This window comes from Benincasa hispida, chromosome 1 (assembly GCF_027475165.1).
Source record: "Benincasa hispida cultivar pf3 chromosome 1, pf3_genome.v1.1, whole genome shotgun sequence".
NCBI lineage: Eukaryota > Viridiplantae > Streptophyta > Magnoliopsida > Cucurbitales > Cucurbitaceae > Benincasa > Benincasa hispida.
In genome coordinates, this window is record NC_143478.1 from 90,391,460 (window position 1) to 90,463,548 (window position 72,089).

Genomic DNA, 72,089 nt, shown 5'->3' on the forward strand with positions numbered 1-72,089 from the left:
ACCTAGCTCTAATACCAATTGAAGGAAATTGAATATGAGGATTTCCTTGAGCAGCGGAAAGATCATTCCAAATTACAATCATATATGAACTTTACAATTATAGTCATAAACAGAAACATACGGTTATGCATTAATTACAAAAATTATAGCATGATAATACATAAGATCAAGGATAAAAGTTACACACTTTTGTAGACTCATCGCCAAGCTCCTTGATCATGAATGCTTGAACACAAGAACCACGAACGTTCGTCTAACCCGACCGCTACACTGCACGAACATCGCACACTCGAACTCAGCGATCGCCTCAGTCACGAACACCCTAACAACATGAATGGCCTCTACAGAACCTCGACAGTGTCGAGTTGAGTATGACACCACCAAGAAGGCTATCTTGGTATTCTCAGTGTGAGAATCAAGAGGGTGCACTCTGTGTGGACTTGGTTTGAGGCAGAAGATGGAGAAAACAAAAATCGTGTAAACGATTAAGCAAGTGGGAGATGGCAAAACCTACTGTATAGGTCGATGCCTAATCGTTTAGGAAAAGCTAAGCGATCGTCTAGCAAAAGCTATACGATCGTTTAGCTCATCACTTAGCTGCGTGTCTGTCACCTACAAACACTCTACGATTTACCTTATCCAAGCTATCGCTTAGTAAATTCTATTTACTTGACAACTTCCATGAGAATATTTTCAAGAGAGGAAATCTCCAATTCACAAAATTCAACCTTACTAAAATTAGGAAAACATTTTTTCTTTTATCTCACAATTACCATGAAACCACCAATAACCCCCCACTCGATTGGTTATTAGAGAAAAAGAGTTATTTATCCAATAATTAATATTATTATAAATATAAATAATAACTAATTTACCATAATATATTTATAACCTATAGTTTTAATATTTTATCTCATTAAACATACAAATTATAGCTTTTTTCTATTTCATGGTAAATCTCATTTATATTAATCCTCCACTAGATGTATCTCATATATCATACCGATCATATCATATATAATCGAATTACCTCTTTTCAATTTGAACATTTCAAATCAACACCAAAAACTGATCCTCAACTGAATCCATTGAGCTACCAAGGGGACCTTATGGACTTGTAGCTCAAAGCTCCAATGGTACGTGAATAACTGACTAAACTCTTTAGTCACGGGATCCACCATCCGTTAACTGCCAGGCACTTCACTAAAGACCGACAGCTGAACTCTCCTTACCACAGATATATTATGTGTCCATTTTAACCAATCAGCAGTGCGACAACCCTTCACAGATCGTTCGTAAGTACAACTTGGCCAGTAACCGTTATGCCCTTGTAGTTACATCTAACTTCTTAAGTAACACTGATCCCTCTAATGAACAAATCATAGTCCTACTATGACTGAGTCCTCTCTTCCAAAGAGAATTTGTGGCCACTATGTTCAAGTCCTAGAATCAGCCCTTAAGGGAGCAATTTCTCTACTTATCCCTACTTTGGGAAAGAAGAGAATTCTATCTTGTGTATTGAGTTCCCAGCTCCCAGATCAGACAAGTCCCCAAAAAGGTCGGCATGTTGAGTTGGCAATCTGGCCACTCTCACCCACACTAATCAAAGGACCGCTTTCAAAGACAGAAGTTCCCAAAACTCTCAGGATTGAGGTCGTGTCACCTATCATCGTTTAGGAGAGATGTAAGTCTCTAGTATCAATGGTGTTATATATACAGAGTCTAGTCATCTCGTGGTCCAGTCTTATACAAACTTTTTATATAGGACACCCCCACTCACACGTCTCCTTATGAATGGTTAGGATCTACCATCTGTAGTAGTTTATAACACTTGCAAACCTCTACAAAGCGGGTCGTATCCATAGTGTGACCAAGATCAGGTATCCCACCTTAATCCTCATACTATAGACCTATTTAGGTTATCACTTATGGCATGATCTACTTGTATATCACATATACATGCTTAAGTTTACATAAGATAACCATGGAGCTTTGTTTATTGGATATAAGTAAATACAAAATGAAATAACAATTATTTTATTCAGAAAACAATGTGTATCATTACAAACAACGAGACTCCGGAGAATTAGGACACCAATCCTTACAAGAACTTGGTCTCAGGCTACCTCCTCAACAAGGTCAGTTTTACCCAAACAATAGGGGAAGATTTATATACTAAGAATAATGTATTCGTAGGGAAGGGTTTTGCAACTAAGGAATTGTTCAAATTAAACCTAAACATAAATAAAATGAAATTTTCTTGTTATATGTTGTGTTCTTTGAATGTTTGTCATGCTAGACTTTGTCATATTAATAAGAGATTAATTAATAACATGATTTGGTTGGAAATGATATCTTAGTTATCCATGAATAAATTTGATAAATGCGAGTATGGTAGTCAAGCTAAAATAACTAAGACTCCGCATAAATTTGTACTTAAGGAATCGAGCCTCTAGATTTATTTCATTCCGACTTATGTGAATTTGATGTCATCTTGACTAGGAACAGTAAAAGATATTTTATTAATTTTGTTGATGATTGCTCTAATTTCACTTTTGTATATTTGCTGAAAAAAAGTGATGTGTTTGATGCTTTCAAATTATTTGTAACTAAAGTAGAAAATCAGTTTAACAGAAAGGTTAAAAGACTTCGTAGTGATAGGGGAATTGAGTACGACTCAAATAGCTTTAATGAGTTCTTTAACTCACATGGAATAATACACAAAAAGACTACACCTTACTCTCCTGAAATGAACAGAAAATTCGAAAGAAAAAATAGAACTTTAGCTGAACTAGTAGTTGCTATTTTATTTAGTTCAGGAGTCGCGTCTTATTGGTGGGGTCAAATCATCTTTACTGTGTATTATGTCCTAAATAGAATACCAAAATCTAAAAACATAAATTCACCTTACGAAGTTCTTAAGAATGAGAAACCAAACTTTTCATACTTTAGAACATGGGGATGTCTAGCCTTTGTAAGAATTCCAGACCCTAAAAGAAGAAAGCTAGTTAGTAGAGCCTATGAGTGTGTCTTTATAGATTATGCTATAAATAATAAATCCTATAGGTTTTATGATGTAGTAAACTAAATGATCATTGAGTCAAATGATGTTGACTTCTTTGAGGATAGATTTCCCTTTAAATCGAGAAATAGTGGGGGCTCGAGATCCAGCAGTCTAACCTTAGTTAGAAATTCTTCCTCTACAGAGCAAGTCAACCCAAAACTTAAAAGAAGCAAAAGAACTAGAATCGTCAAGGATTTTGGAGATGACTTCCAAACCTATAATGTAAAATAAGATCCTAAAGACCTAAAAGTTGCCATATCCTCTATAGATGCCAACTTACGGCAAGAAGCTATAAATGATGAGATGGACTCTTTTAAGTCAAATAGGACTTGGCAATTAGTAGATCTACCTCCAGGCTGCAAAGCAATAGGGTGCAAATGGATCCTAAGGAAGAAGCTTAGACTTGATGGAATAGTTAACAAGTGCCAGTAATAGCAAATGACTTTAGACAAAGAGAAAACATAGACTTCTTTAACATCTTCTCCCCTATCACTAAAATTACCTTAATCCGTGTTTTGTTTTCTTTCACTGCCCTTTATAACCTTGTAGTACGTTAGATGGATATAAAGACCGCCTTCCTAAATAGTGAACTTCAAGAAGAGATTTATATGGAATAACCTGAGGGCTTTATAGTCCATGATCAAGAAAACAAGGTTTGTAAGTTAAATAAGTCTCTTTATGGTCTGAAACAAGCTCCTAAGCAATGGCATGAAAATTTTTACAACCTAATCCTATCTAAAGATTTCAAAGTCAATGAAAGTGACAAATGCATCTACTACAAGTTTGAAAATGATCTTTGCACGATCTTATGCTTCTATGTAGATGATTTGTTGATCTTTGGATCAAACATGCATGTCATAAATGATGTGAAATCCATGTTAAGTGCAAACTTCGATATGAAAGACTTAGGAGAAGCGAGTGTAATCTTATACATAAAATTGACTAAGTATGAAAAGGGAAATTCTTTGGATCAATCTCACTATGTAGAAAAAATTTTAAAGAAATATAATTTACTTTGAATGTAAACCAACATGTACTCCTTATGACCCTAGTCTTAAGTTGCTAAAAAACATTGATGACAGTGTTAATCAAACTGAGTATGCGAGCATCATAGGCAGTCTCAGATACGTTGTTGACTGCACTAGGCCTGATATAGTTTATGTTGTAGGATTACTTTGTAGGTATACAAGCAGACCTAGCATAGAGCATTGGAATTCTATAGAAAGGGTTTAAGGTACTTGAAGAAAACCTAAAACCTAGGATTACATTATCAGAAGTTTCTTGTTGTCCTAGAAGGGTTCAGTGATGTTGACTGGAACTCCCTCTCGGATGATTCAAATGCTACAAGTGGCTATATCTTTAATATAGCAGGCATAACTGTCTCTTGGAAGTCCAAGAAACAAACTATTTTTGTCCAATCTACGATGGAGTCAAAAATTATAACACTAGTAATAGCTAGAGAAGAAGTAGATTGGCTTAGAAGTCTGCTATCAGAGATTCCCTTATGGGAAAAGTTGATCCATTGCGATAGTATTGTAGCAATCGAAAAAGTTCAAAACCATTTCTACAAGGGAAAGAGACGAAAAATATGTCGTAAGAGACGAAAAATACATCGTAGAGTTCCTCACTACTGGTGCAGATAGAGTGGATCATATAGAGATTGATGAAAAGTTGGTAGATCCTTTAATGAAAGGACTGGTCAAAGAAAAGATTTTCAAAATCTAAAAAAGGATGGGACTTATGTCTATAGAGAGATGAATCACCTATGAGGAAAACCCAACCTGTAGACTAGAGATCTCAAGAAATAGGTTCAACGGGTAATAACTAATCACAAGTGATATGAAATGAATAATGCTAAAACGAATACAGAATTCCCTTCCTATGACCCAGAGTCTGAGCATGATATACTGAAGCATAAGAAATGTTGAACATAGTTCTTAATGAGATCTATACTTGATGTCAAGCAGGGTACCTAGCTACAGAAGTATTCCTGATAGACTGTGGAAGTGGGGTTGCTTCCTATGGAGTTCTAGGAAAACTCTCTAGAGCGTTCACTAAACCGGGATACACGTGCTAGGCCTTAAAGTTGGGATTTCAAACTACACCCTAATGATACAATGTGTGAGATGTTGTTAGAGATAGAGTTCAAAACCATGTGTTACTCTAGTATATTATGAGTCATCTACACTACGTAAAGGTTCAAGTCGTAAGATACGTTTGCTTATATGCAATTTTGTATAGATTGATATTACTCGATAAAAAAATGCTTTTCTTATGTTTTTAAATTTTTAAGTGGGGAATTTTTAGTGAAAATTTAAGTTTTGAAAGAAAAAATGTATTTTGAGAATCCCACATTGCTAAGATTGAGGACTAAGACCTCACTTTTATACTCCCACCTTGAGTTATGGGTTTGGACCCCAACAGGTGCTCATATTTTAGAGGGAGTGAGGAGATAAACTAATGTGAGTATGGTTGTGATTATTTTAAAAGGTTTCAGTTGGGTGTTTGTGATTATTTTTGAGGGACCCCAACTGTCGCCACCGTCCGATCAGTTGGGTGTTTGTGATTATTTTAAAAGGTTTCAGTCGTTCTAATCTTCTGCATTGCAATCATGCACACTTGGGCATAGCTATGATGTTTTAACCTAGTTTCGCCAACCTTTCCAGACACTGTCGCTTTGGTTGGCAAAGGTGAGCATTGTTTTGTTAAAAATGATGGAGTTGTGGTCAAGCTTTGATGCATATTAAAGGACTAAAACATTTACATAATCTAAGTTAACTGAGTTTCACATCAAATATTGATCATCATTTCAAATCAATAATTAAAGTCTCTGTTGGGTAATCATATTGTTTTTTTTTTTTTTTGCTTTTGAAAATTAAGCTTATGGATACTACTTCTACCTCCAAATTTCTTCCGTTATTATCTACTTTTCACCAATAAGTAGCTTCCAAAAAGTTATTTTTGTTTTTAGAATTTAACTAAGAATTCAACCATGATATTTAAGAAAGATGCAACTCACGGTATGAAATATGTAGACTAGTTGCAACAATTTACAAACTAGGCAAATTGATCCAAATAAAAGTTGAAGAATAGAGAATTACAAATTTCATAATTCAAAGAGTGGTCTGTGAATATATAGAAAATTTTATTGGGGTTTCTTACTTTGAGTCTGTCTCAAGTGCTTAGAATTTTCAAAGCATCATCAAAGAATATCAACAGAAACCTGATCATTGTCGGTTGAAAGAACATCAACAATAGCCAAAGCACTCCCAATGGAAACTTGAGAATCGTTGTCGTCAATTATTGGCGTAGTGATTACCATAGCATTGTCAATTATATCAACAGAAACTTGATCGTTGTCAACAGGAAGAGTGAGAGCCATAGTACTCGCAATAAAAATGTGATCCCATTCCCATTTTGAAAATCTCACTACATAAGGGCAAATAAGAAAATTAATAAAGTAAGTTTGTCCACCGTTTCGTTCATAAACAAAATAAGCTATAAACACTATTTTCACTCAAGGGTGGAGTCATGTAAGGATGGGGTGTTGAATGTTTAATAGTGGGGCATGAAGGTTCAAGGTCCTACAACTTACCAACATTTTATTTTAGATATTATATGACTTTTTGCCCAGATTTTTTCATTTCTAATAGATTTTTAAAGCTCAACTCCTATAAATCCTAATAAAGAAAAAATAGGTCAAGCAATGTGCCTTTTAAAGTATAACGTGCTATTTTTTTAATAAATAAATGATCAAATAATACTTCTTTGCAGTTTAGGAATTTTTTTTTTTTTTCTTTTCAAAATGCATTTTTCAATCTCATGGAGAGATATTATAATAGAAAAACAACTATGAGACTATAGATGCATCATCTTCAAAGAAGAAAAATGTTTTGAATTCTAATCGATCTTATACATGAATCAATCTAGAAGAACTACCCGATCTTGTACATATAGTGTCCCTATATAAAATTTTTGGCTCCACCACTACTTTCGCTTATAAATTTTTGTGTTTTCTAATCTACACATTGTTACTCATAATTTCAATAACTAGTCCAAAATTTTAAAATTACGACGTACTGGCAATCTAAAGACCTTGTTTTTATGTTTAAAATTTGAAAGTAATTCAATTGTTTTTTTATAACAAAAGTGAAAACTATAATTGAAAATTTGAGGAAAAAATAAACAAAAGTTTCAAAAAGAGAAAACTAAAAATCAAGTCATTACCATACGAGACTTAAAAAACTAATTAAGGTTTCATTGGATTACTATTTTGTTTTTAGTTTTCTATTTTGAAATTAGTAAACGTTTTCTCCTAGTTTTTGTACCATAGTTTTTAGTCCTTTTTTATTTAAAAAAATATTTAAATTCTTAATCAAAATGGTTTAGTTTTTAAAAACGTCAATTATGCTAACAGAAACTATGTAATTAGATTCAAATAAGCTTTAAATTATGAAAACTTTCATTTTTATGTTCTATAGTTTGTGCATAAACTTAGAGATGTATTTTAAATGTAAATTACAACACATTTAAATTAACATGGTATTAAAAGTTTAGGTTTCAGACCTTTAGATTTGTGTATAAACATGCACCTATCACCTTCGTTGTTTATTGCTCTAATTGGGTAAGAGAAACTCCCCATCATCTTCTCAAGACTATCATTGTTCTTCTACTACTATGTCTTTAGTTGAACCTTTATCTTATCATTAAGCCAGTACTAATGCTCCTTGGCAGCAAGCAACGAATGAGAAGCTCTAGGCTTTTAAAAGGACTCATACTTGGATTACGTTGATCTATTCTGACAAAAGAACTATTGGCTGTAAGTGAATTTACTGCACAAACTACTCAAAATATTGTATTGTTTCTCCTTCTATATGTTGATGACATAATTATTACTGGTGATGACCCTTTGGCCATATCTGATTTACAATGTTAGAATGGAAATCACTTTGAAATAAAAGATTTGAGACCATAGAGTTATTCCTTGGTCTTGAGTGCTCTTATAGGTATTATTTATCTCAAGAAAATTTTGCTTTTAATCTTTTGGCTTGATTTGATATTAGTGACTCTACTACATCATCAACACCTCTGGATCTGAACGTTTGCTTGACCGTTTCAAAGGTATTCCTCTCAACAATGTCACCTTATACTGGTAACTTATAAGTAGTGTAATTATTTAACTGTGACTCACTTAGATATTGCCTATGTTGTTCATGTTATCAATTAGCTCATGGTTGCTTGAAAATCACCTAAAAAGTGCTCTTGTTACCTTTTATTTAGAGTTGTTTATACTTAATATTGTTAGATTTGATGTCGTTTGCTAGTGGTTTTCAATATTTGAGCAAAAGCATGAGATTTTGTGTTTAAAGGAGCGAAAATGGTCCATTTTTCATAATCAAGATTGTTGGATTTAGTGCCCTAAATCTCCTATATCTTTTAATTTATATTTTGAAAGAAAAAGTTGTTTATTTAATAAAATAAGAGGTATTTTATTTGACATTCGGACTGCATTAATTCAATCCAATAAACTGAGATCCAAGATTATGTGGTGCCCCTTTAACAATATATGGTAGACATACAAATGGTTCATGTTCAAGTTATAACCTAAAAGGTTTGTAGTAAGTGGATAAGGTTGGGTACCTTATCCTGGTAACACTACGGATATGGCCCACTTTGTAATTGTTACATGAGCTGTAAATGTTACAGACAATATGAGCCATATTGTTCATGTGGAGACATGTGAATGAAGTTATCCTGTATAAAGGGTATATACAAGATCGGACCACAAAATGATTGGTTTCTCTTTATAACACTGTTATTTGAAGAAAGCAATATTTCGCTAAGATGACTATAGGTGACTTGACCTTAATCCTAAGTGAGTTGTGAACTCCTGTTTATGAGGACAATCTTTTAATCTGTATAGGTGAGAGTGGCCATGTTAGTCGACTCAACAAGCCCACCATTTTTTGGATTTGTCCGAATAGGGATTTGGGAATACACCTACAAAAGAAGAAATTCACTCCTTTTTTATTATAGGGAAAGCAGATAAATTGCTCCCTTAACAAATGATTCTGGGTCTTGAACAATGAGGTCTTAATCTCTCACTGGCCCGAGAGGTGTTAGTTTATAGTTGGACTATAAACTATTTGTTAATTAGAGGAATCAATGGTACTTAAGGAGTAAGATGTAACTACGTGGGTAAAACCGTATTTTGACCTAACTATAGTTATAAGCAATTTTTGAAGGACCAACTCACTGTTGATTGATTATATCCATGGACACAAAAATACATCTATAATGCGAGGAATGCAGTTATCGATCTTTAGTGGAGTGATCAGTAGTTAATGAATATTGATTGATTTAAATAAAAGAGTTTAATTAAATTAATTTCATATCATTGAAGCTTATGCAGGTCCATAAGGTCCCTTTGTTAGCTCCCTAAGGATAGTAAAAAGGAATTATTTGAATAAATCAAATTAATTAAAGAAATTTTATATTAATATGATTAATATAAAGTATAGTGAATATAATAGATATGATCTGTAATCCAAACTACATTATAAGAGAAATGTATTTGAATGAGATTCAAATATTAGATTTATATGAATTGGATTCATTAAGAGATACATGCATATAAATATGTGATATTTATATGTTAATTAACTTTATATTAAATTTAATTTAGTATGTAGCTATTTAATTTGTATGCTATAAATAATAGTTAATTAAATAATTAGCTAAAAGGAAGAAAGTGGAAAAGCTTGGAGAAGGGGTTACCCTCTTTCCCTATAAATATACTATTATAATCCTTTTTAGGATACGGTTTGTTTTTGTGAAAAATGACCTAGCCTCACCCTTCCTTTCTAATCTCTCTTCTCCAAAACTAATTTTTCTCTAAAAGTTCCTCCATCAGAAGTTATTGAAGCCCATACTTCCAATAATTTCTTATTCCAGGAGATAACAAGGTAGCCTTAGAGGTGGTATTTTTGTTCGTTGAGACATTCGAGATTGTTCGTGACCTTTGGAGGGAAAAATGTGAAGAAGGAAAAGAATCCACAAGGGTGAATTCATTTCTTCCCTCCTTCTTCATTAAAGCATGCTTAGGTCTTTTTGTATGTTTATCCTTTGAATATTTCCATGAGTTCACTGATTTAAGTTTCTCACAAAAAAAAAACAAAAAAACAAAAAAACAAAAATTGTAAGGAGATCACACGCTTCCGTAAGAAGTATGTTCCCTTTAAAGATAAAATGGGATAAATTCTATGAAGTAAGGAAGAAAGAAGGTGAATTCTACTAAATAAGGGGTGTTATGTGCAGTAAGATTTTTTTTTCCTATTTAATTTAGGGTTTTCAGCTGGCCCCTGATAACTCACAAAAAGAGCTATTTATATGTCTTTAATCTAACTTGATTATTGTATTTTGTATGTTTAAATGTTTATTTTGTAGGAATTCAAGCAAACCATACATTTCAGACTGTTACGGCTTTTTCGAGGTTGATTTGGAGCTATCAAGGTGAAATCAAGCACTCGAAGCTTCAAGGACACGAAATTATGAAATGCCTCTAGGACAGCATAGCGACGCTACCCTTATGCTTTGCTTTACACTTGGAGGCATAGTGCATCAATCGTGAGAGCGTAGCTACGCTCTGAATTTTGACAAACAAGCATGATGCACACGCGCGTGAGAGCATAAAGCTCAGCGTAACTACACTTTGTGTTACGCTACGACAACCAAAAGCCAACATAGCTACGCTCTGCACTAAATATTTTCTTCGATTGTTAGAGTTTTTTTTATGGGAGATTTGATGGAGACCGAAATAAAACTTCAAATTTCTCTTCTCCCCCTATTTTTCCTTTATCTTTAGGTTTGATTTACATTTCTTTTGGAACATTTATTTTGTTTGTAAACAATGGACTGGATCTCTCCTCTTTTCTGTCTATGAATCGATGAGGTAATTTTCAATTTAGTTTTGGAAGCAAGAATTCTTTGTATTTTTCTTGAGAATTTTGTTGTTTGGGTTGAATGCATATTGATTTTATATTTTCTTTGAATTTGTTTCGATTTCTATATGCATGTTTGTGTGTTGATTGTTCACTCGTAAGCATGCTTCCCTTGCTAGTCGATTCGTAGCTATGTCACATTCGCACTCGAAGGTCTAGCTCAATCAACCTATTAACAAATAGTTAGTAGTGTATTTGATGGCTATTCCTAGAATGCATGTATTCCTAAGTTTGAAGATAAAATTTGGTTAATTGATAGGCTATCCAATTGGTTAATCAACACAACAGAATCCTACAACTTAATCTGCATATTTTTATTTCTATATAGATGCTATCGAACCCAGTAGATTTAAGGACATGTAGTTTAATTAGGACTTTGCTTTAAGCTTTAATTACTTTTAGGACGTTTCCTTGGTTCATTTCTAATTAGTTATCTGCCACTGTAGAGGCTAGTTTGGTGGTGTCAAGCAAGTTGTTGTACATGCATAAAGTGATTGAATGTCTAATTCAATGATTGAAATTGCATTAGATCTCTCTTGCACTTGAAACTAGATGAATCCAACCCTAATTTACATTTACCCTTGCACTTTAATTTTTCTTGCACTTCACTTTCATTATTCACACCAAACCCCCTCTCCCTCATTTACTACTCTAATTAGGAAATTAGCTTAATGAAAAACTCATGATTGTGCTTTCCTATAGATCGACCGGGACGTACCACTATTGCTACATCATAGTAGTGGTAGTTGTAGGATTCAGTATTATCAATTTCATTTGATTAGTAGAGGTTTGCTAATGATGGAAAATTTTTACTATCACCCCATATTAAGTTTTGGAGTTTTTGAGTCCTAACAACAGAGTTTTGAGCATAATACAATAGTTCCTTAGTGTTGGAGTTGATTGGAGAGCGTTGGAGGGTCAATTCCACCATGGAGACAAGACCGAAACATCAGATAACTTCTTTGTTTTCCCTTTTGTATCTTTAGTTCTTATTGTATTTTTTTCATTCTAATATTGGTTCTATCTATGAAAATCATGTTAGGCCACGTTTCTCATGCTTTAAGGCTAGATGAATTCTTTTCGGTTTATTGATACACAAGTTTTGTGAATCTTGAATGTCAATTTATACTAATACTTTCTAGCATGACGCCATTCTTAATGCTTTTGAATAATCTCATGGTTTAAAATCTTGCTTTAACAAGAGGATTTTAGATTAGATTATGCATGCTAGACTATCATTTGAATAAACTAGCATAGTTGAAAAATGGTAGAGATTGTTGATGAAAAGTGTTAACGCTTTACTTAATTATCTAGTTTTAAGAGACTAGTAATTAGTAGATAAGTAAAAAAAGGATTATTTTCGAAAGGAGCAATCCAAATAAAGACTTCTTGATCTAGGTGTTGTGTTAATTTGTTCAAGATTTAAAAGCATTTGAGTTTAGTAATTTCATTGATGAAATCTATTCCCTAGAACATCTCTTTATTGAAAATCTTCATACTTGATCACTTGCATTGCATTTTTAGTTTAATTTACTTTATTTTCATCACAAGTCGATCCCCTAAATAAAATTGGAACGGTCTTTAAAATAATTGAAAAATTATCAAATTGATTCTCTGAGGACAATACTCAACCAATGTCATTTTAACTATAATACAATTTGACGTGTGTGCTTGCACATACATCACTGCTCCTTAGACTGTGCACTTTACTATAGTACTCCACATTCTTCACTATATCATGGCCATTCCTGGTCATGGATTTCAATTTTCTTCTCAGTCATCTTTGGTGTTACCTAGCTACTTGGATGCAGACTAGGCTGGTGATTCTACTAATTGATATTCCGTCACAAGATACTATTTCTACTTAGATAATTCCCTCATTTCTTGACGGAGCAAGAAACAAATTTTTGTTTCACGTTCTAGTACAAAATTTGAATATCATCCACAAGGCTTCTTCGTTGGTTTCTTGTTGATATGGATGTTCCTCAACAATTTTCTAATAAGGACAATGCAACTTCCAACTATCTTCACAATGGTATGATATATTGTCCATTTTAACCATAAACCCTCAAAGCTTTACTTTTGAAACCACCCAAAAAACCTCATACAAATGGAGATAATTGTCCACACTTATATACTCGTTCCTTCCCTAATTAATGTGAGACTTTGTTTGCATTCCTAACAATCATCTCCTCGAAAAAAGTACCACTTAAAGCCTCCTCTCGATCAAATCCGTCCATTCTCAACCATGAGAGCTTGCTCTAAATCCCTAGGTACCTCTAGTTGATCATCTCAGGTCACTTACTCTTTATCTAGAGACACATCCTATTCATTTGGGTTAACATCCAAAGAGGATACAAACACAACCACAAATCACATTTGCTTTTTTCAAGGTAGAAGAGACAACACGGCTACCTAGATAGCATGAACGAAGCTCAATAAATTTCTTTGTTTTAAATCTAAATATTTCTCATCTACACATCTAAGTTTAGACCATGGCTCAGAAATCAATTGATAAGAATGACAACGGATGCTTCACCTATCTCCGCAATTGTATGATATTGTCCACTTTGGGAATAACATCTCATAGTTTGCTTTTGGAACCCCCAAAAGACCACATACCAATAAAGATAATTGTTTACACTTATATACTCATGATCACTTCATTCTTTAACCAATATAGGAAATTTTTTTTTTTTTTTTTTTTTTTTTTGCACTCCTGATAGAATGTAGTAAGCTCATTTGAAAATGAACATTACTTTATTTGTCAAGATCTTCTTGACAACACTCTCATCTTACAACAATCGATCTGAACTATAGAGTAGGGGTGAAAATGGTTCGATTCGGTTCGATTTAGTGGTCCAACCAAATCGAACCAAATTTTTTAAAATGTGAAACCGAACCGAATTGAACCGATTTATTGGTTCAAACCGAACCACATATATGCGGTTCGGTTCGGTTTCAAATTTGATTTTTCCATTTTTAAAAAATCCATGTTATATTCTTTTTTAATTAAAAACGGTTCGGTTCGGTTCGGTTCGTTTTAAATTCGGTTTTGTTCTTTAAATTAAAAGTGGTTCGGTTTTAAATTCGGTTTTACTCTTTTTTCAAATATATAAATAAATATATATATATTAGTTAAAAATGGTTCGGTTCGGTTTCAAATTCGGTTTTCGAAAGTGAAACCGAATTAATTCGATTTCAAAATTTCTTCAAACCGGATCGAACCGCATTTTTTGTTTCATTGAGTTTTCGGTTCAGTTTGATTTGGTTTTTAGAAACGGTTCGATTTTTGCGGTTTGAATGACCACCCCTACTATAGAGTAATGAACTAAAATCTTCACCAGAGCCTTGTCATCTAGTCACTTCACTCGGCTACTTCCCAAACTTAATTAAGTTGATTGTCACTCTATCAACTTAAGTTTGAAGGAAAGTGTTAACATAAATGATATTAGATTCAATTACGCTTTAAATTATGCAAATTTTCCTTTTATGTTTTATGGGTTGTGTATAAACTCAAAGATGTATTTCAAATGTAAATTACAACATTTTTTATACAAAAAATACCCAAATTAACAAATACATAGTAGACAACATAATTAAAAAAAAAAAAAAAAATTAAGGTAAAAGTAGAAACACCAAAAACCAAATAATGGTTATTAAGTTTTTGGATGAAGTTTTTGGACACCGGAGTTGGAATAGTGTTATAAGTTAATATTAAAATAACAAATATATACACATATATAGATAAGGGATAGAAGGAAAAACCTTCAGGATTCCTGGTGGAGTGTCGTTGTGCCATAAACGCAAAACCCAAAGCCAGCTCCCAGCGGTGTCCAAAGACGAAACAATAACAATGGTCATTTATGAGAAAATAATGGTTTTTTATAAGACAACTATAAAAGAGGGCATGTGTCAGAACTGTTGGGACCAGATTTTTTAAGGATCTCATCGCTATCGGCTCTGTGTTTTCCGGCGAGTTAGATGATTCGGAGAAATTAAAGGAAGATGTAAAGGCGCGGCGGTGTTTAAGTTTGTGTTTGGACTTTGAATATAAAATTTATTGTGAACCCTTTTTCTTCGTAATTTCTTAGTTTTGATGCTTTGATTAATTCAACTGAGTAAGTAAGACAAAGACGCGACGACTTCACCGACGACTTCACCCTTTTTTTTTCTTTTAATAATGGAAGATTTAAGAAACCTAGACTACATTTATCAAATTGTAATAAAAATTGATGTAATCTTATTTAAATATCATTAATGGATCAATTGTAATGAACTTGAATCCTAAAAGCAATTGGATTCTCTTTTATCGCATTTAATTAAAATTATGAATTTGGTCAAATTTACTGTTACCATTATCTCAACCTCTCGAGCGATAACTGTAGTGGTAACAGTAAAAATGGCAAAATTGATATTTTTTCAACTGTAATAGTAACAATAATGGTTGTCATAATGATAACTATAGCAGTAATAATGGTAATGACAGAACGTAATTCTCAGACATAATTGGATTAAGTATTCTTTATCCATCAATCAATTTGCGTTATTTCATTACAGATTTGGATATAGGGCCTATGTATCAGTACAAAAGTAGAACACAAATAAACAAGTAATCAAATGAGGTTCAGTTTTTTTTTTATTTTCAGTGATCTATTACATTTTCAGTGGGGTAAACGTGGCCTTAGTGTGAATTTATTTTAAGTCACATAAGCAGAAAATAAGAGCTTAACTCAATTGTCATTGTATGTGTGTTTTAGTTCAAGTTCTCTCACTCTATTTGTACTAAAAAAAGGAATTATAGTCAAAGTGGATTTGGCTTAGTAGTATTGGTATGCGCTCCATCTTTGAAGGTTCAATCTCTCACCGTACAATTGTTGTAATAAAAATAACAATTATAAGGTCACCTTTTTTTGGGTAGGACATCACACCGTCTCCATTTTGGAGTGAGACAAATGTAGAATTGGATTAAAACTCCCACTAATCTAATGATCGTAAAATTTTAACCTCAATTACCAAGATAGATAGTATATAGTTTATGTCAATAGAGCTAAATTCATTAGAGTCGCATCACAATTTCTTTATATTTTTCCTTCACCAATTTATTTGGATAGTTCTTAAAATTCAACGTTATTCTCGTTATTTTGCTAGAAGGGTTGGTTTTCTTCTTTTTATTTTAATATGGAGTTTTCCTATCGTTAAATTGATTGGCAATAATTTTATTGTTTTTATATACAACGTTTTTATTAAAAGAAAATTAGTCAACGTTTTTATTAAAAGAAAATTAGTCAACCAAACAAGAGGTGAGTTGTCTATCTTGCTTTCTTCATCTTCTTAAAAGGAATAGGAGTAGTTGCAATAATAGCAAAATAACAATGGTGAATTTAGCAATGATTTTTTGAACTTTATAAATATAGTAATTATATTTAGATATAAGTTTCGTTTTTTATTATTCTAATTTTACTCTTTTTATGTATTAGTATGTATATTAATAATATATCTGATAGGTTGTATACACCAAACATATCAGTCAAATGTTGGTATATCCATAAATTGATATACTTTATATTTAGTATATCAGTAAACTATAATATACTTTATATATATAAGGGTACTCTAATAATTTCTATTTGTTACCATCTTTATAATTTTACACTCCTTGTAATACTTTTATTGTTATCAGTCAAATGTTGTATATTTTAACTACATTAATTTGAATGATATACTTTATATTTGGTATATCAACGATATATATCGTTACTTTTCTTTCTCTCTAGATTGGTTTATCAATCAACCATGATGTACGAAATATGAAATACGTACATTATAGAATTGATACATCAAATCAAATGTAACTTACATTTCATCAAAATTATATCAAATTTCCAAAATAGAACAAATTAATTGATATATACTTTATATTTAGCATATTAATTGACAGAATTAATGTGTTAATAAGATATACCATCAAAATTAAACTTAAAAATTTGCAAACATAAGAAAACTAAACCCTAAAACCTAAATGATCAAACCATCGAAATTGAACTAATCAAATGAAAATAACTTCATATCAAAATGAAACAAAAAACAAAAACACCCTCCACCATGCCACAATTAAAATCATGGTATATCAGTTGCATAAATTGTTTATTTTAAATAAAGTATATTAATTGATTTATATATTAAATATAAAGTATATTGGATATACTTGCTGATATACCAATGGGCTAAAATCAAAATAATAAAATAACTTGAAATCAAATTTTGATTTTTTATTTTATTTTATTTATTTATTTATTTTTTTTTTTGTTTAGCTAAAGTTGTAGTTTTAGAAACTCATTGCTAAATTTGTAGATATCCTTGTATTTTTTTGCTATCCATTTTATTTTCTTTAAATTTAATTAAGATACAATAAATCATAATTTTTAACCTCAAGGGTTTTTTTTTTTTTTTTTTTTTTGTGGTAATCTAAGAAAACCATAAGATGGACGTCTCGATTATCTCGTTTGATTTGTAGGAATCTAGGCATTCAAGATATTTGGACATCTAACTAATTTTGAATACCCTTTTGAATTATAAGTTTCTAAAATTCTCATGTCGTAGGTATCCTATAATAACATTTTTGTCCTTCATTTTCTTTTTCTTTTTTTTTTATCTATCAAATTTTTTTATTTCAATTTTTTTATTTTTATTTAAATATAAATTAATGTATATATGCATTTAAATAAGGAAATTTATTTTAAATGAAAAAACTACTAAACATATTTTTAAATATAGCAAAATGTCACAATCTGTAACATCCCGAGTTGTAGAAAGTTTTAAGTTAATTATCATAAATTATTGAGTTTTAGTTTCCGTAATCTTTGGAATTTGAAACCAAATTGTTATAGTTGAAGAAGTTTTTAATGTGAATTCTATGGGTAGAGTTTTAAATTAATTGAAAGGGATGATTGAATTATTTGGATAAGAAATTTTAAGTTTTCATGAAATTTGAAAAAAAAAAATTGTGGTTTTAAAATTTTTACCCTCTTTAATTAGGAGAAGATAATTGGTTTATTTGGAAGTTATTAAATTAAGTATCTAAAAAAAGATTTGTAAATTTGGATTTAAGTCAATTTGAAAGGTTGGAATTTAATTTTTGGGATTTAGGATTTTTGAAAAGAAGTGATTTAAAGTTGTGTATTTAATTTGAGGTTTATTTAATTAATTGGAGTAAAGGTAAAATATTTGAATTTGATGTGATATATTTATTAAGGAAAGTAAAAAGAAAAAAAAAATATATATATATATATATAAGGGTTTTGGAATTTAAGAAAAGAAAAGAAAGAATATATACACACACACTATATTTTTGTGTGGTGATTTCCCCCCTTTATTCTCCCTCTCACGCAAACCCTTTCCCCATCTCATTTTATTTTGTGCCTCCAACCTCCCCTCTCCCTCGCTGCCACCGTTCAAGCCACGTCACCACTAGTCGATCTTCGGCTGATCACCGTCAAGCTGCGCGTCGTCGACTCAATCGCACGGCAACGTGTCTTTCGCTCAGAGTCAGCTGCACGCCCAAACAATCGATGCTGAGTGACACCTCTACTCCAGATCTGAAGCCACGTGCTCCAGCCACTGCGCCGTCATTTGTGTGCATTTAGGGTTGGCAAAATTCCCTACAGGGTCGGGTCCCCGTTGGGACCCACCCCGACCGGGATGGAAAATCCCCGGTTTGACTGCAGATGGGGTCAAACCAGGGAAAATTTTCGAGGCCCTATCCCCGACCCCGATTTTATATATTTATATTTGTATAAATATATATTTATAATATATAAAATAATTTATTTATATATATGTTTATAATATATAGTGTTGGATTGGAGCCTAATATTAAATATCCAATTTCTAACTCTAAGTCCAAGAAGCCAAGCCCAAACTTAAAAAACTAAAAAAAAACCTTAAATTGAATATGGTAGGGGATTCCCCAAGGAGAACTAGTAGGGGAATCCTCGTGGGAAAACAGGGAATAGAGCCCCACGGGGACCCTATTCCCTGATGAGGAATCCTCGCCCCCGTCTCCGCCTTCAAATGGCGGGGATGGGGTGAATTTCCCCCACGGGGTCGGGAACAGGGGGTGCCCTGCCCCGCCCCGACCCCGTTGCCAACCCTACATGCATCCGTTGGGTTCCTTCGCCGTCGAGCCTAGCCAACATCTATACGCCTTCGACCAGTCGTGTATTGTTGCACCGTTTTGAGTCATTTGTCGTCGGAATTTGGGGATTTTGGGTAAGATTGAGTGTTTAGAGTTTTCTTTGAAGATTTTGGATACCCACTTAGTATTGGATCTAATTTATTGATACACATTTGTTTGAGATTTAAATTCGTGTTTTGGGAGAAGCTTTAAAGTTAAAAGTGTGCTGTCAAGAGGAATTTGAAATGGTCTCAACAAGCTTTTGGGTAAGTTTTTGGGTCTTTGTTGATCACTTTTGGATACTCGCTAAGTATCGGCTTATTTGTTGATTTAATTGTGATATAAAAGGTTGGAAATGATGGCTCACAGTAGCTTTCCATTGAGATTAAAGGTTGAATTTATGGCTAGAGTTGTTGGGTTGTATCGATTTTGTAGCTTGAGGCGATGTTTTGACCAACACACATTGCGTAAGATTATTTGGAATTATTTGGATAATTTGGTTATTGGAACTAAGTCCTTTTATTAATTATAAATTTCAGTTGAGTTTAGACTTGATTCAAGATTCATCTAAGCTAGGAGGAAGATTAATTCCTTGTCGTTGAAACGTAATTTTGAGGTAAGTAAACTTACTACTTGAATCACCTTTGTACCAGGTGATAAATTTACGATTTATTTTGAGGATTTTAAGATTATTTACAAGGATAATTTTGATTTTTCTGAGATTGAATGGACTATTTATAAAAGACATAGGAGTATGTAATAATATGTCTGAAGCATGTTAATGTATGAGTATGATTTAGAATTTTATGAGAAATATTAAAAGTACGGTTGAAAATGGCCTTAAATTATGAGTTAAGCGACACTACTACTGGAATGTCTTAAAGCTAGGCAAAAGTTGGAGCATTTATTGATGTACATATTTATGTGATTTATTATGAAAGTGTGTAGGCTACATGATGTATTATGAAATTTCGAATGTTTGATTGTTTACATGAGTTAGTGCATGAAAGTGATGTACTAGAGTTGATCCATTAAAACTAGATTAAACACGTACGTTAAGGTTAATTAACATGACCTTGATGAAGATATTTTAGAGGACTCGTGATTATGTGAAAGTTATATGTAATATGAAGTTAGATGCAACCTCTTTTCCTTTCCAAATTATTTGACTGCATGAAAGTGATGCATGTCCAAGGGCACTAGTACATGAAAGAGATGTACTAGGGCTGGTGTGTATGAAAATGATACATACCTAAAAGGTACTGGGGTGTACTAAGAGGTGCACGCTTAGTGGGTTATGTGTATACGAAAGAGGTGTATACATAACCATGTGTACAAAAGAGGTATGCATCCCTACATTCATAGAGAGGATTTGGGGTGTACGTAAAAGGTACACACTCAGTGGGTTATGTGTATACGAAAGAGGTGTATAGATAACCATGTATACGAAAGAGGTACACATTCAGTGGGTTATGTGTCTACAAAAGAGGTATATGCATAACCATATATACGCAAGAGGTACACATTCAGTAGGTTACATGTACAGGAAAGAGGTGTATGTATAACCATGTGTACGAAAGAGGTACACGTCCTTACATTCATAGAAATGACTTGGGGTGTACGTAAGAGGTGCACTCTAGGGGAAAGGAAAAAGAGTGAGCCATGTAAGGGAAATCTTCAGGTCCCACTAGTAGAGAGTTCAGTTCATATTGCATTATTGGACATAAATGCTTAGCCTGACCCCGGTAGTAGGGTTACTTACTGAGTATTTCATACTCATCCTTTCTCATATTGATGTTTCAGGTAAGAGTAGGGGCATGCCGGCAAATGACGAGCGGAATCCATGATCGAGCCACTGGGACCAGTTTTAATGCTTTCGCTCATGTTTTAAGAGTTCTTTTATGTCTTTTAACTTTTGGTCTTGTTATTTGGAAACTTACTATTAAGATTTGTTTTCAGACCTATTTATTTTCATTTATAATTTATGATTATCCTATCATTTGATTTTTAATATTTGAATTTAATGGATTTTTTTTTAATTTATCTTATTTATTTAGCATTTATTTCACTATAAAAGGGTGTCGTTTTAAGTTCCATGCATGCATGTGTTTAGTAACGGTCTAGCTTGAGTCCTAGGGAGTCGGGTCATTACACAGTCTTTATCAATGGTACACACTGATATATATCTATCAGTGTCTATTATGTCTATAAGTGATAGATGATAGTAGTCTATCAGCGTCTATCAATGATAGACAGTGACATTTTGCTATATTTATGAATATTTTGACAGCCACCTCTAACTACAAACTCTGGCAAAAATCATCTCTAAATATAAACTCTGGCAAAAATCACCTTTGAGCAAGCAACTTCGACGACCAACTCGGGGCTTCAATAACCACATCCGACAACAAACTCCGATAACGAACTCTAATACCATCTTCATGTGACCAACTTAGGGCTTCGATAACCACGTTCGACTACAAACTTCAAAGAGAATCATCTTCGATGATCAACTTCAACGACCACCTTTGCGCAACCAACTCCGAGCTCCAAAAAATCATCTCCAACGACAAACTCTGACAACTAACTCCAACACCACCTTCATGCAACCAACTTTAGGTTTTGATAACCACCTCCGACTACAAACTCTAGTGAAAATCATCTTTGATAATCAATTTCGACAACCACTTCCAACTATTATAAAATCGATGATAGTTAAAGTATGTTTTAAAGTTATTGATTATATTAAATAATAGTATTTTTGTCTACGTTAAGTGAAATATTTATACGTAAAAATTTGTAAAAGGCATTTTTATTTAATTGAATTCACATATCAAATAACTATTAAAAATATTTAGATGAAAAATATGTATGTAGTTGAAAAGTATGTAACATTTTCTAGAGAAAAGTAGCAAAAAAAATGAAGATTTCTTCTTTGATGATCCTCCAAATTTGGAGGAATTGAAAATTAAATTCTTGAAGAAATGTGGTGATATTCCATTGACTACTAAGATGATGAGGGAGAGTCAAGTTAAAAAATTAAATTTGAAAGAAAAAAATTGCAATCCATATTTTATTCAAACAAATATGGGTATAATTATTGAATAAAAAAATAAAACAAAAGTAGTAATCATAAAAGTAGATTATTTAAAATAAAAATAAAAAAAATCTACATCAGATACCTCAGAAATATGAACTCAACTTTACACTCCAAATAAGACATATGAATACAGATCAAATAATTCTGCACTCCAAACATAGATATTCACATATATATGAACTCCACAGACATATAAACTTCAGACATCCTATCTCAATTTAGCGCCTCAAACAGCCCCTTAGGATTTCATAAGGTATTATTGGTATAACATATAAGTCAAAGAGACTTCCATACATAAATCTTGCAAAGCAAATATAGTTATCTTAAGATTCTCATACATTCTTAGAAATCATTCCTTCAAAACAAGCATAGGAACCTCTCATAGTTAAATTTTATCGAAATTAGTTAAATAATAATAATAATAAAAATATTTTTTTTTTGTACAAAAATACATTATGTAAAGGGTTTTCAAAAATAAAAAAAATAAGGAAAATATTTACACAAATAAAAAAATTTAATTATAATTGTGATAGACATTAGTATCAATGTTTATCAAAGATAGAAGTTGATAGAGATCTATTAGCGTCTATCAATGATAGACACTAATACAAGTCTATCACTAGTAGAAGCTGATAGAAGTCTATCAGCATCTATCAGTGATAGACACGGTTAAAAGTTTATCCCTAATAGATGGTGATAAACTTCTATTAGTGTCTATCAGTGATAGAAACTGATGCATGTCTATCATTGATAGACGGTGATAGACTTCTATCAGTGTCTATCAGTAATAGAAACTGATAGAAGTTTATCATTAATACTATCAGTGATGGAAATGTATACAAGTTTATCGTTAATAAAGGTTGATAGAAATCTATCAGTGTCTATCAGATTATTTTTTATTTTTAATTTTTTTGCTATTTCTATAAAAAGTTTGACATTTTTCTTATATGTGAAAATTTCTCTTATGTAAAGATATTATCACAATTTACAAAGGGATATACTTAAAGATTGATTTTTTTTTTTTTTTTTTTGGGGGGGGGGGGGGGGGGGATACAAATAGAGATACAAATACAAGATACGGAAATAATAAGATATGATGATTCGCTAATTTCCAGAAAACTAAGATACTGATACGTTAAAGATACGAAGTCAATAACATGCAATATAAAAGTGATTCCTATTGATCAAAGAAGAAAAAGAATATTAGAAGGAGAAGTATGAAGATAAACGAAGAACTTCTTTGTTAAATTGATGAAGATATTCAAGTAGGTTATATTTTGGTGGACATTGTAAGACTCAAATGTGAAAATGAAGATTAAATGGTTCTAGGGTTTGGTCATTTTTTCTTTTTTCCTTTTAGTTTTGGACTCGAGTAATGAGATTTTTAAATACGCTACCTAGGAAAGATTAGATGAGTTGTTTATCTTTTTTCTTTAAAAAAATGTAAGCATAAGAATAGATACGTTAAATCGCGTGTTAGATACGTATCTAGGAAGTATATGGAAGTATCAGTATCTGATACGTGTCTGATACAGATTCTTTGCCTCACATCAAGTATTTGTACTTCATAGTATACTTAACGCTCCCATATTTTCAAATATAATTAATTTTCGCCTGTTGACATGTATTTTGGACTGTATGTTGGTTAAGTAATTGTGGTTGAAATGGATTAAATGAATTTGTTAATTAGAGTTAATTATTGGACATTTTGAATTATTCAAAATGCTGGTTGACATCTAAATCGGATAAATTATATTTAAAATGGATTAAGTTGAGATAATTAATATTTTTTGACAAAATACACTTTTGGTTATTGAGGTTTGAGGTTTGAGCTTAGTGTATATTTAGTCCCTGAGGTTTTAAAATGAACATTTTTAGTCCCTCAAGTTTGTGAAAATGTTTTAAAATAAGTTTGAAAGACCCAAATTGCGGACCTGCTAACGATAATATTGTTTTTGTTATATCTTTATCGATACAAGTTCGTTTTAGCTAAATGATCACTCATTTTCATATGCCTTTTTGTATTCTTTCTAGTCATGCTTATAAAATGTACAAAATGTTAAAGCCTCTTCACTTTTAAATTACTTCAATAAATTTAAACTTAGAAATTTTTTTTGTATGTGATGTTTTGGTACCCAAAAATGGAGAGAGAGGTGATTCATTTAAAACTAATGGTAAAGTGGATATTTCACACCTTCAAAAGGTCAAAAAAAAAAATATATATATTTTAAAAAAAAACATGTCAATTATGTAGAATTTTTGGGTTTTGGGTTAGTTTGGACAATTTTTTTAATTGTATCTATTATATTTTAGTTGGACTTTCGGTAAAAAAAAAAAAGAACAAAAAAGAAAAAGGAAATGAGGTTAAAGAGAGGAAAAGGAAAAGAAAAAGAAGGAAGCCCTCCATCTTCTTCCCTTTTCCATCAAACAGCCGCGGAATAAACAAACCTCAGAAAACATAAAATTCCTCTCAAATTATTAAACTTCAACCAGAAGATATTTATCCAAGTACATAGGAATTAACTAAGGTTAAATAAACTAACTCCACCCTAGTTAGAATTATAACAAACTATAACAAAATAACAACCAGTAACATATACATCATTATTCCCCCTCAAACAAATGACTTAATAAAGAGTCATGAGTTTCCTATACGTAAATGATGCAACCGATCAACGGACAATGTTTTCGTAAACATATCAGTTGGCTGTTGAAGAGTGGAAATAAACTGCAGCTGAAGATTTTCAGAAGCAACTTTATCTCGTACATAATGAAAGACGATCTCCACATGTTTTGTATGCCCACGAAAAACAGGATTCTTGGCCAATTGAAGAGCTGATTGATTATCACAAAACAAAATAGGACCATCAGCTAAGAAAACACACACATCTTTAAAAACTTGCCACAACCAAGAGATTTTTCAATGTCTATAGCAACAAGTGTTATCATAAATTCTTAATATCTATATTGAATAGATAAACCCTAGGATCATTCATGCCAAATTATCAAGAATAACATATGAGATTCCATTACAAAATTGATGATAGCTTCAAGATGATGATGGATGACTATAGTCTTCTTCAACCAAAACTCCGAATGCCCTTAGTGGGATCTCTCTAGATGGGATTCAAGAAAGACTGACTGCTTATTGTTTTGGTATATTAGGGACCATAGTCTTAAGGTCTATTTATAGTTCAATTAGGGTCCCATTAAACCCTAATTAACTAGGAATAGGCTTCTACTCATTAAGTTCATACTCAATTAGGAAACTAGGACCTTAATTAATTAGATCACATAATAGGGCCCAATCTAATAAAAATAACCCAATGTGATAAATTATTAATCCACATACATAGCACATACTTTAATTAAACATATTATTATTTAAATATGTCTAACAATCTCTCACTTGGGCTATGTTTGTGTACCTGATATAATTAAATCACATAAACCTTAAAGCAGGTTATTTCAATAATAGAATTCCCCTTTAGTTCAATCTGGTCCATCTCTTATATTAGCATGGAATCAAAGCGGCTTTCGTCACTACCCTTGTACTAAACCTTCCTTGATCATCAATTCCAATACATTCAATGACATAGATCAAGTATGGATGAATAGCATGGAAACTACATGCATGTTTCCAACTGGTTCAAATTTCTTAATGAGATCATTCTAAAAAATTTTATGCTAAACTGCATGCATGATAAACGAGTTTAGATAATAAAACATAAACCATCAACTTTATTCTATATAGAAAATAAACAAAATAAGGTCAAAGAACATCCTCAATAACAAACTCCCACTAAACCATGGAATCAGAAAAGTGACTAACACCCATATGAGCAACATGCTCATGAAAAACTTTAGTCGGTAAATGATGCGTTATTTTATGAGGTGAAAATAGGGAATGAAATGCGGTGATGGAATTGCGTTGAGCAACAAGTTTTCTCAGCAGAATCCAAGTATAAACCCCACTGAGTTTCCTGGTAAGTCTAAGGTCGAACTCAGGGACTTGGGAAAATGGTATACGGTGGTAATTTTTAGGGAGACTTCGCGGTAACCGGTAACTCAAATAGTTGTTTGGTGTTGTTGGTTGCGGTAATAAAATAAATAAATGTGGCGGATTTGAGAAAAGTTTGATTATGCGATAGATGCACTGAGTATGCGGAGGAACGGGTTGAGAAGGTCTTTAACTAGCATTACCTTGGAATGCGTCAGACTATGCGATCATGCTACACTCATGCAACAGCAAATCATTTTCCAATGCAAATAGGTACTCCTAAGTCTAGGATGCATGTGTTGAATGCAAAAATGTCCATAGAGCTTATTCTTAAGTCTCTACTCTTTTCCTATGTGATGATGCAAGAAGCACACAATGACAAGGTGACCACACACAATCATATCCTATCTCTAGGATGCATGCGATGCGTTAATAGCAAATAGTGCTTATTCCTAAGATCCTATCTCTTGATTATGCGTTCTAATCTGACTCTCCCGAGCCTAGATTCTAACCTGACTTTTCCAAGCCTAGATCTTGTCCTTAGACTACCCTCCCGAGTATCTCTAATGAACGAATGAAGCATACATAATACAAGATAATCACATAGAATGAAGATCCCCAGTTATGCTAGCTAAGTGCTTCTCAACCCATTCGACAGATTTAGCTACTCATGCGTAATAACCAGAGAGTGAATAGATATAGAGAAGTAAATTCCATTTCTATAAATGAGATTGAGTACAAAATAACAATGAAAGATAAGGATAGAGAACCTGGTAGCAATCCCTTGCTTCCCAAGGCTTTTACACTGTCAACTCTATTCGGTTCAAAAGATATTCTTGATTCAGCAGGAGCTGGCCCTCTCTCTGATCTTGAAGCTTCTGGCACTCTCCCAAGTTCACCGAAACGATCTATCGACACAATCTCGCCTCTCTCGCTTCTGCCTTAAAATAAAAAAAAATCTAAAAGCAAAGCTAATATAACTATGGAGAAAATTATCTAAGTATCCGAACTTGCTGAACTAGCTGAACCCCTTTTCTAAAGGTTTCCTTTAGTATTTATAGAGCTTCGGGGTGAAAGGCGACTTCTCTCTTATGATTGTACAGATGGGATGACTTTAATTCTCTGACTGATGTGCTGAATATTTGTCACCGAAAAGCTTAGTGTACTTGTTATCGTTAGCAACTTGTCAACTTAATTTGGATTTGATCGTTGTCAGCTTTCTGTCCCATCGTGATTAATTATGCTTTTCACCCAGATGCGCCCACCAAGTTTACGAGCAGATGTTTACGAGCACAAATCACCACAAAGCCTTACGGTAATGTTGTGCTCGATCATTGATTTCTTGTGATCGTGCTTTCTGCCTTGCGTCAACAGATATTCTGCATAAAAATACAAAAATTAACTATTTCTATGCGATGAACACATGCCACCGCAATGTTATGAACTTAGTGCTTTTTGGACGAAATCTAACATATTTTATCAACGTAAATCTTCATTGTTTAATAACTTAGTACTGTAATAACTTGCATTTTTGTCCGTTATCACACCCCCAAATTTAAACAATGCTGGTCCTCAAACATAAGCTAAAGATTTCCTTTAGAAAATCGACTGCAATCTCTTTTTCCTAGATTTCTCAAGGATACTCCATTCAAATCCTATACACCAAAATTTCCTTAAGTCTTATTTAAGTCTCTTCTTAAAATATTTCTAAGACCTAGGGACTGCAAGTTTAACCTTCAAAAGAACTTTACTAGATTCTAGGACATCACATGATTTATTTTTAAAAAAAAAACGTTTTCACTAGGGTGTCAAATATTTTTTTATCCTTGCATATTTTTTATATTATTTTTTTTTCTGACCTTGCGCTGATCCAAGTGCCTCGCCTTCATTTTGGCTTGTCCCCACGTGTTTCATGCGAACATCTAACTACGAGCAAGGCGCTCTTTCTCAGACTAAACTCATACCTGCTTGGCAGCAGAGTTGCGGTCATTTATTTATGCGTTGATCCTGGCGACTTACTTTCATTTTGGCTTGCCCCCACGTGTGTCATGCAGACATCCAACTATGGGTAAGTGCCCTTCACAACTTAACTCTTATCAACATGGGTTTCTCCATTGCGTAGACAATGGAGTTGTTATTCTCAAGTTTTTTTTTTTTATAGAGCTAAAAATAGCAAGGTCAAAAATAAATACCCCACCTCCAAATTTAAAATGCTACAATGTCCTCATTGCCAAAAGATTGAAAGAAGTCATGCGATGTTCTTAGGAAGTTTGGTAAAGGGTTGATTTGAAAGAAAGATAGCAGACCACTAACTTCTAGAAATATTGAGGTGACTGTCCTAAAATTAAGTTAACTCTAGTATATATGAAAAAAATAGAAGCATGTGTTTCATCATTGAAATCATAATTGGCAAAGAGAAAGCATGCGGTGACTTACTAAATTTATCAATGTTAAATGATTGTGGTAATCAAAGAGGATGCGATGATAAAACTTTCAAAAATTAAAATGCGATGCGATAATGTAGAATTTGGAATAAAGTGAAGGAAAAATACAACCCCCAAATTTACGCTGTCGCCCACATCGTTTGTTGACGCATCCCGCTTTGCGGCGATCGACCTCCTTTGGATTGCGGTGACGACATAAGGTAGTTGCGTCTTCGTGTATCGCCTCTGCAATCGTGTACCTTGATCGTTTGCAAAGAAAATATCGAAAGGGTCAAATGATAAAAAAAAAAAAAAAAAGTTACACAATTTTTCTTGCCCTTTTTTTAAGAGTAAAATGCAAATAGATAAATGATAATTGAAGTCGTAGTAATGAGAGTTCATGAATCGTAAGTGAGCAAAAGGATACTCCAGAAGACTTGCGCCCCAGATGATGTTGCATGCCAGCATAGGGGCCACTCCATTTTCCTCTATTCTGGGTTGCTCAGGTCTACAGAGGTATTTTTCTCGCTGAAAATCATCCCCGCAATATGCCTTGACTCGTTGCCCATTAGCCTTAAATGTACGGGTCCCGTCCTCAGTAATTCGCTCAACCGCACCATGCTAGAATATTTCTTTAATGATAAAGGGTCCAGACTAGCGCGACTTTAACTTGCCAGGAAAAAGCCGTAGCCGTGAATTGAAGAGCAAGACCTTTTGTCCAACATGGAGATTTTTACCGCATAGCCTACTGTCATGCCACCGGTTTGTTCATTCTTTGTATATTTTGGCATTTTCATAAGCTTGCATTCTCCACTCATCAAGCTCGACTAGTTGTAGCTTTCTTGCTTCCCCTGCTGCTTTTAAATCAAAGTTAAGCTTCTTTACCGCCCACAGCGCTTTATGATCCAGCTCCAATGGCAAATGACATGTTTTACCAAATACCAACGCATACGGAGACAAGCCTATCGGTGTTTTATAGGCAGTCCAGTATGCCCAGAATGCATCGTCCAACTTTATTGCCCAATCTTTTCACGAAGGTTTTACCACCTTCTCCAATTAATTTCTCGATTGGACACTTCGACCTGACCATTTGTCTGCGGATGGTATGCGTTGGCCACTTTGTGGAGGATATTATATTTCAGCAGCAGATTTTTGAAAGAGTAATTGACAAAGTGGGATCCTTCGTCACTTATTATGGCACGTGGAGTGCCAAAATGCGTGAAAATATTTTTCTTCAAGAATTTGGAGACTATTGCCGCATCACTTGCGACGCATGCTATTGCTTCTACCCACTTGGACACATAATCGATGGCTAGTAAAATATACTTGTGACCATTCGAAGGTGGGAATGGTCCCATGAAATCAATGCCCCAAACATTGAACAACTCTAGTTCTAGAATGATGTTCATGGGCATCGCATGTTTCCATGAATTGTTACCTGTGCGTTAGCATCGGTCATACTTCATTGCATAGTCTCTGGCATCCTTAAATAATGTTGGCCAATAGAAGCCACTTTGTAAGACTTGTGCTGTGGCACGCTGTCCTCCAAACTGCCCACCATAAGGTGAATCATGACAGTGCGATAATATGCGTTATTGAGCAGCATTCGGTACACATAATCGCAGAATCTGGTCTGCCTTCTTCTTGAATAGATTTGGCTCATCCCAAAAATATGATCTGCATTCGTGCTTGAGCCTTCTCCTTTGATGATCAGTGTACTCTTCAGGGAATTTCTTGCAAACCAAATAGTTGACTATGTCGGCGTACAATGGCAATTCTTCAATATGAAACAGCTGCTCATCTGGGAACACCGCACTCACCTCTAACTCATTGCGGTCAACCTCAGGATTTTCCAATATGGATAAGTGATCCGCAACTTCGTTCTCCGTCCCCTTGCGATCAATTATTTCTATGTTAAATTCCTGGAGGAGAAGAACCCATCCAATCAACCTTCGCTTTGCATCCTTCTTTGTCATTAAATACTTTATCGTCGAGTGATCAGTGTGGATGAATACTTTTGTTCCCAGCAAATAAGCTCTAAATTTTTCCAACACAAAAATCACTGCAAGTAGCTTTTTCCAGGTGGTGGTGTAGTTAGTCTGAGCAAGATTCAAAGTCTTACTCGCATATACGATGGGATGTAATATTGTTTTTCTCTTTTGTGCCAGAGCTGCTCCCATCGCATATCCGCTTACATCGCACATTACTTCAAAGGAAAGTGTCCAATCTAGTGCGATCAAAACGGGCGTGGTCGTCAATGCATACTTCAAAATTCTGAATGCGTTGAGGCAATTATCGTCACAGTCAAATTTTTTGTTAGCCTCCATCAACGCACTCAGCGGTCGTGCTATTTTCGAAAAGTCCTTGACAAAACGTCTGTAAAATCCGACATGCCCCAAGAAACTTCTTACAGCCTTGACGCTTGTTGGAGGTGGAAGTTTTTCAATTGTGTCTATTTTTGCTTTATCCACCTCCAACTCGTCCCGAGATACCTTATGCCCCAGCACAATGCCCTCCTTCACCATAAAATGGTATTTTTTCCAGTTAAGTACGAGATTCGTTTCCTTGTATCTTTCAATATCTTCTCCAGGTTGGTAAGATAGACTTCGTATGTGTGCCCATAGACAGAGAAGTCATCCATGAATATTTCAACAGAGTCCTCAAGATATTCTAAAACGATGGTCATCATGTACCTTTGGAACGTGCTTGGTGCATTGCAGAGGCCGAACAGCATGCGACAAAAAGCAAAAGTTCCATATGGACAGGTGAATGTGGTCTTATCCTAATCTTCTAGAGCAATCATAATCTGGTTATACCCGACATACCCATCCAAAAAGCAGTAGAAGTCATTTCCGGTCAGACGATCCAGCATTTGGTCAAAGAAAGGTAAAGGGAAATGATCTTTCTTCGTTGTCGCATTCAGCTTGTGGTAGTCCATGCAAATACGCCACCCGGTGACTGTCCTTTGTGGTATTAACTCATTATTTTCGTTGGGGACTATCGTCATGCTGCCTTTTTTCGGCACGCACTGCACGGGGCTGACCCACGTGCTGTCTGCTATCGGATAAATAATGCTCGCATCTAGACACTTGATGGTCTCCTTCTTAACGACCTCTTTCATCGCAGGGTTGAGTCTGCGCTGATGTTCGATCGATGCCTTGTGGTTTTCTTTGAGACGAATTCAGTGCATACAGTATGCGGGGCTAATTCCTTGAATGACTACAAGTGTCTAGCCAATCGTTCATACATGTTTTCTCAGAATGTGCATCAATGCATTCTCCTGGTCTTCATTAAGTACCGAGGAAATAATTACTGGCAGCTTTTCGTTCTGCCCCAAAAATGCATATTTTAGGTGATTCGGCAGGGTCTTCAGCTCTATTATTAGTGGTTCTTTCAAGGACGGTTGTGTTGTTTTTCTTTCTTCATTTTCTGTTGGCTCTTCTTCTTAGGTTGCATCTCAACTTCCTTGTTTGTTTTTCTATGATCGCATTACATGCAACAATGGATGCACTTGCACCCTCTTCTTCATTTTCATCGTCAGGCTTTTCTTCTTCAGTCATATTCTGGTCGTCATCAGATTCGTGCAGGTCTTCTTCGTCAGGAAACATCATGGCACGAATGGTGTTGAACTTAAGCTCTTGTCCATTCATGCTCAAGGTGATCTGTCCTTTGTGCACATCAATCTGGGCACGACCTGTTGATAAAAATGGCCGCCCTAGTATGGTGGGCACATCTTTATCGACTTCGTAATCTAAGACGCTGAAATCGGTTGGTAATATAAATTTGTCAATGGAGAAAGGCTATCCCATGCAATACCTCCGATTCCAAATCTTCTTTTTAGCACGTCCTTCACCTTCCCCTCTGGATGCACCAGAGATCTATCTATTAGTTGGAGAGTTACGGTCGTGGGCACAAGTTTCCTCACATTCAGCTGCTTAAAGATCGACAGAGGCATCAAGTTGATGCTGGCTCCCAGGTCACACAATGCTTGCCCGATGTACAATTCTCCAATGAAGCAAGGTATAGTAAAACTCCCAGGATCACTCATCTTTAGTGGATTATTGATTTCGAGCTCTACGTCAAAGCCACCGTGACAAACTTACCAGTGTCTCTCTTCTTGGTTACCATATCCTTCAGAAACTTCGCATAAGCAGGCATCTTCTCAATCGCTTCACTGAACGGAATATTAATATGCAATTGTTTTAACATAGTCATAAAGCGTTGGTACTGTACCTTGTCATTCTTCTTCTTTCTGAGTCTCTGTAGGAAAGGTGGCAACTGTACTCTCATGGTCCCCTTTTCTGTCGGCTTTGAGGTGGACGCAATTTCTGGCTCTATCACTTCTTTTTCTCCTTCTTCTTCTTGAGTCACTGCAATTTCAGGTTCTAGTGCAATTGGAACCGTCCGGCTAGGCTCCTTCCTCTCTCCCTCCACTTGTCCACTCCGCAATGTCACAACTTGAAATTGCTCTTTACCTGATCCCTCTAGGTTGCATGGGAGTTCTGTTGTACTCCGCAGGGCCCCTTGCGGTTTGTTCTTTAGCTCATCACAATCTGGCCCATCTATAACTCCAAGTTGCGGATGGACGTTGCCTGGTTTTGAAACAGTTTCGTTCTTCTCGATATACTGCTTCAATAGACTTTCCAAGGAGGAAGATTGCGGTGGTTGCGAACTACTAGCTTGATTGCTCGTCTGACCGTTATTTCGCGGGAAGAATTCGGGTGGCCCTTCTTTTTGCTAAACAGATTGGAAATTTTGTTGATGATTCTTCCACACAAAGTTGAGATGATTTCTCCACCCGGGGTTATAGGTGTTAGAGAATGGATTATTTTTCACAAAATAAACAGACTGTGGATTTTGGGGCATTCTTCCATTGCATGTCCTTCACTACAAGTCGCAGACCTTGCGACGGTTTGATTAATTGCATTTACTTGCCCATTATGCGACGCTGGGCTATTGATTGTGATTCTTTGAATTAGGTTCATCATTGTGGTTATCTGACTCTGAAGTGAAGCAATAACACCATTGCTTGCGTCGTTATCCTTTATTCTCAGCCTCTGATCACTCTCCCTCCAATCCTCATGATTTTTAGAAATGCGATTCAGGATGTTTTTAGCCTCATCATATGTTTTGTCTAGCAGACCACCAGTGGCTGCCGCATTGGCAGCGGTCTGCGAAGTGGGATTTAAACCGTGATAAAAGATTTCCATTTGTAGGCAATATGGTAATCCATTGTGTGGATAGTCCCTGACCAGCCTCTTAAACCTTGCCCAGACATCGCTGAGCGATTCGTCCATGTTTTATTCACAATTGGTTATTAGTTTCCTTCTTTTAGCATTCTCAGTAGGTGGGAAATATTTCTTCATAAACTTCTCTACGACCTGTTCCCATGAAATGATCTCTCCCGGCTCGAGGGAATACGCCCATTTTCTTGCCTGATCACACAGAGAAAATGGAAACAGAGTTAGTCGAACTTCTTCGACGGAGATATTCGGGAACACAAAAATGTTGCAGATTTTTAAAAAGCTTCGGAGGTGGGCGTGCGAGTCCTCGCCTCGCCGTCCTCCAAATTGACTTGCAATCTGGATCATCTGCAACATCACCGGTTTCATCTCGAATCAGGAGGGTAGGCCTCATGATTCTTGGAGAGAAATCATAGAGGTTTGGTGAAGCATAGTCCCGAATGGGCCTATTACGATCGTTTGCCAGTAGGATTGGATTTGTCATGATGTTGTTTTCGTTTGGTGCTCTATTTCCAGGCTGCTCTGCCATATCGTCTTTATCTGGCTGTTGTTGTTGGCGGCTATTTCTTAATCTCCTTCTAAAAGTCCTCTCAATCTTCAGGTCATAATTCGCTAGAGATTAAAGGCTGCAAAGAAATCAAAAAAATTACCGTTAACACACTGATTTACCGAAGTCCCCGACAATAGCGCAAAAATCTTGATGCGTTATTTTATGAGGTGAAAATATGGAATGAAATGCGGTGATGGAATTGTGTTGAGCAACAAGTTTTCTCAGCGGAATCAAGTATAAACCCCATTGAGTTTCCTGGTAAGTCAAGGGTCGAACTCAGGGACTTAGGAAAACGATATGCGGTGGTAATTTTCAGGGAGACTTTGCGATAACTGGTAACTCAAATAGTTGTTTGGTGTTGTTGGTTGCGTTAATAAAATAAATAAATGCGACGGAATTGAAAAAAGTTTGATTATGCGATAGATGCACTGAGTATGCGGAGGAATGGGTTGAGAAGGTCTTTAACTAGCGTTACCTGGGAATGTGTCAGACTATGCGATCATGCTACACTCATGCAACAGCAAATCATTTTCCAATGCAAATGCGGTGCTCCTAAGTCTAGGACGCATGTGCTGAATGCAAAGTTTCCATAGAGCTTATTCCTAAGTCTCTACTCTTTTCCTATGTGATGATGCAAGATGCACACAACGACAAAGTGACCGCACACAATCATATCCTATCTCTAAGATGCATGTGATGCATTAATAGCAAACAATGCTTATTCCTAAGCTTCTATCTCTTGATTATGCGTTCTAATCTGACTCTCCCGAGCCTAGATTCTAACCTGACTTTTCCAAGTCTAGATCCTATCCTTAGACTACCCTCCCGAGTATCTCTATGGACAAATGAAGCATACATAATACAAGATAATCGCATAGAATGAAGATCCCCAGTTATGCTAGCTAAGTGCTTCTCAACCCATTCGACAGATTTAGCTACTCATGCGTAATAACCAGAGAGTGAACAGATATAGAGAAATAAATTCCATTTCTATAGATGAGTTTGAGTACAAAATAACAATGGAGGATAAGGATAGAGAGCCTAGTAGCAATCCCTTGCTTCCCAAGGCTTTTACACTGTCAACTCTATTCGGTTCAAAAGATATTCCTGCTTCCGTAGGAGCTGGCTCTCTCTCTAATGTTGAAGCTTCCGGCACTCTCTCAAGTTCACCAGAACGATCTATCAGCATAATCTTGTCTCTCTTGCTTCCGCCTTAAAATAAAAGAAAATCTAAGAGCAAATCTAATCTAACTATGGAGGAAATTATCTAAGTATCCGAACTTGCTGAACTAGCTGAACCCCTTTTCTGAAGGTTGCCTTCAGTATTTATAGAGCTTCAGAGTGAAAGGCGGCTTCTCTCTTATGATTGTACATATGGGATGGCTTTAATTCTCTAATTGATGCGCCAAATATTTTTCACCGAAAAGCTGAATGTACTTGTTATCGTTAGCGGCTTGTCAACTTAATTTGGATTTGACCGTCATCAGCTTTCTGTCCCATCGTGATTAATTATGCTTTTCACCCAAATGCGCCCATCAAGTTACGTCGGCTCTATTCAGCAATCCTTCTTGAGCAGATGTTTACGAGCACAAATCACCGCAAAGCCTTGCGGTAATGCTGCCCTCGACCATTGATTTCTTATGGTCGCGCTTTCCGCCTTGCGTCAATGCATATTCCGCATAAAAATACAAAAATTATTTGTTTCTATGCGATGAACGCATGCGACCGCAATGTTATGAACTTAATGCTTTTTGGACGCAATCTAACATATTTTATCAACGCAAACCTTCATTATTTAATAACTTAGCACTATAATAACGTGCATTTCTGCCCGTTATCAGTAATCCTTTAGTCAATGGATCTGCCACCATAGAGTTCGTTCATATATGTTCTATCAAAATTTGACCATTCTGAACTCTTTCTTTAACAACCAGAAACTTCACGTCTACATGCTTTGACTTCGTATTGCTTCTGTTGTTTTTGGAATACATCACTGCCGACTTATTGTCACAAAATAATTTTAGTTGTCTTTCTATGCCAACCATTATCCACAGCCCAGTGACAAAATTTTGCAACCATATTCCATGATTAGATGCCTCATAACATGCTATAAACTCTGAAACCATGATAGAAGAAGCCATAAGTGTTTGTTTAACACTTCTCCAAGATACAACTCCTCCAGCCAACATGAAGATATAGCCTGAAGTGGATCGCAAAGTGTCTTGACATCCAGCATAATCAGAATAAGAATACCCAATGATCTCTAAAACTTCTGATCTCCGATAAGTGAGCATATAATCTTTTGTTCTCTGCAAATACTTCATAACCCGTTTGGCTGCTTTTCAATGATCCATCATCGGGTTACTCAAATATCTGCCTAATACTCCAACTATGAACGCAATATCCAGACGCGTACATACTTGAGCATACATTAGACTTCTAATGGACGATGTATAGGGAACCTTCTGCATCTCCTTAGTCTCGAGTGTGGTCTTGGGGCATTGACCTAAATGAAATTTATCACCTTTAGCGATCGGGGTATCTCCCGGTGTACAATCTTTCATGCCAAATCTACTCAAGATCTTTTCAATGTAGTTCTTTTGTGATAATCTCAAAATATCTTGAGAATGATCTCACAGTATTTCAATTCCTAATACAAAAGAAGCATCACCAAGATCCTTCATCTCAAAATTCCTTTTGAGAAATCTCTTAGTATCATGTAATAAACCTACATCATACTAGCTATAAGTATGTCATCGACATATAACACCAGAAAGATTGATTTACTCCCACTGAACTTGTGATATATACAATCTTCCATTATGTTCACCTCAAAACCAAAGGAGGTTATCACTTCATAAAATTTGTGATACCATTGACGAGAGGCTTGCTTGAGACCGTAGATGGGTTTCTTCAATTTGTATATCATAGACTTTGAATTACCAAACACAAAGTTTTTTGGTTACACCATATAAATCGTCTCATCAATGTTCCCATTGAGAAACACAGTTTTTACATCCATCTGGTGTAGCTCTAAATCAAAGTGATCTACCAGTGCCATGATTACCCTAAAAGAGTCTTTCGATGAAACTGAAGAGAAAGTCTCTTTGTAATCAATGTCTTCCTTTTGTGTAAAACCCTTTGCAACAAAACGAGCCTTATATCTTTTGGTATTTCCATGTGAATCCCTTTTGGTTTTAAATATCCATTTACAACCTATGGGTTTCACTCCTGATAGCAGTCCAACAAGTTCCTAAACGTCATTGTCTTTCATGGATTTTATTTCCTCTTCCATAGCACTTATCCACTTTTGAGAGTTAGAACTTTGTAAAGTATGTTGGAAGTTGATTGGTCATCTTCCATTATGCCCACATCATCCTGATGTTCTTGAAAAAATACAATATAATCATTTGGAATTTCACTTCTTCTCTCTCTAGTAGATCTTCTTAGTGACACTTCTTGAAGTTATTGAGTTTGAACTTCAGGTTCAACAACGGGGACTTCAATGTTATCTTGTTCTATAATTGGTTCAATAATGAAGTCAGGAATTAGAGCCTGGACATCATTTATAACCCCATAAGGAAAAGAAACTAAGTCTTCTACAAAGACAACTTTCCTTATGTTATCTTCTCCCAAACTCAACATCCTTAAGGAATCTAGCATTTCCTGTCTCAAACAATGATCTAGAAGTGGGATCATAAAACTTGAAATCCCGAGAGCGCTCAAAATACCCAACAAAATAGCAGCTAATAGTTCTTGAGTCCAATTTTCTTTCATTAGGCCTATAAGCCCTAGCCTCAGCTGGACAACCCCATATGTGAAGATGCCTAATACTAGGCTTCTTTCCTGTCCACAACTCATAAGGGGTTTTGGCTACTACTTTATTAGGTACCCTATTAAGGATATATGCTGCAGTCTTTAGTGCCACACCTCAGAGGAATTCTGGTAGAGAATAATGACTAATCATACTTCTTACCATATCTTTAAGTGTTCTATTTCACCTTTCCACTACACGATTCATGCTGGGTTTACCCGGCATAGTGTATTGCGGGACAATTCCACATTCCTCTAGGTATTTGACAAAGGGCCCTGGACGTTGTTCACCGGATCCATCATATCTACCGTAATATTCACGACCACGATCAGATTTGACAGCATTAATTTTCTTTCCAAGTTGAAGTTCAATTTCAGCTTTGAAAGACTTGAAAACGTCCAAGGATTGAGACTTCTCGTGAATTAAATATAAGTACCCATATCTTGAATAATCGTCTATGAACATAATAAAATATTGTTGTCCATTCCAAGAGGCCGTAGGAAATGAACCACAAATGTCCGTATGTATTAGTTCTAAGATGTCTGAGCATCTGTTGGCACCTAATTTTCTTATGTTTGTCCGTTTTCCCTTAATACATTTCACACAAACGTTGAAGCTACTTAAATCAAGGGAATCAAGAATTCCATCAAACACAAGTCTCTGAATTCTCAATTTAGAGATGTGACTTAAACGTTTTGTCATAACATAGCATAATTCTTATTTAATTTACGCTTTGTACCACATGAATTAGATAATAAGATCTTATTAAATGAAGCAAAAGAATTAAGCATATATAGACTATCAATTAAAGAACCGGTACCAATAAGCTTAAAATCTTGAAAAAGACTAACTTTATTATTTCCAAAAGAACAAGAAAAACCAAATTTGTCCAAACTGGAAATAGAAACTAAATTCCGTCTAAATGACGGTACAACAAAAGTCTCATTCAGATCCAAATAACATCCAATTTTTAAAAGTAATCTAAAATTTCCAATAGCTTCAACTAGAACTATTTTACTATAACGCGAATTTTTAGTATGATGCAAGTCCATACCATAAACTTGATGACATAGATTTTATGCGATGATATGTGATATTACTTCTAGATATGCGTTATTAATGAATGTTCTTGTAGTATGTTGTGCATTGTCAAAAGTTTCCTCGCGTTGAAACCAAGTATAATTTCACCACAAGTTTCTCGATGTGATCCGAGGTCGAATACAGGGACGGTTTAAGGTTATTGCATTATGTTTGTGATATATGCGACCAGAGGTTTTCCAATTTATAAAAGAGTTTTATGTACAAGTAATTAAACATGCGATAAAGTAAAGTAAAGCGGTAAAAATCCGATAATAACATAAATTACGTTAAAGTAAATTGCGATAAAGTAAATCTAAGCTAAGATGATACAAGATACAGGTTTCATGATACAAGATACTGAGGTCAAGGCTGGGTGTGAAGATTATACAAAGATCGTGCAATGTGGTGACAAGTCGTATGTGTGAAGTAGAAACAGAGAAGATAATTAATACAAACATCGCAAGTTCCTTAATTGCGTTAAAGATATAAGTACGGTTCCGCTTTTCCCTTGGCGTATACCTCTTGGTGATCAGCCGCATTCCCACATCTCTGTGGTGAAACAGGGGCGAACGTAATGAACGCAAGGTTGCTTCTATCTCTGGAAGTACTACTCGTATTAGTCAACGCATTCTTCTAACCTTCTCTCGATAGATCAGAATGACATCTTCACTTCTGTTCTCACAAGTGAAGATGTCGTCTAGCATGCCTTAGCTAAACGCATTTATCTCTTTAGCACAGATTAAGTTACTCATTTAATCCATATTAATTATTAATGTATTAAGGAAACTTCATGGAAGATTAATGGAGGAACGGAAATAGACAGAAAAGTGGAAATGAAAGTGATCGAGACATTTAATAAAACTATTTAGCATCTGATCATGATTTGTGAATGAAGAGATTAAGAGAATGAAATACAATTGATGAAATAGAGTTAGAAACAAATACAAATAAATGCCAACGTCTTGGCGCGGATCTAGATGGAGATTTGCTTGCCGGCGTGGATGGATCGTGCAGAAGGATGAGCTTCCCTCTCAGGCTTGCTCAATCGATAGCAGGGATCTAAGCACAGAGCTTCACGGCAGGGATCTGGCAGAATCGTACTGAGACTCACCTCTCGGCCTTACCTCTTCTCTTCCCAGATTTCTTCAATCAATGCTCAGCTCAACCTCTCTCTCAATAATCTAGCATCAATTAGCCCTCCTATCAAATATATCTTCTCTGAATTCTATGGGTGTATTTATAGGTGAAAAGCTTTGACTCTTGGCTTGTGTACCCCACTTCTTGTTATGGAAATTCTGAAGTTGGAGGAATAAATATTCCTTCTGTTATGCAATCAGACCATCAATTCTGCACAACGGTTAGTTATACATGTGTCGCAATCCTCCGCATTTGCGTTGCTCAGCTACATCTTTCGATCGGTTGCTCGTATGCGGTGTTGTTTTTATTACCACATGCGATTGAAATTCAGCTCAAGATCGACTATCGCATTGCTTCGTCATTGCGTTAATCGTCTCTTCATTGTTGATTGATGGGCGCAATGTGACAGAGATGCATTGTTCAATTTCTCGTTGAGCCTTGATCACAAGCGGTGACTTGGTTTCCTGCAAAACAGAGTAGAAATATCCTCTTCTACCATCTTAATGATGTTAGTGGGTGTAATTGTTTTAATTTATATTTATTGTATTTCTGAGCTAATTTTCATACAATCGACGTATATTCCTTCTCTTTTGGCCGCAATATCTAAATAAGGTAGCATAAATAACTTGTATTTCTACAAGTTATCACACCCCCACATTTAGATATATGCTTGTTGTCAAGCACATCTTCTACTAAGGCAATAATGCTCTTTTCCTATCCTATATTGTTGCATCGATTGGTTGCTCCGAATGTTACACATAGGCACATTTCTTAACAACGTAATTTCCTTCTATCCTTGTTAATTCTTAACAAAGCCTTACTTTATTCTTCTATATAACAAAACTGCTCAAAGATGCTTTTCTATTTTTTTTTTTAAAAAAATAGAATGTTTATCTCTTCTTTGTCAAAACAACTTGATATGTCTATATGCGGTGGTCAAACTTTGCGTCATTTATTAGAGACTGTTGGTCATGGTTACACCCTTCGTTTTGGTTTTTTCCCATGGGTGTCATGCGAACATCTAACTATGATTGTGTGCCAATTTCAACTTTAACTCATGATACTCAGAGGAGTTGTCTCTTGCATTCTTTTATTTTTCTTTTGCATTTTTCTCTTTTCATAATACGTTGTTCTTGGAAACCCACCTTTGTTTTGGCTTGCTCCTATGGTATCATACGAACGTCCAACTACGAGCAGGCTTCTTTCACAACTAAAATCTTATCAGGTTGGGATTATTTTTTAGGTTTTCCCTTGCACTGACATTGGATTTTTGTATAAATTTTTTTTCTTTGGAAATATGAACACATTTTCTTGAAGATTGCATATTCTTGATCTTATCTGCTCAGACCTTCTCCACCCCTAAATTTAAAGATGAGCAAAGTCCTCATTGCGTTGTTTGGATGGATTAGAAAAACACTTAGAATAAAAATTTCAAAAAGAAGGTTTGAGTAAAACTTTGAAAGACAAAAGGTAAAGTATTGCTAAACTAAGAATTAACTAAGTGTTAGTCAGAATTTACAAGATATGGGAAATGTTTCTAAGTATAAACATATTATACATCATGGCAACGCAACGAATAACACAAAAAATAAAAGGTCAGAACATCGTAAATATTGTCAAAGAATGATAAAAAGAAAGGCACAGACAAAAAGGAGTGACTATGTACTCATTTGTATTGAATATTAACAAAGTATACAAATAATTAAAAATTAACGCAATATAAAATTGTTGCCTGTACAAAGAATCAAAGAATTTAATGAAATAATGAATTGAATAAAAAAAATATTGCAGAATGGCCGCATAAAAAAATAGAATGTAAGGATTATTGCTGAGGAGTCGAAGGGTCTGGATGAGGGTTCTGCGGTGATGCAAAAGAAGTCTCTTCAAAAAGCAAGTATTGCCTGAGATGCGGGGGCACCAATGGACCATGAAGGTATGCTGTGAGAAAATTAAAGTACTCATGGTTGCGCTCTGCAAGTTGTCCTTGGTGATGGTTGATCTTATTAGTGTTGCGATGTATGTTGATCAGCGCTTCCCTTGATGTGGCAACACTGCGCTGAATACTATCAACTTGCTCCATGACTGCATCAAACTACTGGTCGAAGTAGGCTTGTTGTTGATTGAAGAGTTGCTGCTGTTAGTAGAGAAGTTATTGTTGTTGGGTCAGAAGTGACCGCATTTCTGCTAACTCAGCAACCAATGAGGTTATGGAGGGTTTTTCCTACGATGTCTCGTCAGCATCGTTCTGGGGTTGGGCAGAGGTGCCTTCACCCAAATCGTGTAGGTCATCAACTTGCGGCAGTAGAATGGAAGGTTGCAGTGATGAGACTGACAGTGAAGTTAGGGTTGCTGGGTGAATAGTTGGAGAATTGGGAACGAAGAGAAGATTGGTAAAATGTTCATGGAGTGGAGAAGAAGGTTGTGAGGTGGGCTTGGAGGGCTTGGAGGGCGAATTACCAAGGGCAAAGTTTCCAAAGGTTCTGAATCATGCGTTTGTGACTCTTGGAACTTTTCTTTTCCCTTGTCTTCTCTGCGTGGTCTCTTAGGCTTTGGTCCCTACGGCGCATTGAGGTCGATTGTGGGCCTATTTAAAGGTAGCTCAGGGCAATATGGGGAGTCTTTGAGGAGTAACCTCAAGATCTTTATGTTGATGAGGCTGTGGACTTCAGGCATAGGCTCTTCATCAATGCCTACGCCCATTGATGCAAAAGAAGTCTCTTCAAAAAGCAAGTATTGCCTGAGATGCGGGGGCACCAATGGACCATGAAGGTATGCTGTGAGAAAATTAAAGTATTCATGGTTGCGCTCCGCAAGTTGTCCTTGGTGATGGTTGATCTTATTAGTGTTGCGATGTATGTTGATCAGCGCTTCCCTTGATGTGGCAACACTGCGCTGAATACTATCAACTTGCTCCATGACTGCATCAAACTACTGGTCGAAGTAGGCTTGTTGTTGATTGAAGAGTTGCTGCTGTTAGTAGAGAAGTTATTGTTGTTGGGTCAGAAGTGACCGCATTTCTGCTAACTCAGCAACCAATGAGGTTATGGAGGGTTTTTCCTGCGATGTCTCGTCAGCATCGTTCTGGGGTTGGGCAGAGGTGCCTTCACCCAAATCGTGTAGGTCATCAACTTGTGGCAGTAGAATGGAAGGTTGCAGTGATGAGACTGACAGTGAAGTTAGGGTTGCTGGGTGAATAGTTGGAGAATTGGGAACGAAGAGAAGATTGGTAAAATGTTCATGGAATGGAGAAGAAGGTTGTGAGGTGGGCTTGGAGGGCTTGGAGGGCGAATTACCAAGGGCAAAGTTTCCAAAGGTTCTGAATCATGCGTTTGTGACTCTTGGAACTTTTCTTTTCCCTTGTCTTCTCTGCGTGGTCTCTTAGGCTTTGGTCCCTACGGCGCATTGAGGTCGATTGTGGGCCTATTTAAAGGTAGCTCAGGGCAATATGGGGAGTCTTTGAGGAGTAACCTCAAGATCTTTATGTTGATGAGGCTGTGGACTTCAGGTATAGGCTCTTCATCAATGCCTACGCCCATTGACAGGCACAGACTTGAAACAATCCACAGAAAGAAGTACTATCCTCGAATATGCCCCACCAGTGCTCTAAGCTGTCTTGCGATCAATCGCCCTACATCAATCGATATGCCGCGCGCAATGCAATATGCGGCCATGACTCGATCCTTTGATACAATCTTGTCATGTGTTGTTGGGATCAACCGCTTCTTGACCAAGTAGACCCAAAGCCTTCCCTCCGGAAGCAAAGATTTGGATGCCAGGTTGCGGATGTCCTTGAGTGAAACCGATCACTTCATGCCCGGTTGCATTAATACTTGCAGCGCGTCTTCCATCTGCTACTCAGTGGGATCATCAATAATTTTGTTCCCCGGTGCATCTGGGTTATCCTTCATTTGGTATATCTCATTGATGTCCCTTGCGCTGAAGGACACCGTTTCTCCTTTGGGTTATCTCATTGATGTCATCTAGGTAATTAAACATACGATAAAGTAAAGTAAAGCGGTAAAAATGCGAGAATAACATAAATTGCGATAAAGTAAATCTAAGCTAAGATGATACAAGATACAGGTTTCATGATACAAGATACTGAGGTCAAGGCTGGCTGTGAAGATTATACAAAGATCGTGCAATGCGGTGACAAGTCTTATGTGTGAAGCAGAAACAAAGAAGATAATTAATACAAACATCGCAAGTTCCTTAATTGCATTAAAGATATAAGTACGATTTTTCTTTTCCCTTGGCGTACACCTCTCGGTGATCGGCCGCATTCCCACATCTCTATGGTGAAACACGGACGAACGTAATGAACGCAAGGTTGCTTCCATCTCTGGAAGTACTACTCGCTTTAGTCAACGCATTCTTCTAACCTTCTCTCAATAGATCAGAATGACATCTTTACTTCTGCTCTCACAGGTGAAGTTGTCGTCTAGCATGCCTTAGCTAAACGCATTTATCTCTTTAGCACAGATTAAGTTACTCGTTTAATCCATATTAGTTATCAAGCTATTAAGGAACTTCATGGAGAAAATGATTAATGGATGAACGAAAATAGACAGAAAAGTAGATATGAAAGTGATCGAGACATTCAATAAAACTATTTAGCATCTAATACATGATTTGTGAATGAAGAGATTAAGAGAATGAAATACAATTGATGAAATAGAGTTAGAAAAGAATACAAATAAATGCCAATGTCTTGGCGCCGATCTAGATGGAGATTTGCTTGTCGGCGTGGATGGATCATGCAGAAGGATGAGCTTCCTTCTCAGGCTTTCTCAATTGGTAGTAGGGATCTAAGCAAAAAGCTTCACGGCAAGGATCTGGCAGAATTGTACTGAGACTCACCTCTCGGCCTTGTCTCTTCTCTTCCCGAATTTCTTCCGATCAATGCTCAGCTCAACCTCTCTCTCAATAATCTAGCATCAATTAGCCCTCATATCAAATATATCTTCTCTGAATTTCTATGGGGGTATTTATAGGTGAAAAGATTTGACTCTTAGCTTGTGGACCCCACTTCTTGTTATGGAAATTCTGAAGTTGGAGGAATAAATATTCTTTCTGTTATGCAATTAGACCGTCAATTCTGCACAACGGTTAGTTGTACACGTGTCGCAATCCTCCGCATTTGCGTTGCTCAGCTGCATCTTTCGATCGGTTGCTCGCATATGGTGTTGTTTTTATTACCGCATGCGGTTGAAATTCAACTCGGGATCGACTGTCGCATTGTGTCGTCATTGCTTTAATTGTCTCTTCATTGTTGATTGACGGGCACAATGTCACAGAGATGCGTTGTTCAATTTCTCATTGAGCCTTGATCGCAAGCGGTGACTTGGTTTCCTGCAAAACAGAGTAGAAATATCCTCTTCTACCATCTTAATGATGTTAGTGGGTGTAATTGCTCTAATTTATATTTATTGTATTTCTGAGCTAATTTTCATACAATCGACGTATATTCCTTCTCTTTTGGCCGCAATATCTGAATAAAGTAGCATAAATAACTTGTATTTCTACAAGTTATCATTTACCATCGCCCACATAGATGAATCTTTCAGCATCACTTGGCAGCCAGCTCCACAGGCAACCCTACATTGATATACTTATGTGAGTAGTAGTACCAGAATCTACCCACCAAGTATCTGTAGGTACAGAAGTTAAATTAGCTTCAGAACAAACCAAAGTAAGAAGTTTACCCTTCTTTACACGCCACTTCGCGTACTTGGGACAATCTTTCTTGAAGTGACCTTTCCTTTTGTAGAAAAAACAAGGATTTTCAAGAGCTTGTTTCTTGTTTTTATTATGCTGAGATGTCTCTTCTGCAGCATCCACAAATTATCTTTTCTTCTTATCACGAGAGCATGTTGCCAAATGAGCACTTTCTGTCTTTTCTCTCTTAATCCTATCTTCTTCTTTCACACATTATGAGATAAGCTCATTAATACTCAATTCATCTTTCTGAGTATTATAGCTTATCTTAAACTGAGTGAATTGTGCAGGAAGAGAGATAAGTACCAGATACACGAGTAAATTTTCATTTATCTTAATATCAAGTGTCTTTAATTTACCTACGAGATTGGACATTTCCTTAATGTACTTCTTTATGTTTCCATTGCCCTTATACCTCATAGAAATTAAAGAAGTCAAAAGACTACTTGTTTCCCCTTTCTCATTTTTATCAAAATATTTCTCAATTTGAGCAAGGAACTTATTGGCATTTTCACTTTCGGTGATAGAGCCTCGAAAAGACTCTGGAATGGAGTGCCTAATTAGATCATCAGACACATACAATTTGATCGTTCCCACTTCTCTATATTAGCCCTATTTGGTTGTTCCTCAGTAGAAGTAGGTTTATCGGTCCTTAATGCAAGGTCCAAATCCATACATCTAAGAAATATCTCTAGGCTTTCCTTCTAAATCTTGAAGTTCGGTCCATTCAATTTAGGGATTGAACTCAGATTTCCAGATATTTGAGTAAGACCAATTGAAACAATAAACAACAAAATATATGCTCACAATTAAAATATAACAAAATAATTTCACATATGTGGTGGGCCCCTTTAACAAGATACCTAGCACAACGTTAATGTCTAGCCTTTGACAAAAAACACCCACTATAAATGGTACTCTCAACATAGTAATCAAAGTACTAACAATTAACTCTGTCAAAAAATAGCCTTTCTTTGGACCGACTATTTTTTACGTGAACAATCCTTATAATTGCCACTTACTCATTACCACATGCATACCGATAATTTGGCAAAATAATTATCTTCCTTTGGGTCGATAATTATCCGCAAAAATTCATGAATATGCATATTTTATATTTTAGAATTAAATTAATCTAGGTAACAGAAGCTACTTTGGTAACATATTATTTTGACCAACTCAATCCAAAATATAAGACACAATAATATAATAATATTATTATACAAAAATAAAAGAGGAAGAACACCAAATAGTCTTTACCAATATTCACTTAATAATTGCATACACATAATACAATTAAAGCAACAAAAACATGTGAATATCGCTAAATATCATCAATCAAATTTAAATTTAAATTCACCAAAATATCAATCAAATTTAAATTTAAATTTATCATATTATCAATCATATTTAAATTTAAACCACAACATGAATAATTAATCTTGAATCCACAACATGATTATTCAAATCTTGACTTACATCATTAGTAAAACTTTATATTCAAATTCATAAAACTTATTAATTTAAAAGCTAGATTTAAATTCACTCAATTATCAATAATCAAGATCAAGAACCATCGGCAAGATCAAACAAGATCATATAAGAATCGCCGGAAAATCCAAACGGATTGATTAATAAACTAAGAACATCAATGAAAATTCCTTCCAGAATAACCTTTTCTAATATAAACATGAGTTTTTTTTTCATGTCCACAACTTCATTCAAATTTATTAAATTAATACTGCTATTCCCTTAAAAAAAAAAAAAACAAACAAACAAAACTTAAATCCATTAAATCTATCAAATTGAAATCCACCGAATTCACCAAATTCCTCAAACTAAAACCAAATTAAAAGCATCAACAAAATTGGGAAATTCAAATTTATAAAACAATTTGGATTCCATTGAATTGGACATTATCAAATAATTTTTTTTTTTTTTTTTAAAAAATGAAACTTGAATTCAAAACCACCTACTTGAATGTTTTCATTAAACATGCGGTTAATGACAAGTCGCTCGCCAGGGGAGGTGGAAAATCAGTGCAGTGCAGTGCATTTTTTTTTTTTTTTTTAATTCTTTAAACTTCTTTACCAAAAAAATAATGAAGATCCATGACAAACAAATATGAATCGAAAATTCAACATGAAATTTATGCTCTGATTCCACTTGTTAGCATAAATTCTTAATATCTATATTGAATAGATAAAACCTAGGATCATTCATGTCAAATTGTCAAGAATAACATACCGGATTCCATTGCAAAATTGATGATAGCTTCAAGATGATGGATGATTATGGTCTTCCTCAACCAAAACTCTGAATGCCTTTAGTAGGATCTCTCTAGATGGGATTCGTTTTGGTATATTGTGGACCATAGGGCCTAGGGTCTCCTTATATACTAATTCAATTAGAGTTCTCATTAAACTCTAATTAACTAGGAATAGCTTCTATCCATTAAATTCATACTCGAATCTAGGGCCTTAATTAATTAGATCACATAATCCACATAGCTCATACTTTGATTAAACATATTATTATTTAAATATGAAAAGCAGGATTCTTGACTAATTGAAGAGCTGATTGATTATCACAAAACAAAATAGGAGCATCAGCTAAGAAAACACACACGTCTTTAAAAACTTGCCACAACCAAGAGATTTTCGATCGCTATAGTAGCAAGAGCTCTATATTCTACCACGGTAGAACTAGGAGAAATAGTGGTTTGTTTTTTAGATATCCACTAAATCAGATTATGTCCAAGGTAAACAACAAAACTAGTAGTAGATTGACGATCCAATCGATCCCCTACCCAATCAAAATCAGAATATCCAAATAGAGATAAAGAGTTCGACTTAAACATGAAACCAACAGACAAGGTTCCTTTAATATACCGAAAAATATCTTTTACTGTTGTAAGTTGTATGTGTAGAAAAGTGCATAAATTTAGATAGGCGACTCAATGCAAACAATATATCAAGCCTAGTAAAGGTGAGATAATGCAGGGCACCAACCATACTTCGAAACCACTTATCATCATCAGTAGTATACAAAGGAGAGTCATCAGTTATAAACGTTTTAGAGCAGGGAGATGCACAAGATTTAACATCAGTCAAACCAAAATGTAGTAGAATATCAATAGCATATCTGGATTGATTAACAAAAATCCGATCAAATTTGTATTGCACTTCTAAACCAAGAAAATAACTCAAAGAGCCCAAATCAGTCATATCAATAAGCAGTCTTCAAACAACTAACAAGTTCATCAACATAGATCATTACCGGTTAGAATAATATCATCAACATATAACAACAAATATGTAAGACACTCTTGACATTTCAAAGAAATAAAGAAGGATCGGCACTTGAAGCAACAAAACCATGAATTAATAAATGTGTGGTAAAGAAATCAAACCACACTCTGGTGCTTGCTTCAGTGCATATAGGGATTTATGCAATTTGCAAACATAAGAAGGATATTCCTTACTAACAAAACCTTGTGGCTGTTGCATATAAACCTTGATCTTTTTGCAAATCATCAGGTAAGAATGAATTTTTAACATCCATTTGTCTAAGAAACCAATGAAAACTAGCAGCTAAATCAAGAACAATATGAATAGTGGGTTTCCTATCTACAAAACAAAAGGTTTCAAAATAATCAACACCTTCTTCATGAAAACCCTTTGCTACAAGTCTAGTTTTATACCGAGAAATACTACCATCGGGATTTCTTTTAACTTTATAAACCCACTTATACCCAATGGCATATTTCTTAGATAGTAAAGGAATCAAGGACCATGTACCCTATTTCTAAGAGATGGACGCTCTTCTTGCATTGCAAATTGCCACTATGGAAGCTTGAGTAAAAAAGGTAGGCTCATCAAGAGAACTATCACCCTTGGAAGATGAAACTTTAGCAACAAATACCTTGTTGGGACTTGTGCCCTAAACCCTCGTAGTTAATTAATTATTTAATATAGTATTTATTTAATTATTAAATATGTAATAATGAATTATTCATTTCAATAAAAGTCTAAGGTTATTATATGAAACTTGAACATTGTGTAGTTGACATACAGGTGGATCATGTTAAAGTAATAACCTAAAGGATTTATAGTATATAGATAAGATTGGGTGTCTTATCCTTGTGATATTATGGATACGACTCACTTTGTAATTGTTACAAACGATGTGATCTAAATTCGTTTATAAGGAGATATGTGAGTGGAGGTATCCTATACAAAGAGTTCGTATATGCGACTAGATCGCAAAATAATTAATCTCCCTTTGTAATACTATTGACTAAAGAGATTAATATTTCACCGGATTACCGTATGTACCTCGATCTCAATCCTTAGTTAGTAATGAACTCCTGCCTATGAAGGCTCGTCCTTTGATTTACATGGGTGAGAGTGACCCAAGTCGCCGACTTAATAAGCCTATCATTGTGGGAACTTGCCCGAGTTGAGAGCTGAGAACATAATTTCAAAAAATAAAATTTACTTCTTCCCGTTTAGGGTAAGTAGATGAGTAGTTCCTTAAGTGCTGACTTCGAGACTTGAACAATGGGGCCCCACCCTCTCATTGAACCGAGAAAGACTTGGTTTTATGGTTGGATCATAAATAAATGGTTTATTAGAGGATCAGTGGTACTTAAGGGTTAAGAGATAATTATAGTGGTAAAACAAACATTTGACCTAGTTGTAATTACGAACAACTCGTGAAAGATCGACTCGACTTACGTGTAATGGTTATACTATGGATGCAACATATTCTGCAATGCATAAGAGCGCAACTATGGGTCTATAGTTGTTTGTCGTTTACCCCATAGGTAATGAATGTTGATTAAATTAATCAAAGAGTTTAATTAATTAATCTAGGATTATTGGAACTTATAATCTGTAGGTTCATTAGTTCTATTGCTAGCTCACGACAAATTAACAAGGACCATTGTTTTGAAGGAATAATTTGAACTGTTCAAATTAATTTAAGAAATAATATGTTAATTGTATATGATACAATTAAGATAATGTATATCGATGCATTACAATATATTGTTAATTCTAAATTAAACTAAATAATATGGGAGATATAATGTATTGAATGTAATTTAAATAACAAATTAATATGAATAAGATTCACAATAAAATTATAGGTTAAAAATTAATGTGAATAAAATTCGTATTAAAACTATAAGTTAAAGTTAATGTGCGAATAGAATTCCTAATAAAACTATAGGCATGAAAAAAATTGGAAAAAAAATTTGAATATGATTTAAATATTCATCTGATTAAATATGAGATATTAAATTAAATTAATTGATTAATTATTAATTTAATTAATTAAGTTAAATTTTTAACTCCCTTGTAAGCAGTGGTAGAGAGAGGGGAAGTGGGAAGTTATCTCATTTCATGTAAAATATAGAGAAACGAGTTCTTTAGAAGATTAGAATTCTCCTCTCTTCTCTCCTAATCTCATGATACAAAGAAATAGTTCTCTGAACAAAAATTCTCTTCCACCAAATTCCCTCCATCTCTCAAAAGAGGCTCACAAGTTGGTCTTTGTTGGAATCATAGCAAGGAAGACTCTATAGAGATGGCGTTGTACGTGAGAGGAGCAATTTCTGGAAGATCCGTTCATTAGAAGAAGTAAAAGAAAAAGAGCTCTTAAGGGTAAGTTTTCTTATTATCTTTAAAATTCAAGCTTTACCTAGATTGAACAGCATGTGATGCATTTGTTTTGTGTGCATAATTTTAATGATGTGTTTTTTCATCTTCTAAAATAAAAAAACAAAAATGTTCATATGCTTCTGCTGTAGGATTTGATCTTCACCTTCCTTTTCAAAATACCAGACTTAACTTGAGTTTGCATAAGATGAATATTGCTCACAGTGTTATACAGAAAGGTAAAAATAACTTCATTCAGTTACAAAATCTGTTACAGATCAAGCTACCTTTAAATACATTGTGTAACTAATTTGTAAAGAGAGAGAGAGAAAATTGAAATTGAGTGATCAAACTTATCTTGAAGCAATCTTGAATAAAAACTCCCGTCAGCTTTTTCGTGGACGTAGGCCTCCCTTGGCCGAACCACGTAAAACTATCGTGTTCTTCTTCTTCTTATCGTCTTCCTCTATCGTATACCTCTGACCCACCGATCGTGTAGCTTTTAGTAAACGATCGTCTAGCTTTTAGCCAACGATCATTTACTTTTGCAAGACTCATCGTGTAGATGACCATTGTTTAGACAAATTCGTCTAAACGATCTTCAGTAAAGCCTTCATCGTCTAGACGACTTGTCCCTTATCGTCTAGATGGCCTCCAGCTTTACCTCTCATCGCCTAGACGACCGAAGACTCATCGCCCTCTGCGATTTCTGGCAGCCTCCCGGCGATTCTCTCTTTTCTTTTCTCTCGTTCTTTCTCTGCAAGAAGAAAAAGAAAAGTTAATCTTTCGCAGTGCATGACCAGCAAAAGTGTGAAGCTCTAATCTTTTCCATCAAAGTGTAAGGTCGAGATACTTCATCACATGGATTGTGCTTTCAGCACATTGTTTTGTGTTTGTGTGAAGAAATATGGTGGTTTCTAGTTTTCGTTTAAGGGCCATTGTATTGTCAAAGCCCAACAGATTTAGTAAGTCAGTTCTTTCAGCCCATTTTTCTGCAACTCAAGTCCAACAAGTGGTATCAGAGCCTGCAAGAAAGCTTCAAGATTAGTCAAGATTCAAAGAAGCAAAAATCTTGGAGTCTTTCAGTTGAATTTCAAAACAGAAATGGTAATTGCAAGGTATGACATCGAGAAATTTGATGGAAAAGGCGATTTTGATTTGTGGAAAGCCAAAATTAAGGCTATCTTAGGACAGTAGAGTGCACATAAGGCCCTAGATGATCCAGCAAAGCTGCCAAGCACAACAACAGAAGAAGAAAAAGAAAATATGGAGCTAATTGCTCATGGAACACTGGTTTTAAACTTGTCAAATAATGTCCTAAGGCAAGTGATTGATCAGGAGACAGCTTACAAGATGTGGAGCAAATTGAATGAGCTATATGAGATAAGGAATCTACCCAATGAAATTTTCCTAAGGGAAAGGTATTTACATTCAAAATGAGTGCATCAAAGTCTTTAACAGAGAATCTAGATGATTTTAAGAGAATTACTACTGAGTTCAAGACTCAAGGAGAAGAAATTTGGGCAGATAATGAAGCATTTGTGCTTCTTAACTCATTGCCTGGATCCTATAGAGAAGTGAAGACAACCCTAAAATATGGGAGAGATTCCATTACTACTGATATCATAATTTCTGCTCTTAAGATCAAAGAAATAGAGCTCATTACAAGCAAAAAAGACAAGTCTAGTGCAGAAGGCTTGTTTGTAAAGGGGAAATCAAAACAGAACAATAAGGAAAAAGGCAAACAGAGCTCAAATGATGAAGGAGGGAAAGAGAAGTCCAAGGTCAGATGCAAATATTGTAAAAAACTTGGACATTTAATCAAAGATTACAGAACATTGAAATGGAAAAATGAGCAAAAAAATAAGCAAGCTCAGCCACAACCCAAAGTCCAACCGAATCAGTCAGGTGAAGCCTCAGTTTGTGAGGACTCTTACTTTTATTCTGATGCTTTGGCTACCTCTAATTGCAGGGCAAAATAAGAAGCTAATAAGAACCTATAATGGGTTTTAGATTAAGGGTATTCATTCCATATGATACCTCATAAAGGTTGGTTTAGTACTTACAGGGAATTGGATGGAGGATCAGTCTACTTGGGAAACAATAACTCATGTCCAGTGGTTGGGATTGGCTCAATCTCACTAAAACTAGAAGATGGAATAGTCAAGCTCTCAAGAAATGTCAGACATGTGCCTAAGCTGAAGAGAAATCTAATTTCACTAGGCATGCTTGATTCTATTGGCTATGAATACAGAGGCAAGGAAGGTTACTGTGAAGTTTTGAAGAACAGTAAGCCTATCCTTAGAAGGGTGAAGATTAATGAAGTGTATGTAGTGCAAGAGTTCATAAGGTACACTCAGCTTTGATTGTGACTCAAAATCAGCCTACTAAAGGAGACCTATGGCACAAAAAACTCTCACACATTAGTGCCAAAGGTCTACAAGCTCTAGCCAACCAAGGTATTCTACCTAAGGGAGTTCATCAGAGCCTATCCTTTTGTGAACATTGTGTAATAGAGAAGGCTACTAGGTAGAGTTTTATGAAGGCTCAGCATACAACCAAGGCCATCCTTGACTATGTGCATTTAGACCTATGGGGTCCTTCACCTTTTCAATCATTAAGTGGAGCCAGGTATTTCTTAACCTTTATTGATGACTACTCAAGAAAAAGCTGGATCTATTTCCTTAAATCTAAGGATTTAGTTTTTGAAAAATTAAAAGAATGGAAGATCATGGTTGAAAAAATATCTAACTGCCAAATTAAGTGTCTTAGAACTGATAATGGGCTTGAGTACTGTGCAGAGGAGTTCAATGTTTATTGTAGACAGCATGGTATAACTAGACACAAGACAGTTAGTATACACCTCAGCAAAATGGGGTAGCAGAAAGGTTGAACAGAACAATAATGGAGGGTAAGAAGCCTATTATCTGATGTTATACTTCCTGAGAAATTTTGGGCAGAGGCAGCCTCATATACTATCTATACACTAAATAAATGCCCTCATGCATCTCTTAACCTTCTAACCCCTGAAGAAAGGTAGACCAAACAGCCTCCTAACCTGAATAATCTAAGGGTGTTTGGCTGCACTGGCTTTGTTCATCAAAGTAAAGGGAAATTAGCTGCCAGAGCTGTGAAGTGTATGTTTTTGGGCTTCACAGAAGGTGTTAAGGGGTTTAAAATGTGGCACCCTATTGAGAAAAGATTCACAACTAGTAGAGATGTTGTATTCAAAGAAGATGAGATGTATAGGCAGAAATCTAACCCTAATGTTTTAGTACCTCAAGAGAAGAATGATACAATTGAGGTGGAGCAAGTTTTAATTCTTACTTCTGATCCTTCAAGCTTTGAATCATATTTTGATCAACTACTTCATCTAGAAGAAGAAGTAGAAGATGCTACTATTGATCTTGAGCAAGAAGAACCAGAGTTGAGAACTTACAGCCTAGCTAAAGATAGACAGAGAAGAAACATTGTGCCACCATCAAGGTATGAAGACTACTTAGCTTTGAATGCTTCTGATTTAACTAATGATGCAGAACCCTCAACCTTTGAGAAAGCAGTGAGTTGTTCTAAAGCTAAGATGTGAATAGAACTATGAATAAAAAGGTTGATTCACTGGTGAGAAATAACACATGGGAGTTGACACATTTGCCTAAAGGATGCAAACCAATTGCATCCAAATGGGTGTATAAGTTGAAGGAAGGTTTCCCTAATGATCAAGGACCTAGATTTAAAGCTAGGCTGGTTGCTAAGGGCTTTACACAGAGGCCAAGTGTTGATTTTAATGAGATTTTTTCTCCAGTGGTAAAACATACTTCTATCAGATCATTGTTGTCTATTGTGGCTCAAAATAACCTAGAGCTGGAGCAACTAGATGTCAAAACAGCTTTTCTATATGGCTTCCTAGAGGAAGTTATCTACATGAACAAACTGAAAGGGGTATGAGGTCAAAAGGAAGGAAGATTATGTGTGCCTACTGAAAAAATCTATCTATGGCCTCAAACAGTCCCCAAGATGCTGGAACAAAAGGTTTAGTGACTTTGTTCAGAAGAATGGTTTCTATAGAAGCTCTTTTGACAGCTGTGTTTACATAAATACAGAGTCCTATACTTATCCTATCTACTTGTTACTATATGTGGATGACATGCTTCTAGCAGGAGAAACTATGAAAGAGCTGAATAAAGTAAAAGATCTACTGAAATCAAAGTTCAAAATGAAAGACATGGGAAATGCAACAAGAATACTAGGCATTGACATTATTAGAAACAAAAAAACATGTATTCTAAGCATTGATCAGTCACAATACTGCAGTAAATTGCTAAAGAAGTATCAGATGACAGAGGCTAAAGCAGTAACTACTCCTATTGCTAATCATTTCAAACTCTCAGCAGAGAATTCACCTAAAGAATCAGATATTGGGCATCAGCAAATCATGTCAACAGTTCCCTATTCCCAAGTTGTGGGAAGTTTGATGTATCTAATGGTGTCTACAAGACTTAACATTGCCAATGCTACTAGCCTGGTGAGTAGATACATGGCTAATCCAAGTAAGAGGCACTGAGAGGCTACAAAGTAGATTATGAGGTATCTAAAAGGTACTACTAATGCTAAACTAATGTACCAATAACTACCAGACAGTGAACCAGAGCTGATTGGTTATGTAGACTCAGATTATGCCGGAGATCTAGACAAGAGGAGGTCATTATAAGGGTATATCTTCCTATTTGGAAGGTATGTTCTAAGCTGGAAGGCTACTTTACAATCAGTAGTAGCCCTTTCTACTACTGAAGCAGAGTTCATAGCACTATCAGAAGCAGTGAAGGAAGGCCTATGGCTAAAGGTCACCTAAGTGACTTCGGAATTAAACAGACCACAGTGAAGATCTTTTGTGATAATCAGAGTACAATTCATTTATCAAAGCATCCTCAGTATCACAACAAAACAAAATATATAGATGTGAAATATCATTTCATATGACAGCAAATAGAAGCTAAACAAATTGAAGTTTTGAAAGTTCATACCTCAGAGAATGCCTCCGACATGTTGACAAAAAAAATCACTCAGCTTAAACTCAAGAAGTGCGTTGATATAATAGGGTTTGAGCTGAGAGACAAAGGTTAAAGGAAAGAGACAGTCAGATCAGAGAAGCTGAAGAAAGCATGAAGTTCATTTCAAGGTGGAGATTATTATACAGAAAGGTGAAAATAACTCCATTTAGTTACAAAATCTGTTACAAATCAAGCTACCTTTAAATACATTGTGTAACTAGTTTGTAAAGAGAGAGAGAGAGCAAATTGTAATTGAGTGATCAAACTTATGTTGAAGCAATCTTGAATAAAAACTCCCATCAGCTTCTGACCCACCGATTGTGTAGCTGTTAGCAAACGATCGTCTAGCTTTTAGCCAATGATCGTTTACTTTTGCAAGCCTCATCGTGTAAATGACCATCGTTTAGACGACTTCGTCTAGACGATCTTCAGTAAAGCATTCATCGTCTAGATGACTTGTCCCTTATCGTCTAGACGACCTCCAGCTTCACCTCCCATCGCTTAGACGACTGAAGACTCATCTCCCTCTGCGATTTCTTGCAGCCTCCCAGCGATTCTCTCTTTTCTTTTCTCTCGCTCGTTCTCTGGAAGAAGAAAATAAAATTTAGTCTTTCGAAGTGCATAACTGATGCTTGATTTTATGAAGTGAATTATGGATGATATGCGATGGTGAAATTGCGTTGTGCACTCAAGTATCCTCAGCAGAATCTAAGTGTAAATTCCACTGAGTTTCCTGGTAAGTCCAGGGTCGAACTCAAGGACTTGTGAAAACAGGTTGCGTTGGTAATTTTTATGAAAACTTTGTGGTAACCGGATAAATAAATAAATGGTTGAGATTGTTGTTTACGTTAATGAAAAATACACAAAATGCGGTAGATTTGAGAAAAGTTAGTTGTGGGATAGATGCACTGAGTATGCGATGAACGGGTTGAGAAGGTTTTTAGCTATCATTACCTGGGAATGCATCAGACTATGCGATCATGCTACAACCATGCACAGCAAGTCATTTCCCAATGTAAATGCAATGCTCCTAAGTCTAGGACGCATGTGTTGAATGCAAAAGTGTCCATAGAGCTTATTCCTAAGTCTCTACTCTTGTCCTATGCGATGATGCAAGATGCATAAAGGCAAGGTGACCGCACACAATCATATTCTATCTCTAGGATGCATGCGATGCGTCAATAGCAAATAGTGCTTATTCCTAAGCGCCTATCTCTTGATTATGCATTCTAATCTGACTCTCTCGAGCCTAGATTCTAACCTGACTTTCCCAAGCCTAGATCCTGTCTACAGACTACCTTTCCGAGTATCTCTAATGGATGAATGAAGCATATATAATACAAGATAATCACACAAAACGAAGATTCCCAGTCAAGATAGCCAAATGCTTCTCAACCCATTCAACAGATTTAGCTACTCATGTGTAAATAACAGAGAGTGAACAGATATAGAGAAAGAAATTCCATTTTTATAAATGATTTTGAGTACAAAACAACAATAAAAGATAAAGGTAGAGAGCTTGGTAGCAAGTCCTTACTGATCGAGGCTTTTACACTGTCAATCTTTATTCGGTTCCAAAGATGTTCCTGCTTCCGCAGGCATTGGCCCTCTCTCTGTTCTGGCAGCTTCCAACGCTATCCCAAGTTTACCGAAATAATCTGTCTACACAACCTTCTTCTCTCACGTCCACCTTGAAGTAAAAGAAAATCTAAGAACCAGGCTAAACTCGTAAGATGGTGAACACAAGAACTGATTAACCCTTTTCTGAAGGATGCCCTTGGTATTTATAGAACATCAAGGGTGAACGGCGGCTTCTCTCTCATGATTGCACAGATGGGACGACTTTAATCTTGATTGATGTGCCGAATATTTGTCACCGAAAAGCTGAATGTACTTATGATCATTATCGGCTGTCAACTTAATTCGGATTCGACTATCATCAATTTTCTGTTCCATTGCGATTAATTAGCCTTTCACCCAGATACAACCACCATGTTGCGCCGACCAAGTTGCGGCAATACTTCTTGAGAAAATTTTTGCGAACACGATCACCGCAAAGCCTTGCGGTAATGCTGCGCTCGACCAATGATTTCCTATGATTGCAATTTCTGCCTTGTATCATCGCATATTCTGCACAAAAATACAAAAGTCAACTATTCTAATGTAATGAACGCATGCAACCGCAATATTATGAATCTGATGCTTTTTGGACGCAATTTGATATGTTTTATCAACGTAATCCAGTATTGTTTAAGAACTTAGTACTATGATAACGTACATTTCTGCCCGTTATCACACCCACAAATTTAAACATTTCTTGTCCTCAAGCATAAGCTAAAGACTTCCTTTAGCAAGTCAACCGTAATGTCCTTTTCCTAGATTTCTCAAGGATACTTCGTTCAAATCCTATATACCAAAGTTTCCTTAAGCCTTATTCAAGTCTCTTCTTGAAATATTTCTAAGATCTAGGGACTGCAAGCTTAACCTTCAAAAGGACTTTACTAATTTTTGGAACATCGCATGATTTATTTCAAAAAGAAAATTTTCCACCGGGGTGTCAAATGATTTTATCCTTGCATATTTCTTGACATTATTATTTTTTTCTGACCTTGCACTGATCCAAGTGCCTTGCCTTCGTTTTGGCTTGCCCCCACATGTGTCATGCGAACATCCAACTACGAGCAATGCACTCTTCCTCAGACTAAACTCATACCTACTTGGCAGCAGAGTTGTGGTCATTTATTTATGCGTTGATCCTGGTGACTTATTTTCGTTTTGGCTTGCCCCCATGTGTGTCATGCGAACATCCAACTACGAGTAAGTGCCTTTCACAACTTAACTCTTATCAATATAAGTTTCCCATTGCGTTGACAGTGGAGTTGTTATTCTCAAAATTTTTTCTTTTTTTTTTTTCAAAATAGCAAGGTTGAAAATAAATACCTCACCCTCAAATTTAAAATGCAACAATGTCATCATTGCCAAAAGATTGAGATACATCATGCGATGTCCATAGAAAGCTTCGTAAAGAGAGTTCGAAAGAAAGCGAGCAAACCCTTAACTTCTAGAAATATTTTATAAGGTGACTATCTTAAAGTTAAGATGACTCTAGTATATACAAAAGAAATAGAAGCATGTTTTTTCTCATTGAAATCATACTTGGCAAAGAAACAGCATGCGGCGTCTTACTAAATTTATCTATGTCAAATGATTGCGGTAATCAAAGAGGATGCGGTGATAAAACTTTTAAAAACTAACATGCAATGCGATAGCGCAAAATTTGAAATAAAGATAACGAAGAATACACCCCCAAATTTGCGTTGTCGCCTGCATTGTGTATTGATGCATCCATCTTTGCGGCGATCTCTCTTCTTTGATTTACGGTGACGGAGTAAGATAAGTGGCTTCTTTGCGTAACATCTCTGCAATCCAGTGCCTCGATCGTTGCAAGAAAAACAAAGAGAGGGTCAAATTATTTTAAACAAAAAAAAATTCATTATCGCAATCTCCCTTTTTTTTTTAAGAAGTAAGAATGATGCTGGTAACAAAAAGGTACTTGCGATAATAAATAACGAGATGATGAAAGTTCATGAAGTATTTGCTGCAAGAAAAGGATGTTGAAAAATGATTGTGTCTCTAATGAGGTTGAATTGTATAATAATTCAAGGACTGCTTATTCCAGGCTGGGTTGTTCACATCCCTGGCGGCTTTTCTCTCTTTTCTTTGTCTTCTGGGATCTTGACTGCCTTAATTCGGAGCTTTTTCCCATGAATGTTCATCATAATTTCCCCTTTGCGCACATCAATTTGAGCACAACTGGTCAAAAGGAATGGTCGTCCCAATATGATGGGCGCATCTCCATCCACTTTATAATCCAAAATGATGAAGTCTACCGGCAAGATGAATTTATCAATTAAGATTGCGACATTTTTCAACTCCCCTTCAAGGTGTATTCGAGATCTGTTCGCGAGTAGGAGAGTTTCCTTTATGGGCGTGAATGTGCCGGCATTCAATTGTTTGAAGATTGATAGCGGCATTATGTTTATACTTGCCCCAAGATCACATAGTGTTTGGCCACTATAGACCCCTCCAATGGAGCATGGTATCGTAAAGATTCCTGGGTCGCCCATTTTTGGTGGGATCATAACATTTTGCGTTGCGGCCACTATTGCGATCTTTTCTTCATCATTTTGTTCCTCTTTCAACCTTTGTGGAGCTACTGGTGGTTGGACTTCTTCTGTCTCAAGATCTTGAGGCTTAAGAGTGCTCGCAACTTCAGGGTCTATTTTCTCGGGCTTTTTCGAACTATAGTTCAACGGGTCTTCGGTTGTCACCGCATTCAAGTTTGTCGCAATGGGCTCCTCCCCTACTTCCATAGTCGTGTTGTCGCTTAGCAAGAAGACTGCTAAGCATTGTTCCTTCCCGGTACCCCCAGCATTGCGAGGGAGCTCAGTTGAGCTCGACAACGCTCCTTGTGGTCTATTTTTCAGCTCGCCCGCAATTTGTCCCATTTGGATTTCAAGATTTCTAATGGATGTAGCTTGATTCTGAAGCACTGATTCGTTTTTCTCAATGTATTGCTTTAACAAGCTTTCTAAGGATGAAGATTGCGGTGTTTGTGAGCTGCTACTTGGCTATGCGCTAGACCGTTATTTTACGGGAAAAATCAGGTGGCCCTCCTTTTTGTGCCACAGGTTGAAAGCTTTGTTGTTGATTTTTCCACGCAAAATTTGGATGGTTTCGCCACCGGGGGTTAATGTATCGAAATAGGGATTATTTCTCATGAAGCATACCGACTGCGGGTTTATTGGGCATTCTTCCATTAGGTGAGCATCTCTGCAAATGACACAACTTGCGATCGTTTGAGTAATTGCGCTGACCCGCCCTTTCTTCGCTCCCATATTATTAATTGCGATGTCTTGTATCAAACTCATCATCGCAGTCATTTGATTTTGTAGGGATGCGATGGCCCCGTTGTTTGCGTCATTATCCTTTATTCTTAATCTCTAATCGCTTTCCCGCCAATCCTCGTGATTTTTGGAAATGTGATGGCGGGAAAATTAGAAGTCAATTTACTCGACAACCAAAATCCCGTGGATGCGTTATGCGATGCATGTTCCTAAAATATGCGTTGATAGTCATGCGTCAATGGTCATGCGTTGGAATGAAAAATATGTTAACGAATGTATACGATGACCATGCGTCCTACCACAATTTTTCTTGCACTGGAACCAAGTATAATTCCAATGCAAGTTTCTCGGGTAATCCGAGGTCGAACATAGAGACTTGTTGCTATATGTTTGTGGTAATGTGCATGCGGCGGTTTAAATAAAAGAATGAGGGGATGTTGCTAAGTTAATCCTACTCCTACTCCTATCTAACAGATAACGCAATGAGAATATGCATGAAAGGTAGAGATACGACAAATTTTGATTCGAAATAAATGTATGGAAAAATAGATAAAATGCAGAGATGATTTCATTGCAACCCTTAAGAGTGACCACAAGGGCAACCTTAGTCAACGCAAGCCAATGAGATCATACACCACACATACAATAGTAAACCACCTCTCGGTATGAATGCTACGGCTTCTATTGCTAGAATGCATGCGATATATGCGATAAGTCTATAGGACCTATACATAAGCCTCTATTCTCATTTATGCGATGACAAAGTGACACACACATAATATCATACTTATTCATAGGGTGCATATGATGCAGTGTTGACAAATAGAGATTATCTCTAAGTCCCTATCTCGTGCTTATGCCGATCTAATCTTGCTCTCTCGAATCTAGATTATAACCTAGCTCTCTCGAGTCATTAGGTTCTTTCTTTAGACTCTCTCTCAAGTAAGTCTAAAGGGGTGTTGGGCACAACATAAAACAAGACAAACGCATGAACTTGGTTGACGCAAGATTACTCTTATCTCTAGTGAACAATGCATGCATTGCTTAATGCGTCCAACCATTTACCCTCCCGGGCAGTTGATTGTTGCCGACTTTACTCATAGACAAGCAATGTGTTAGCCTATAGACAGGCGTTACAGCAGCTTCACACTAAGCAAATAAGATTACTCACATACTCGCACAACGCACACCTCTCGGTGGGTTGCTACATGCTTCATATCCCTAATCCACATGACTAAGTATGTGATACCCAAGCAATCCCACTAAGTATTGCAATAAAAGTAAAGATGCTAAGCAAAGAAGATGGAGATGGAGTCGAAGGAATAGAGAAATGCATTGAAAACAAATTGTATTAATTCCTTAATTCCAAAATATCATACAATACAATATGAGAAAAGAAAGGAAAAGGAAATGACAGGCTGGAAGCAAAGATTTGCTCCCAGCGGATGTGTGTCAAGGCTGTCAGTGGTGCCATAGATGGGTAGAGAAGCTGACTCTCTCGAGATCTAACTCCAGTCGAAGGCTTCGGTCGTCACTCGGAATGGATGAAAGAGGTGAAGAACTCTCAGCCATCTTCTCACACATTTGTCTGGATCGCAAGGATCTGCCCTAGGTGAACCTCAAGTGAAAACCTTGGATGCTTGAATTCTGCTCACCGGCTTCTATTTATAGAGCTTGAATCGCCCACAGTATTAATTGGACTACTCTGAATCTGACATTCGGCGGGTTCGTCCTTTCTGAACTTCTGCCACTAACAGCGTGGTAGGTGAAATGTCAACATAATCTTTTGGATTTTCTTGAGGTAGATGCGTTGATGCCTTAATTCCACCAACCTTGCGTTGATCCTATTAGAATGCGTTGTCACATAGCCGCAATCATTCAATGACCGCATTCGCTTAATATCGCAACTCTACATGATGACCGCAATTGCTTGACGAGCGCAACTCTCATGTGATGGACGTATACAGCTGATTATCGCAACATCCATGCGTTGATCTATGTGTTTGCCTTTGCGATGGAGTGTTTCTCTGCATGCGGTCGTCTATGTGGTGGTCCGATTTCCGCGTTTGCGTTCATTTCCTATATTAGCTACAAAAATAGAACATTGAATGCATAATTAATGCAAAGTAATGGGTTAGCTGAGATTCGCTGAGATTCATCATGCTGATTGACGTAAACTCTCGTGAATTTCTATCATGATCGATGTAATTTCTACCTAACAACCTTCATAATTCTAAGTAAAAGACCTAACATGATATGTATTTCTGCATGTCATCAAAATGCGATCAAGTATACTTTTTGCCTCCTCATATGTTTTGTCGAGCAGACCACCAGCGGCTGCCGCATTGGCAGCGGTCTACGAAGAGGGATTCAGTCCTTGGTAAAAAATCTCCATTCGCAGGCAGTCTGGTAAGCCATTATGTGGAGAGTCTCTTACCAGCTGCTTAAACCTCGCCCAGGCATCGCTGAGCGATTCATCATCTTCTTGCTCAAAATTTGTTATTAATTTCCATCTCCTAGCATTCTCAGTTGGTGGAAAATACTTCTTCATAAACTTTTCCACCACCTGTTCTTACGAAGTTATCTCCCCCGGTTCGAGAGAATATGCCCATTTTCTTGCTTGATCACATAAGAAAAATGGGAACAGAGTCAGTCGAACTTCCTCGATGGAGATATTCAGGAACATAAAAGTGTTTCAGATTTCTATAAAGCTCCGGAGGTGGGCGTGCGGGTATTCGCCACGCCTTCCTCAAAACTGCCCAGCATCCTGGATCATCTGCAACATTACCGACTTCATTTCAAACCTCGATCCATCTCACACCGGCCTCATGATTCCTAGAGAGAAATCATAGAGGTTATGTGACACATAGTCCCGGATGGGTCTATTGCGATCAGTCGCCAGAAGGATGGGGTTGGCCATTATATTATTCGCGTTAGCGACCCTTGCTTCCGATTGCTCCACCATTCTTGGTGTTCTCTCTTGTTGTTGACGGTTGTCTCTCAGTCTGCATTGAAATGTTCTCTCAATCTCCAGGTTGTAATTCGCCAGAGATTGAGAGTCTGCAAAGAAATCAGAAAAATCACCATTAGCACACTAATTTGCCGAAGTCCCCGGCAACGGTGCCAAAATTTTGATGCTTGATTTTATGAAGTGAATTATGGATAATATGCGATGGTGAAATTGAGTTGTGTACTCAAGTTTCCTCAGCGAAATCCAAGTGTAAATTCCACTGAGTTTCCTGGTAAGTCCAAGGTCGAACTCAGGGACTTGTGAAAACAGGTTGCATTGGTAATTTTTATGAAAACTTTGCGGTAACCGGATAAATAAATAAATTGTTGGTATTGTTGTTTGTGTTAATGAAAAATAAACAAATGCGGCATATTTGAGAAAAATCAGTTTGGGATAGATGCACTGAGTATGCGATGAACGAGTTTAGAAGGTCTTTAGCTATTGTTACCTAGGAATGCGTCAGAGTATGTGATCATGCTACAACTATGCACAACAAGTCATTTTCCAATGCAAATACAATGCTCCTAAGTCTAGGACGCATGTGTTGAATGCAAAAGTGTCCATAGAGCTTATTCCTAAGTCTCTACTCTTGTCTTATGCGATGATGCAAGATGCATAAAAGCAAGGTGACTACACACAATCATGTCCTATCTCTAGGATGCATGCGATGCGTTAATAGCAAATAGTGCTTATTCCTAAGCGCCTATCTCTTGATTATGCATTCTAATCTGACTCTCCCGAGCCTAGATTCTAACATGAATTTCCCAAGCCTACATCCTGTCCACAGACTACCCTCCCAAGTATCTCTAATAGACGAATGAAGCATACATAATACATGATAATCACATAGAATGAAGATTCCCAGTCAAGCTAGCTAAGTGCTTCTCAACCCATTCAACAAATTTAGCTACTCATGCGTAAATAATAGAGATTGAACAGATATAGAGAAGGAAATTCCATTTTTATAAATGAGTTTGAGTACAAAACAACAATGGAAGATAAAGGTAGAGAGCCTGGTAGCAATTCCTTGCTAACCGAGGCTTTTACACTATCAATCTCTATTCGGTTCCAAAGATTTTCCTGTTTCCACAGGCGTCGGCTCTCTCTCTGTTTTGGCAACTTCCGGTGCTCTCCCAAGCTTACCAGAACGATCTATCGGCACATCCTTCTTCTCTCGCATCCGCCTTGAAGTAAAAAAAAAAATCTAAGAACCAGTCTAAACTCGTAAGATGGTGAACAAGTGAACTGATTAACCCATTTTTTGAAGGATACCCTTGGTATTTATAGAACATCCAGGGTGAACGGCGGCTTCTCTCTCATGATTGCACAGATGGAACGACTTTAATCCTGATTGATGTGCCGAATATTGGTCACCGAAAAGCTGAATGTACTTGTGATCATTATCGGCTGTCAACTTAATTTGGATTCAACTATCATCAGCTTTCTGTTCCATTGCAATTAATTAGCCTTTCACCCAGATGCAGCCACCATGTTGCGCTGACCAAGTTGCAGCAATACTTCTTGAGCAAATTTTTGCGAACACGATCACCGCAAAGCCTTGCGATAATGCTGCGCTCGACCAATGATTTCCTATGATCGCAATTTCTGCCTTGTATCATCGCATATTCTGCACAAAAATACAAAAGTCAACTATTCTAATGTGATGAACGCATGCGACCGCAATATTATGAATCTGATGCTTTTTGGACATAATTTGACATGTTTTATCAACGTAATCCAGTATTTTTTTAAGAACTTAGTACTATGATAACGTGCATTTCTGCCTGTTGTCAATAACCAGTAGAAATGTGAAGCTCTAATCTCAGCCATCAAAGTGTAAGGTCGAGATCCTTCATCACACGGATTGTGCTTTCAGAACGTTGTTTTTTGTTTGTATGAAGAAATAAGGTGGTTTCTGGTTTTCGTTTAAGGGCCATCATATTGTCAAAGCCCAACAGATTTAGTAAGTCAGTTCCTTCAGCCTGTTTCTCCGTAACTCAAGCCCAACACACAGAAAAGGAACCAACACTTCCAGAAATCACATCAGGCTCTATAGAGCTATCAGGCTCATCAGGCTGTGTGGAGGTATCAGGTTGTGTGGTAGCAGTAGGTTGTATAGAAGAAGTTTGTAAAGGATTATAAGTAGGTTGTATAGAAATGTTAGATGACAAATAAGAAAAGTAAAAAATTAAAAAAAAAAAAATAAGGGTGTTAAAAAGAATTAAAAGGGTGTGTGGGATTAGAAGGAATATGAGAAATAGAATTTGAAATAGAGAAAGGAAAACATTGTCGAATTTATTACGAGACATCATAGCATAAGTAACCCTTACAGCCAAGAGGATAGCCAAGAAAAACACGTTGTGTGGTACGTGGTTGAAGTTTATTAGAATTATAAGGTCGAATCAATGGATAGCAGGCACAACCAAATATGCGATGGTGAGAGTAAACAAGTAAGGTAGAAAATACTTATTTTGAAAAGAAGGAGAAGATACTCAATTGATTAAAAACACAGTAGTAACAAAGGCAAAATGTTAAAAACGGATGGGAACTATGATCTAGAAAGAAGAAAAAGGGCCATTTCAACAATGCGACGATGTTTTCTCTCGACCAACCATTTTGTTCAAGTGTTTTAGGACATAATTTTTGGTGTAAAATCCCTCACTTAGCAAATAAAATTTGAGGATTATGACTTATAAATTCACCCCACCATCACTACAAAAGGTTTTAATTTTAGATTAAAATAAGTTTTCAACAAAAGACACAAAATAAGTAATTATAGAGAATACATTAGATTTATGAGTCATAGTAAATATCCAAGTACAATTGAAAGATAATATCTATGCCGATTTATTGAATTTTTAGGGAAAAGGACCCCAAATATCACTATGCACAATTTGAAGAGGTGGGCAGTAGTGCAAGTTGAAGATATAGGGAAAGGTTGTTTATGTTAGAGACAACCAAGTCAGCAGCCTAGTAAGCAATCCACGTACACAAAGAAGACCTACAAGTCAGCTACATCATTGTCAAATCACTCCTCTTCTAGAAGGCTAAGTGGTTAGAAGGAATATTCCACTCAATTAATGATAGGTAGGCAATAGTGCAAGTTGAAGATATAGGGAAGGGTTGTTTACACATTTTGCCATCAAGGTAGTGTTTACAAACGTCAATATCATATTGAAAAATAGGAAGATTAGAGGAATTTAGGACAGAACGTAGTATAGACAGGCAAGGATGGCCTAACCGATCGTGCCACCTAACAATAGAAGTCTTGATACCAACTTGAGAAGTAAGAGTAACTTGTACTTTAGAAACTGATTGTTCAAGAGATGGAGTAGAGGCCATTGATATTAGGACCATGAAAAAGAGTTTTAGGTTTATACCCTAGATGATGAAAAAGGAGGAATCAAAGATGAAAAAACAATGATTATTGTAGAAAACAAAAAGGTAGAGAAAGGAAAAGAAATTTGGTAGACGAAGAGACTCTTTACGATATAATAGCTATCGTAGTGTTGATATTTATTTATGTATAAAATGCCACTTGGCACAAAAGACAGGGGAAAGATAACAACCAAGAGAGAGAAAGATAAAAACTTAACAACCAAAATAGGGAATTCTGAAAGCTGAAGAAAAAACATAAAATTGGAGGAATTGGACGTCTCTTTTATCATCCCCCCGCAAGCAAAGGAGGAGTTGTCGCGACTGTAAGCTTAGTCTTGAGACTGAGAAAGTGAGGACTTGGTAAGGCCTTTGTCATGATGTCTGTGAGTTGGTCTTCAGAGGGGACAAATTTGATTAAAAGTTGCTTGGAGGCAACCTTTTCTCTGAGAAAATGAAGATCAATCTCAAGGTGTTTTGTTCGATTGTGTAAAATAGGATTAGCGGCCATGTAGGTGGCACTGAGATTGTCGCAGAGCAGTAGAGGGGTTGAGATTTAGCCAATGTCAATTTTAGTCAGAACAGATTGGATCCAGAGTTTCTTGATAGCAGCGTTGGAGAGACCACGATACTCTGATTCGGCACTGGAACGGGAGACTACTTTTTGTTTGGAGGAGCACCATGAGATGAGGTTGTAACCTAAGAAGGCACAGAACCCGCTTGTACTTTGTCTGTCATCCAGGCAGCTAGCCCAATCCGCATCAGTGTAGTAGGTTAAGGCCAAAATAGGGGATTTGGTTAGAAGAATACCATGATTGGCAGTGCCTTTGAGGTAGTGAAGAATCCTTTTTGCTGCTTGAAGGTGTGAAGAAGTTGGGGCATGCATGAATTGACAGAGTTTGTTGACACTGAAGCTGATGTCGGGTCTGGTTAGAGTGCAGTATTGGAGAGCTCTTACTAGGCTTCTGTATTCAGAGGGATTGTCCAGTGGTAGTCTATCAGTGAGAGACAAAGTGGTACCAACGGCCATAGGATAATGAATGGGCTTGCAGTCGGAAAGACTCGCTTGATCAAGTAAGCTGTGAATGTACTTGAACTGAGATAAATGTAAATGGTTTGATGAGCGGGCTACCTAAATGCCAAGAAAAAAAAGATAGATCACCAAGATCTTTAAGTGAAAAATGAGTGTGTAAGCAACTGATAAAGTCTTAGATAGTTGAAGAACTACTACCGGTTACAATGATGTCATCAACATAGATGAGAAAGATTATTAGGGTGTGAGGGCTGTGGAAGATGAACATGGACGTATCAGATTTTGCATTTGAGAAACCCCACTGTATCAGACAGGTGTTGAACTTTGAGAACCATGCACAAGGGCTTTGTTTGAAACCATACAAGGGTTTATGGAGGAGCGGGACATGATCCGGATGTTGATTGCTTATAAAACTCGATGGTTGCTTGATGTACACTTCCTCAGATAGGTCACATTGAGAAAGGCATTATGCACGTCAAGCTGTCGAATGGCCCAATTGTTGGATAATGCAATGGATAGTAAAATGCGGATGGTTGTAGGCTTTACAACTGGACTAAATGTTTCAAAGTAATCAACGCCATAATCTTGGCTAAAGCCTTGATCGACCAAGCGGGCCTTAAATCGAACAATCTCACTTGATGGATTCTGTTTAAGTCTAAATACCCATTTACTACCAATTACCTTGCGATCCTGGGGAACAGATGTCAAGGACCATGTGTTGTTTCGTATGAGTGCCTCATATTCCTCAAGCATGGTTTGTTTCCATTTGGGATGAAGAAGTACTTCCTTATACGACCGTGGTTCTGTTCTATCCAAGTCAGTGACAACTGATACCCAAGACTTTGGTTTGAAGATGCCCATTTTTAAGCGTGTGATCATAGGATGGGTATTGGTTGTGAGAGGGAGGGGCTGCGATGGGTCCGGAATATTGGAAATGGTTAAGTATGGTGAAGATGAGTGATTGGAGGAGGCAGGGGTGAGTGTTGGTGAAGGGGAGGGAATGAGGGAATTTGGTGAGCTTGTGGAAGGATCAGGTGGCTGAAGGGTAGGGACATTAGGTTGACTGGTTGGTGTAAGTTGGGAGGAGGGAGAGGGGTTGGAAAAAGATAGATGGGAGGAATCATGGTGATGAACATTATCATTTTGAGGAGTGGCAGTAGACCGATTTAGTGAGGAGGAGCAGGGAGAAGTGATGGGGATAGGAATGGAAATGACAGGGAGGAGACTGTGAAGGAGTTTGTGTTTAGAGTTTATCTATGAAAGGAAAGGCAGTTTCATTGAATACCACGTGCCTAGAGACATATATACGACTGGAGGTGGGATGAAGACAAAGATACCCTTTGTGTAAAGAAGTGTAACCTAAGAATATACATTCATGAGATCGGTATTGAAGTTTATGATCATTAAACGGTCTAAGGAAGGGGAAACAAGCATAACCAAACACTTTAAGAAGCTGATAATCTGGAAGCTTATTGTATAGGGTTTCATAAGGAGACTTGTTGACAAGGAGAGGTGTAGGTAATCGATTTATGAGATATATGGCTGTGTGGAAAGCAAATGGCCAAAAGCTGTGTGGAACAGAGGAATGGGCTAGCATGGACAATCCTACCTCTACAACATGTCTATTCTTTCGCTTAACAACTCCATTTTGTTGGAGGGTGTAGGAGCAGGATATACGATGGAGTATGCCAAGTTTGTCTAGGATAGATGAGAGGGCTTTCAATTCACCTCCTCCATCAGTTTGGATTGCTTTCATAGTGATGGAAAATTGATTAGTATCATTGTTTGAAACTTAATGAAACAAGGGAGAACATCGGATTTTGCTTTTATTGTGTATATCCAAGTGAAGTGCGAGAAAGCATCAATAAACAAGAGAAAATATTTGTCTTCATTCACTGGATTTATAGGGGAAGGACCCCATACATCAGCATACACAATGTCAAAGGGAGAGGAGGGACGAGAAGTAGAAGTATGAAATGGTAAACGATGGCTTTTGGCCATTTGACAGTACTTGCAGACAGACACATTGGCATTATTTTTGTACTTTAGTCTGCATTTAGACAGGACTGACTGAACTATTGGAATGGAAGGGTGTCCCAAGCGACGATGCCACAGGGAGACATCAATAAATGTTGAAACAAAATCTGTGGGATGAAGGGAGGGAGTAGATGAACTTGAAGCAGCTGGATTGATAGAGAGCTTGTATAGGCCATGGTCAAGTATGCCCGGAAGGAGTGGACTCTTGGTTTGAAGATCCTTCACAATAAACGAGTCATGGAAAAATTCAACATAAGCATGATTGTCATAACATAAGCGACTGATGCTAATAAGATTTCGAGAGATGGAAGGTGTGTGAAGGACAAAATGAAGATGTACAGGAGTGTTAGATATAGGGGACAACAAACGTGAAGAACCAGTATGAGAGATGGGAAGGGACTTACCATTTCCTATCACAACTTGTTCACCACCATAATATGGAATAGGTTGTTGGATGTTGGACAGATCAGGGGTCATATGGTGGGTAGCTCCAGAATCCATATACTAGCCTTCATCCGAATGATTGGATTTGGGAGCAGGGGATGCAGTGACATAATATAAGGATTGATTGGTGATTGGAATGGTTTGAGCAAAGTGAGCTTGGGGAGGGTGGATGGTCTTATATTTGGGGTTATCAATATTGTAGCATGATAAGGCTGTATGACCAAGTTTATTGCAGATTTGACACTGAGGCCAATTAGGGAATTCGAT

At 36.3% G+C, this 72,089-nt stretch overlaps 1 long non-coding RNA gene across 1 annotated transcript; it reads right to left on the reverse strand.

Moving 5' to 3' along the window:
- Positions 1-6,062: 6,062 nt before the first annotated feature.
- Positions 6,063-15,170, reverse strand: LOC120073587 (uncharacterized). Its single transcript, XR_016527054.1, has 2 exons — positions 14,833-15,170; positions 6,063-6,493 (listed from the first exon to the last, which is right to left on the reverse strand). It is a non-coding gene; the product is annotated as an uncharacterized LOC120073587 (long non-coding RNA).
- Between the last annotated feature and the right edge of the window lie 56,919 nt (positions 15,171-72,089).